Raw genomic sequence first — 72,089 nt, 5'->3', positions numbered from 1 at the left:
GGCTGCCAAGGTCAAACTGTGAGCAGCAAACTGGGTGGTGGGGATGAGGAGGCAGTTGGGGCGAGGAGGGGGATAAGTAGCAGGGTGGGGGGAGGGGGGGGGCAGTAAAGTGCTGCCTGTGGGAGCATACACGAATGAGGTGGGGAGGGGGTAGGGCAGCTAACTGTAGTCTGGAGATTTGTTGGAGTGCAGGTGGGTGGGAGGTGGGGGGGGGGGGGGGGGGAGTGAAAAAGCAGAGATGTGAAAAGACTGGATGCATTGGTGGAACAGAGGGCTGTGTACTGCTGGTAAGGTAACAGGGAAAGGGATAGATGGGTGAAGGAGAATGATCAACAAAGGCTGAGCCCTGGAGAGTTGCGGGAACGTAGAATATATTGTAGGGAGAGTTCCCACTTGCGCAATTCAGAAAAGCTGGTGTTGATGGGTGGGGTCCAGATGGCACAGGGTGTGAAGCAGTCATTGGAATGGAGAACATGGTGCTGGGCAGCATGCTCAGCAACTGGTTGGGTCAGCGTTTTCTTGGCCACAGTTTGTCGGGGGCCAGCTTGTTGGTTGTCACACGCACATAGAATGAAGCAAAATGGTTGCAGCTTAGCTAGTTGATCACATGCCTGGTTTCACAGGAAGCCCTGCCTGTGATAGGATAGGTGATGTTTGTGACCGGACTAGAGTAAGCGGTGGTGAGAGGACGTGTGGGTTCTGCAGGGATGGACAAATATATTGTGTTGGTTTGGTGGGCAGCTGAATACCACTGTAGGAAGGGTGGAAAGGATAGTGGGTAGAACACACTTAATTTCAGGTCATGACAAGAGATAGTCAAAAACCTTGGTGGAGAATGTGATTGAACTGCTGCAGTCCTGTGTGGTACTGAGTAACAAGGGGAATGCTCCTCTAAGGCTGGACAGTGGGACTTTAGAGGTGGTGGATGCCAGGAGAGACAAGGCACGGGAGATCTATTCTTGTACAAGGTTGGGAGGCCCTTGGTATATTTTGAGAGCAAGTGCTCGCCACTACAGATGCAACTGTCACAGGTGACTAGGTCGTATGGAAGGGACTACTTCACATTGGATGAGTGGCAGCTGTCAAAACAGAGGTATGTCATGTAGACATCTCTGATGTGCAGGTCAACATCAAGAAAGGTGGCTCGTTGGGTTGAGGACCGGATCAAGAAAACAGGGGAGAAGGTTTTGCTGTTTAGGAAAACATGGATAGGATGTCCTCATCCTCGATTCAGATCATGATGTCATCAATGACTCTGAACCAGATGAGGGGTTTGGGATTCTAGGTGGTTAGAAACTATTCCTTTAGATGGTCCATGAATAGGTTGGCACAGGACAGTGCCACACGGGTGCCCATACCATACCCTGGATTCGTTTGTAGGTGATGCCTTCAAAGGAGAGGTTAATGTAGGTGGGGATATAGTTGGTCATGGCGACTAGGAAGGAGGTTCTAGGTTTGGAATCTGTTGGGCGTTGGGAAAGGTAGTGTTCAATAGGAGCAAGGCCACGGGCATCAGGGATGTCGGTGTAAAGGGAGGGTTGGGTTGTTTGGGGGAGGGAACCAGACAGCAAGGTTATCGGTCTCATCGGATTAGGGAAGGATGGGGAATGAAGTTGGCCGTGCCCTTTCAAAGGAACCATCCCAGCATTTGCCTGAGGCAATTTAGGGAGATAACGGTGTAAAGGGAGGTGACATCAATAGTGATGAGCAGAGAACCAAGGGGTGAAGAAACAGGAACTGTGGAGAGTCGGTAGAGGAAATGATTGGTACCTTTTATCAGGAGGGTAGGTTACGGGTAATAGGCTAAAGGCATTGGTCTACAAGAGCAGAGATTCTCTCAGGGGGAGCACAGTAACAGGCCGCAATGGACTTGTCATTAGCACCCGGTCTGTGACTTAGGAAACGATAAAAAACGAAAATGGAAACTAGCAGCAATGGGAACGAAACTCAAAACATTGGAGAAACTAAAAGCAGAAGGAAAGCTTAAAAATCCACTTCAGAAAGGGATTGGTTGTCCCCAAAAAGAGCTTCAAATGACTGACGTCATCTTACTGGCACTAATAAAATCGAGAACGCGATCGGCTGAGCGCGTGTCATCTGCTAAAATCGACGATATATCAGGCGACAGCTGTATACGGGCGCGTAACGGAGTAAAATAGGGGCACTCAATTAAAAGGTGTCTTACCGTCCACAGCTGAGAGCAGTGGGGACAGAGTGGGGGAGGATCGCCGCTTAAAAGATGTCAATGGTCAAAAACACAGTGCCCTATCCGGAGTCTGGTTAAAATTACCTCCTCCCGACGACGCGTTCGGGAGGGAGAGGTCCAAGCACAAGGAAGAGCTATCACGTCCCGCAATTTATTATGGGGAAGTGTTGACCAATGCGCGTGCCATAAAAGAACAACACGACGACATAAAACACTCCGTAGATTGGCGAAGGGAATCGATCGAATAGCTGGCCGAAGAAGAGAGACTGCAGCCTTGGCCGCTATATCGACCGCCTCATTTCCACAGATACCAACGTGTCCCGGGAGCCAGAGGAACGCCACTGAGACGCCCCCCAAGTGGAGCAAGTGCAGGCAGTCCTGAATCCGGTGGACCAGAGGGTGGATAGGGTACAGAGCTTGGAGACAGAGGAGAGAGCTGAGAGAATCTGAACAGATAACGTACTGTATCCGCTGATGGCGGCGGATGTATTGGACAGCCTGGAGAACAGCGAAAAGCTCCGCAGTATGAACCGAACACTGGTCGGGAAGCCGAAATCGATTTGGGGTGTTGCCAACATTATAGGCACTCCCTACACCTAACGATGTTTTCGAGCCATCAGTGTAAATAAATGTGGCTTCCTTCATTTGTGCACATAGAGCAACAAATGCCCGACGATGAACAAGTGAAGGGGTTTGCAAAAACAGACATAATGTCTTATGGGATAACAGCAATAAGTGATTTTATAATGTTACTTAAAATCCGTCTTGATTGCAAATTTTTTTATTATTCATATGACCGGTTTCGGTTCATTCAGAACCATTTTCAGATCTGATATTTCAGTTACAAGAGTAACCCGTCCAAATCCAGATGTGACGTAGCATGTGAAAGTTTCTGGATTTGGACAGGTTAGTCCAAATCCAGATGTGACGTAGCATGTGAAAGTTGCTGGATTTGGACAGGTTACTCCTATAACTGAAATATCAGATCTGAAGATGGTTCTGAATGAACTGAAACCGGTCATATTAATAGTAATAAAAAATTTGCAATCAAGACGGATTTTAAGTAACATTATAAGTGAAGGGGTACCATCCTTGGGAAATTGACAAAGGACATGGAGCAGGCAGATCCGGGGACGGAGCCAAGGCGGTGCTGTACCCCAAGTTGTCAAGGTGGTTTTAGGAAAGCGGAAGGAAAGAGAATGGAGCAGTTGATGGAAGCGGACTCCTGGTGGTAGTAGGGAAGAAGGGTGGCCTGCATACCCTACATCCAAGGAGGCGTTGAAAAAAATGTCATGGGCCGGATTAGCAGGCATGGAAGACACATGGCTAGCATAACGACTAAGTAGGACTGCCCGCCGATTGGACAGCGGAGGTTCAGCAGTCTCAGATTAAAGGCTTTATACAGGGCTGGTGTAAAAAGCTCCAGACACTAAACGTAATCCATGGTGGTGGATAGAGTCGAGACGCCGAAGAATAGACGGCCGAGCAGAGGAGTAAACTATGCTTCCATAGTCCAATTTCGAGCGCACTAAGGCGCGACAGAGGTGGAGAAGGACCACTCGGTCCGCTCCCCAGGAGGTACCATTCAGGACACGGAGGGTGTTGAGGGATCGCAGACAGCGAGCCGAAAGATAGGAAATGTGGGAGGACCAGCACAGTTTTCTGTCAAACAGAAGACCCAAGAATTTAGCGACATCCGAAAACGGAAGGTTGACAGGTCCTAGATGTAAGGAGGGTGGAAGAAACTCCGTACGACGCCAAAAATTAACACAAACGGTCTTACTGGGAGAAAAGCGGAAGCTTGTTTCGTGGTTCCAAGAGTGGAGGCGATCGAGACATCCTTGAAGACGTCGTTCAAGAAGGCTGAGAGCTGTAGTAGATCGCAAAATCGTCCACAAAGAGGGAGCCTGAGACATCGGGAGGGAGACAGTCCATAATTGGATTTATGGCAATGGCAAACAGTACAACACTCAGCACGGAGCTCTGGGGTACCCCGTTTTCTTGGGAGAGATTGGTGTTCACCCGCACTCTAAATGTGCGCTCTGCTATAAATTCGGGAAGAAATAGGGGCAGCAGACCTCGAAAGCCCCAAGAGAACAGTGTGCGGAGGATGCCTGTCCTCCAACAGGTATCGTATGCTCTCTCCAGATCAAAAAATATTGCTACTGTTTTGCGTTTCCGGAGAAAATTGTTCATGATATAAGTGGAGACAGCAACGAGATGGTCAACTGCAGAACGATGCTTTCGGAATCCGCATTGGGCAGGTGTTAAAAGACTGCGGGATTCCAGCCACCACGCTAAACGGTAATTGACCATACGCTCCAAAACCTTACAGACACTACTCGTGAGAGAAATGGGGCGATAGCTAGAGGAGAGATGTTTGTCCTTTCCAGGTGTCGGAACAGGAACGACGATAGCTACCCGCCATCGTCTGGGAAAAGTACTGTCGGTCCAAATTCGATTATAAAGGCGAAGGAGGTAACGCAGACTATGGGTTGATAAATGCAGCAACATTTGGATGTGGATACCATTCGGTCCTGGGGCGGAGGAGCGAGAAGAAGAGAGTGCATGTTGGAGTTCCCGCATGGAGAATACAGTATTATAGCTTTCGCGATTTTGAGAGGAGAAAGCAAGAGGTCACACTTCCGCTGCACGTTTCTTCGGGAGAAACGCTGGCGGGTAGTTTGAAGAGCTCGAAATCTCAGCAAAGTGCTGACCCAATGAGTTAGAAATTGCGACGGGGTCCACTAATGTATCATGCGTGACAGTGAGCCCAGAGACCGGGGAGAAACTAGGCGCGCCTGAGAACCGTCGAAGCCGACTCCAAACTTCCGAGGAGGGAGTGAAGGTGTTAAATGAGCTAATAAAGAATTTCCAGCTTGCCTTCTTGCTATCGCGGATGACGCGACGGCATCGCGCACGGAACAGCTTATAACGGATACAGTTGGCCAAAGTAGGATGGTGGCGGAAAATGGGAAGTGCACGTCGCCGCTCACGTATGGCGTCACGGCATGCCTCGTTCCACCAAGGAACTGGGGGGGGGCGCCGGGGCAATCCGGAGGTGCGCAGTATTGAACGTTCCGCAGCTGTAAGAATAATGTCAGTAATATGTGTGACCTCATCGTCGACGCTGGGAAAGCGACGGTCATCGAATGTCGCTAGAGACGAAAAAAGTGCCCAATCGGCTTGGGCAAACTTCCAGCGTCGCGGCCGCATATATGGCAGTTGAGGCTGCAGTCTAAGGACACATGGAAAGTGGTCACTCGAGTGTGTATCATCAAGGGCGAACCATTCGAAGTGCCGAGCTAGTGGAACAGTACCAACCGCAAGGACCAAATGAGATAAATTGTCGTGGAGGCAGACAAAAATGTGGGGACCCCAGTGTTGAGGCAAACTAGATCCGCTTGGTGGAAGACGTCTAGCAATAGTGAGCCACGTGGACAAGGATGTGGAGATCCCCAAAGCGGCTGGTGGGCATTGAAGTCCCCAACCAGCAAATAGGGGGGTGGAAGCTGACCAAGAAGATGAAAGAGATCAGCTCGTGCCATTGGTATGGACGATGGAATGTATACAGTACAAAGAGAGAACGTGTATCCAGAAAGGGAAAGACGGACGGCGACAGCTTGGAAGGAAGTGTTTAAGTGGATTGGGTGATAATGGAGAGTATCATGGAGAAGAATCATGAGTCCTCCATGGGCTGGAGTGCCTTCGACAGAGGGGAGATCATATCGGACGGACTGAAAATGAGGGAGAACAAAGTGGTCATGGGGACGCAGCTTTGTTTCCTGAAGACAGAAGATGACCGGCGAGTAGGATCGTAAGAGGATTGACAATTCATCCCGATTGGCTCGAATGCGGCGGATATTCCAGTGGATAATGGACATAGAGTGAACAGAAAATGGAGGAATGTGAACAAAGTTGCTGTCAACTCAACGACTGCTCAGAGCTTGCGACCGACAGCGTGGAATGGTATTCAGCCGAAGGCAGAAGATCCTGATCCATAGGTTGGTCAGGAGCAGCTCCTGCCACCAGCGATCGGCCGGTTGATCGGCCACCAGCAGTGCGCCTCGGCGACACAGAAGACTGCCGAGGGCGATTTCCGCCAGGTGGTGCTGTAGATGGGACACGCCTTGGCGGAGAAGGAGATGAACTGGGTTTCTTTGTAACCACCTTGGAATTATGATATTTAGAAGAAGGAGGAACCGATGGTTGTGAAGTTGGGGTACGTAAAAAATCTTCACGAGTATGCTCTTTTTTCGAAGTCTTGGTGTCTGACTTTTGGGCTCGAGATTTAGCAGAACCCGATGAAGGGTGAGCCACAGAGTGGGCAGGCGAAAGTGGTGAGGTTGAACGGGTGATCTTTGCGCTGGCCGATCTGACGACCGTGGCACTAAAGGTGAGGTTGCAAGTCTGCGTGGCCGCCTCCTTTGTTGGCCGAGGAGAAACAAGGACAGTGCTGTATTTTCCTGTCTGAGGCATGGTGGGCTGTCGACTGGCAAATAATTTTCAAGCAGCAAAGGTCGACACCTTTTCCTTCACTCTGATTTCCTGGATGAGCTTTTCGTCTTTAAAAATGGGGCAATCTCGAGAGGAAGCAGTGTGGTCACCCATACAGTTGATGCAACGAGGGGATGGAGGTGGACAAGTGCCTTCATGCGCATCCTTGCCACATGTAACACATTTGGCAGGATTGGAACAGGACTGGCTGGTGTGATTGAACCACTGACACCAATAGCAACGCGTATGGTTTGGGACGTAAGGGCGAACGGAAATTATCTCATAGCCTGCTTTGATTTTCGATGGGAGTTGAACTTTGTCAAACGTCAAGAAGACAGTGCGGGTTGGAATGAGCTTCGTGTCAACCCTTTTCATAACTCTATGAACAGCCGTTACGCCCTGGTCAGACAGGTAGTGCTGAATTTCTTCGTCAGACAATCCATCGAGGGAGCGTGTATAAACGACTCCACGCGAGGAATTTAAAGTGCGGTGCGCTTCAACCCAGACAGGGAAGGTGTGGAGCAGTGAAGTACGCAGCAATTTTTGTGCCTGGAGGGCACTGACTATTTCTAACAACAAGGTGCCATTCCGTAATCTGGAACAAGACTTTACAGGACCTGCAATTGCGTCGACACCTTTCTGAATAATGAAAGGGTTGACCGTGGAGAAGTCGTGACCTTCGTCAGACCGAGAAACAACAAGGAACTGTGGCAACGATGGAAGAACTGTTTGTGGCTGAGACTCAGTGAACTTGCGCTTGTGAGCAGACATAGTGGAAGGTGAGGAAACCATTGCGGAAGAATCCCTCATGATTACCGGCGTCTCCGATGGCGCGCTCCTCCCTTGTGGGGGCCCTCTCTGAGGGCACTCCCGCCTTAGGTGATTGTTCACACCTCAGGTCACACCTCCCGACAAACGGACGGAGGGACCAATCGGCACTTTCGGAAGGTATCAGCTCAGGTAATCACCCCTCCCTGGGCCTGGCCGTTACCAGGGGGTACGTACGTGTCCTACCTGTCTACCCGGGGCGGGGAATTACGCGTTACCCCGCCACCGGCTACGCACAAAAATGCGTGGGTCGGCCTTCAGACACGCACAGGGAGGAAGAAAGAGAAAGGAAAGGGAAAGGAAAGAAGAGGGGTCTCAAACGCCGCAGCGGAGAAAAGGGTAAAGAGAAGAGGTAAGGAAAAGAGAAGGACGAAGGAAGGATGAAGACATACAAGCAGAGAAGGCGAAGAATGCGTTACATTTACGAGTGTCTGTCTCTGGACGTAGGCACATATCATACTCCCAGAGGGGGAGAAAGGGAAAGAAAGAGCCAGAGGTGAGGGGAGTGGGGGCGAAGATGGGGAATAGGGAAGGATACGGAAAAGGAAGGTATGCAGCCCGGAAAGGAAGGAGGGCCACATTAGCTCGGGGTCCCGTGGTCGCTACGCACGTATCCACATAAAGAGTTGTGGACCCCCTGGGGGGGCCGCAATGGAGTGTCCTGGGTAGTTGGGTTAATGGACTGTAAGAAGCATGTAGAAAGTAGGACTGTGGGAAGTGGTAGGGGTGAGGAGAGAGATGGACTCCAAGGAGAGGCTCTGGAGTGGGCCTATGAATTTGAGGAGAGACTGGAGATACTGCTTGATTTCTGGAATGGGCTCACTGTGGCAGTGTTTGTAGGTGGAGGAATCTGGCAGCTTGCAGTATCCTTCTGCCAGGTAATCCTTGTGGTTCAAAACAACAGTTGTGGAGCCTTTGTCAGCAGTGAGGATTGTAAGGTTGAGATGCGTTTTTAGGTGGTGGATTGCATTTCTTTCTGCAGAGGTAAGGTTAGCTTGCATATTGAGGGATTTGAGGAATGATGGAGATGCAAGATTCTAGGTTAAGAAATTCTGGAAAGTTAACAGGGTGGTTTGGGGACAGTGCGGGGGCATCACAGTTGGATGGACGAGTGAAATGAGTCAGGAAGGGTTAACATTGGTCTTTGGTTGAGTCTGGTAGGTACAATTGGAGGCAAAGAAGTGTTTCCACTGCAAGGACTGGGAGAAGGTGGCAGCAAAAGGCGAGGCCTTTGGAAAGGACTGATACTTCTGTGGAGCTAAGATCTTTACAGGAAAGGTTCCTGACTGTGTTTCAGGTCTGTTTAGGTTCTGGATTCTGTATGGCAGTGTGACAGTGATTCCGAAGGCAGGGTAAATGTAATAGGTCTCCAAGGAAGGGTTTGTCAGCTATGAGAGGATGTAGGGGAGGTTTGGAGGTGGTTGTGGAGGTGGTGGATAGTGGTAGTCCAAGGCGGGAATAGGAAGTGAAGGAGTGGAGAGGTTTTTGAGGTGGTGGTGTGCATGCCACTGTAGTTCCTTGAGGGCAAGAGTTTCAACATGTGATATGGGATTCAGGAATCTGTGGTGCATAGCAAGAGAATTTTACTGATGGAGAAGAGGTATTGCAAGGAGGTTTGAGCTGATTGACATGGCTTTGCTGGACTATGTTGGTGAGGGTTAAGGACTGGTGGAATCTGAACAGATGGTGGTCACTGTAGGACGAGTTGCAGCTAGCGATAGGTAATTTGATTGGAGGCCATTTGGGGGGGAGGGGGATTCCATGAACCAAGCAACGACAGGGGCAGTATATGGGACTGGGATCTGGCAAGGGATAAGGAAAGTTTTCTATAGTGACATAGATTGAAACAGCAAGGATACATGGTGGAGCATAAAAACGAGCAAAAATATGTAAGTAATGTAGAAATACACCCAAAATAATTACAAAACGACACGAAACATGTGGGAAAATCACAGAAAGGATAAAACTTATGAGTATGAGGAAACTAGATAAAATCTGAGTGAGCAAGCTGACACTGATAGGCAAAAACCAACTGAAACCAATGTGAACACACTATGATAACAAAGAAATTTGGTAGGTCGGCTGGTTGATTCATCTGGGGAAGAGGACCAAACAGTGAAGCATTGGTTCCACGATCTAGGATGGCCGAAATAAAGGGAAGAACTACACAAACAGCACAGTCCAGACAAGAGGAAAGATAATGTGCAAACAAAGATGGAAAAGGGACGTCAGGGCAGCAGAAAAAGGAAAGAACAGGAGGACAGTGGGTAGGAATGGGGAGAATGGGAGGTGCCGCAGAAACACCACCACCTATCTGTCCCACCAACACTCAATATCAGTATCATGAAACAACAGGGACAGACCAGACAAAATGTAGGGAAAAGGAGGGGAGAACCTGGCTGGAATGGAGGCAACATCAACGTCTCCATACTGGTGACCAATGCCAATGCTACATGAGGGACTCGAAGTCCAAACGAAAATCCAAGGACTTCCACCTGATAGTACAAACCACTTCCACAGAAAACCAAGGACAGACATAACCATGCAGTAATATCCGAGACAACGAAGAAGATCGGGGGGGGGGGGGGGCACTTTCAGTGCAAAGGACGAAAAGGTGGGGCAGTCCAGCAAAATATGGATCTCTGTGAGCGGAGTCCCAGAACTAAAAGGAGGGTGGCTAACTGGGGGAGTAAAATCCCACGAGTCATTCTAGCATGACCAATACAAGGGTGGCAGAGGATGGTAGATTCCCGCCAGGAGAGACAGAGGAAAGAACCCCACACAATGAGTGTCTCCTTGATGGCACAAAGTTTATTACACAGGTGGTAGCCCCCCAAGAGCCCACTACTACGCCACAAGGGATTTGATATAAAGCCACAAATCCCCCCTCGAGAGTTCACAGAGAATAGGGGGTATGTGTCAGCCCCCCACCCCCCCCCCCCTCCCCAGCCAGATGATCAACAAGTTCATTATTAAGTATAACAACAAGGCCAGGAACCCAAAGGAAGTTGACTCACCAAGCAGCATCACCAAGATCATTGAGAAGATTGTGGATAGCAGAGATCCAGAGACAGTGGGAGAAACACAGAGCAGTAGCCTGAAGGCCACTCATTGAGCCTGTACGTAACAAAACCTGGGTGAGGGAGGACTGTTTAAGAGAACAGAGCGCCCAACAGATAGCCATCAATTCCACAGTAAACACCCCACATGGTGTTCTGTGACAACACAAGATGTGAAAGCTTTTCCCACATGATCAGTGGATTTAGAGCCATCAGTGTAAAAAATTATAGCATCCTGAAACTCATGTAAGTGCATTAAGAACAAACAATGAAACAAAAAAAAACAATGGAAGCTTTCAGACCCCTGTAGAAATCCATCTGAATCTGTGGCCGAGGAGCTAACCATGGAAGGGTGGTCACGAGAGAATGTGAGGAAGAGAGCAAGGAGGCAAGATGGAAGTCATGTCAGAAAGAAGCAAGGCAGAGCCCAACCAATAAACCTATCTGAGGGCTGCAAAAAGAATAGACTACGAGAAACGAGCAGGGGAAGAGTGGATAGTGATGGCACAGGAAACCAGGATCCCAGACCGCTGAATCGAAAAGGGATGAATCATAGTGTCAACCACACGACTATCAACAGGACTATTGTGAAAGGAACATTGGTTGAACAGATACCACAATGGTGAACCTGGTCCAAGAGGAGCAGCATGGAAGAGACAGCTGATCTATAAACTTGACAACCAACTAACGCCCAGTAAAGATGGAATAGGGTCGAATTATCCACACCACAAAAGGAGTTGGCAAGGAAGTGAGAATTGGTGAATCTGTACAAAGGCCACTTGGAAGGGCAAGGCCCAGAATGGTAGACTGCCAAAAAAAAAACCTGGAGGTTGCGGAATGTAGCCTACATCAATGATGAAGGGACAGCAGAACCTAGGGAGGAGACAAAGCGTTCCCAACACACCCATTTGCTCTGTTTGATTAAGTGACGGGCTTTGTCACAAAGACGTTTCAAGGGATAAAGACCAGTTGAGGACTGGTGACACTTAAGACATTGCAAGGCCCAACAACGATCACAGACAGTGGTGGCAATGGCCATGCTCCACCACAGAACTGGCCTGAGACGAACGGGGCCCGTCAAATGGAGAACGGGCATGTTGACAGTGCAGACTCTTATCAGACAAATCACAGATGACGATCAATACAACCTGACAAAGAAGGTTGAAACACCAGGGAGGTATACAGAGGCCAATCAGCATGATGGTGGTGGTGGTGGTTAGTGTTTAACGTCTCGTCGACAACGAGGTCATTAGAGACGGAGCGCAAGCTCGGGTTAGGGAAGGATTGGGAAGGAAATCGGCCGTGCCCTTTCAAAGGAACCATCCCGGCATTTGCCTGAAACGATTTAGGGAAATCACGGAAAACCTAAATCAGGATGGCCAGAGACGGGATTGAACCGTCGTCCTCCCAAATGTGAGTCCAGCATGATGGCACGCCCAGAGGGGTAACCTGGTCAGTGGGAGGTGAGAAGCAAACGAGAGGATAAACGGAAATACTCAGATTAAAAATGGTTGTAACACAGGGTTGTAGTTTTTCAACCGTAATATTCAACCTATAAACTGAAGAAGCAATGATGAAAATACAAGAAATATTTAAGAGAAGGATTAAAATTCAAGATGAAAGGAAATCAATGATGAAATTCCCTTATGACACTGCTATCCTTCATGAACATGGAGAATAATTGCAGGATGTGTTTAATGTAATGATCAGTCTAATGAGAACAGATAATAAACTGAAAGTAAACTAAATAAAGATGAAAGCAATCAGCAACAGACATGAGATTAGCAATAAAGTTGGGGACCACAAAGTAGACTAAGTTAAGGAATTCTGCTACCTTGGAAGACAAATAACAGATTATGAACAAATGAAGGGTTAACTTAAAAGCAGAACAGCACAGCCAAATTTTCATGGGCTACATGAAAACCAGAAAAGAAGAGAATTGAAGCATTTGAAATGTGGTGCTATAGAAAGACATCAAAAGTAAGATAGACTGATAAGATAAGGAATCAGTTGGTTCTCCACAGGACTGACGTAGAAAGGAGCACATGGAAAAACAGTAACAACAATAAGGGACAAAGGAAAAAGAAAAGATAGATGTGACAGACAGTAATGAGATAAGTAAGGCAGATATGTCACAAACTTCAGATGTGAAAACCTTCCTCCCTGTTTGATTTACTGATACTTATGATACTACATCATATTCTAGGACAACTCACCAGGAAAAAGTATTCATTGTGTCAAAGTGTGTAACAAAAATAATACGTTGAGTTCATTTTAAAAACTCTTACAAATAATTATTAAAAAGTTTGTCATATTGACCACCCTCTTGCAATGCATTTATTCCTTTATGAAGTTTGTTGTGGACATTCAATCACTGTTCAAAATCAGAAACAATCAATGTAACACTAGGACGAGGAATGATTGCTGTAACTCACTGCATATAATAAATATTTTGCATCTGATTCCAGCTCCTGCTCTATTATCAAGGCTTCAGGGTAGTGTCATTAAGAATCTGATACGGCTAAATTACCATTTGAAGAAAAAAAAAACTAACATCATATAAAACAGACAAAATTATGTGGCAGTAACTACTTGGGCAAAAAGCATATACACTATACAATACCTGACAGCCCTTTCATTATTAAAGCTATCAATGAGAAACTTAGACCACAGAATACAATTATTCTTAAAACAGATAAGGTAACATTGTTATTATGGTTGACTTTGAGTATGATAAAAGTTTGGCAGTTATTTGATAACACTAAAATTAGTAAAATAGGCGAAGACCCCTCTAAAAACAGTAACAATAGCATAAAGAAAACTTAATAACTTTCTTTTTACTGATGTAAACATGAAGTGTAATAAAGTCAAGAGTGCAACCCAAAATACACAACGACATCCCAATTCATCTGATTGGAAACTGTATGGATAACCTTGCCTCGAAGATTAGTAAAAACTTGAAATCATGCTTAAACACTGTTTAAGCAGGATTTCAAGGATAATTTGAGAAACAGTATATTGTTTACATCTCATAAAAGGTATTTGTTTCGTTTGATATTGTTAATATCTATTCAAATGTCTCAGTAAAGAAGACAATAGAGGTACTAAAGAAGAATGTATTATTAGAATTAGCCACTCCCTTTAGTACTTAACATTCGATAGTACGAAGTATACAAAGCAAGAGTCTTGCAATAGGCAACTGCCTTGCAGGAACATTGGCCATTATTTCTGTAAACATTTTAGCAACATTTTCACCAATTTTCAGCAAACAAGAGAATTTGGTAACACAACCAATATGCAGCTAATATATTGATACTTTTCAAAGAATTTGTTACCAAAATCTACACATCACATGACCAACTCCATATCTTGCATCCTAACAACGTTTATAAAAGAAATAGATACTAATACAAGTACAAGTTTCCTAGACTTGCAAATTTCAAACATTAAAAGCCAACATCAATTTGGAATATTTTGTAAGCCCATCATCAATCAGTAATGAGTCCCATCATCCAAAATGCCCCAAGTGGGCCTATTTCAATTCAACGATACAGAGGCTTAGCAACCTTCCACTTGCAACCTTTGCAAGAACTGGTTACCAATAATTATTTTATAGCAGAGTGGTCACAGAAGTCAATGTCAATGGGTGGCAAGTTAAAAAAGAGAATGTACATGCAACTGATGGAATTACAGTATAAAGATGATGTCAAGTACAAACAATGGAAAGTGTAGGTTGGAATGTCAAGTACGAAAAGACTAGGTACACCAAATTTACCCCAGTTAGGTGCAGTCTCAGACCAAGTCACACACAAGATCAAGAAAACTAACATAAGTACCAGTTTTCATAGAAACAATACACTAGAAAAGATAATCTGACAATACTGGTAGAACCAACCAGTTTGAAAGATACTGACTGTAGAACATGCACAAGATTTTATATTCAGCAACCTGGGAGGATATTTAGTGACATTTGAAGAGCATACCGGGTAGACACAGTAGAACCTCCACATTCAATAAATATTTAAGTGACACCAAGTTTCTGGTAAGTGTGTTGAGAGACAATTTGCTATAAATGTTGAAAATTTAAGTTAATGCAGGTGAATGCAGAAAAGCAATCCTACAATGATCGAATAGGGTATTATTAGTGTGCTGCTTGACACAGTCACATTGAAAAGTATCTAGGCACAATGTTGGAAAGTGAAATGAAACAGAACAAGCATGCAAAGGGGGTAGTAGCGAAGGCAAACTTGTTGTCTTCGAGAATTTTAGGAAAGTGTGGTTCATCTGTAAAAGAGACCACGTATAATATAAGAGCGTGATCCATTCTTGAGTACCATTCAAGTTTTAGGCATCCCCACAATGTAGCGTTTAAGGAAGACATTAAAGCAATTCCGAGTTGCGCTGTTAGACCAACATGTATCACAGAGAAATGCTTCATGAAGTCAAATGAGAATTGCTGGGGGGAAAACAACATTCTTTTCATGTAACACTATTGGAAAAATTTAGAGAACTGTCATGCCAGTGCAAAATGATTCTACTGCCACCAATGTACATTTTGCATAGGACGATGAAGATATTAAGGTAAGGTAAGGTAAGGTAAGGTAAGAAAAATTAAGCCTCTTATGAAGGCATATATATAGTCCTTATCACTCACTCTCTTTGCAAGTGGAACAGGAAAGAAAATGACTAGTGGTGGTACGAGGTACCCTCTACCATTCCTTTGTGGTGGCTTGCAGAGAATGTATGTAGTTGTAGACTGTGTAACCAGTTCTACAAGTTCAACTGAAATAGCCCTTTCTCACTACAATTCTAAATTCCATGGAATTGTATCACTACATTAACACACTTTTTTTTTGCTTATGCAGTATATTTCACATATTAGACAGTGGTACAAGAAAATGTTGTTCTATTAGTGGGCAACATCTTTCACCTTTTTTTCTCTCTATTTATTATCTTTGGTTTTTAGATCAGATCAGTTCATGTATGAACAGCGCTGTTAATGTGATTAACGTTTTTCACAATATTCATCCATTATAAAGTAGGGCTCTCAAAATTTTTAAAAATATTGGGAATCCAATATATCAATAGTTAAGAAACTACCATTATCAGTGCTTGATCTATCAAAACAAAAGTATAAACATATCAACAGAAAAAAATATCGGCATACCACCCTATAAAAATATCAGCTACACAGTGTAAATATACTGCCAATTTTAGAGGTGTATATTGAAGTACTTAGTTATTGTTAGATATTCTGTAGGGCAGGAATTGAAAAGAAGACGCTGCATCTTTACGCTTGGCAATAACCACATTGCAAGTGGCACAATACGAGGTATCCGATGGGTCTGTTGTTTGGTTTCATCACATATCAGATTTGTCGGGAACACTTCGTGTCAACCTCCCTGTTTCTTCATTTCTCCTAACACCAGCAAATTAATGGTTTGAGTGTCAAAATTGCACAGTGAAGTTAAACGTGGCAGTTTCTGTTGACAGTTCTGAGTGCTGATTATGTCAGCGTTTCTCCCCAAATGTCTTCACCCATCCAAAGGCCAATTTTGTCATTTAGATTTTTGTTAATCATTTTCAGCAACTGTTTTTGAAGAATGGCAATGTGAAGATATACCGCCCAAGTTAAAGCTGTTTTTTAATGCATCTGGAGTGTTAATTCATCACATCAAAAATCTTTTTACAGTGAACAGTGACTTTGACACCTTTTAAAAAGTACTCCATCATAAAATTTCTCAATGAGTGTGACACTAACCAGCAGGGACAACCATTACACATACCCCCCCCCCCCCCCAGCCACCGCTCATTGCGGAGACTGATCTACTGGGCGACCACAGTCTCCAAGATCGGTAACTCGTTAAGTAGCCCCAACTGAAAGTCTCCCATCAGGGCATGAAGCACAGACCACTCTGAAACCCTTACGCAGCGTCAGATCAGGAGCTCGGAGGGCCAAGTCAAATATCAAGAAACACTTCTCTCCTTGTGGGATGACTCTTTGTACCAGCAGATGACAACAAAGAAAAGCTCGCCAATGAACTGGACACTGTGCCTTCTACAGTATGGGATCTAGTTACTGCAACACCATATAATGTTAAACATCCTAAATATCATTCTAATGCTGCTTCTCCTTTTAGATTGTATTTCTTTTATGTTCCAGTGTGACCTCCTTTCTTTTGGTGTGGAAGCCCTATCATTGTACCAAAAATCTGTATTGCAATTGTGTTTCTCCAGAAACAAATAAATAAACTAGTGTGGAGATGGTGGCTACCAAGTACTCAATTTGCAGCAAATGTATGAAATTCCCCTCCTCATTACTGTGCTGGTGATCCCGAGCATTACAAGATGTCTGTTGTTATGCCGATTTATAAAATACACACATTTAGCAAGTAGCAGTATAGACCAATACATACTCAGAGAAGGATTTAGTAACTGATGAATGTCAGCATTTAGTGTCACAACAATAAATTACTTTTTCAGTACATGTACAATTTACCTTTTCCTCACAGTAAAATATGAATGTAATCTTTCAATCAGCAATTAAATATTTTCCAAGTTCTGCATTATAGTAAGGTTGTTCCACTCTTGCAGCACACAACAAATACTAAATTATTCTCAGAACAGAAGGCAGTGTTACATGTTAGTAGCTCTTAACATTATGAAATGATGGTTCACAATGCTTTGTCAGATCCCGACAAAATGCTGGAGTAATTTATCACTTATGTAACAAAAATAATTCTCCACAAATACACTGAAACTATTCAGAATGAATGATCCGTTAAGTGTATGGCAAAATGTTGAACTACTCTACTTTCTGTCCATTTTCTACTGGGCGCATGTTGTATTACAGCAAGAAACTTTATTTCAATCTCAACTGACTACTGAACACAGCTTTGTTAGTTACCCTATTACGTTCAGTGCAGTACCATAACAACATAACTGTGCTTTTTCCCCCACATACGTGAATTCTAGAATTACTTCTTGTGCTTCCTCTGATTCATCTTTCACGTTCCTTTTGGATGTGAGTGGTGCAAATGTGGGTCTGTGACAGAGATAATAAAACTAATTGTAACTTGCGTCAAGCTTAAATTGAAGCAGGCACGATCTGCACGTATACCGAAAACTTTCACAGAATGTGTACCTCCTAATAATAAATGACATCACATACATATACAAAAACACTCCTGAAACTGCAAAGTGTGTCACTGAGCGATGCTGCTGTGATGCAGGGCTATACAGAGTAAGGACGTGAAGTTTTGGTACACAAAGAGAGCAAGATGTAAATTAATTTCATTAAAAATTTTGCAATAAAATTTGCAGGCATCAAGAAAATTAGAAGAAGCAGAACTTATGGCCAATGACATCCCACATATTCCTTTATAATGGCATATGTATGACAGAAAATTAAATACGTGTTATAATCTACAGCACTATCATAGCCCATCACAGTTCTGCTTAACAGAACAGGAGAGGAAGAGCCACAATATACTTAAGCAGTTAAATCAAGGAGAGCACCCCAGTTACAGAAAGCTGTTCAGAAATGTTTCTTAACATTCCAGAAAGAGCAATCCCCTAGTTCTAACATGAAGTTCCCTAATTAAATTAAAGTTTTGCTACATGATGCTAAGAAGTCTAGTAACAGCAGAGTATCTAAATGAAAACACAAGTATTTGTCATAAATGAGGATTTACTATCTTCTATTAGAAATCCCTAGCACAAAAACACATAATGAAATATAACAGATATCAAATTATAATACACCACAGAGTAGACAATACCTGTTTGTTGAAGTGCTAAATACAATTTCAGGTTGACACAAGGACGTAAAATTCTGGGTGGAATACAAATAATGGAGGGAGTAAAGATAACCACTCAGCAAACAGAGAGAGAGAGAGAGAGAGAGAGAGAGAGAGAGAGAGAGAGTGTGTGAGTGTGTGTGTGTGTGTGTGTGTGTGTGTGTGTGTGTGTGTGTGTGTGTGTGAGGGGGGGGGGGGTTTATAGAATGCTCAACAGGTACACTAACACAAACAAGACAAATTGTTGCTGAGCCTCCAGGCAATGTCATTCACAGCTAACTAACACAAAGTGGTGCTTATTGTGAATCTGAAGCAGATACTTAATGTACAATGGGGTTTACGGAAGCGTCCGATTCCATCCGTCTCTTTTGACCCGTGAGGTGATCAATATGGCGCAAACAGCTATTCTAAGCGTCTCCACTATGGCGCCTATGATGTCCCTACATACACACGGCAACAAACACGAAAATTTGTATAAGTAAGACAGTAAAATGTCCCTCCTAAATTACAAGCAAACTAACGGGACAATCGCGGGAAACTGGGGGTTTTTGGGAGTGGACAAGCTAAATATAACAGTTAAAAAAAAAACACGATCCCAAAACACACAAACAAAAAATAAATAAATAAATAAAAATTACAAAATCTACAGGAATCTGACACTTCCCTTGAGCTATAAAGGTCAACCGCAAATGTCTATTTCAAAACACCAACGCCTACAGCAAAAATTACGGAAATTGGAATGAGAAATTTCCCTTCACTACACTGACGATACCAAAACACAAGTAACTACATATAAAACTACAAAAATTGGAATCGGCCATTTCCCTTGACCTAAACAGGTGAACTATAACTACTGATACGAAAAAACCAACACCTACAACTACGAAACACAAAATCAAATCCAGAACACCTCAAAAATTGAAAAGACAAACATACAAACACAACCAACTCAAACTCCGAGCCGCAATGACGTCACACACAACACCCTTACATCATGAGTAAATAGGGATAATAGCCCTGTCATATTTAAATGGGATTTCAAACTGGTGAAATTATTTTGAAATACGCACGAAAAACACTTTTGCCTGTGCCAACCATTTAATGAAGAAATTCGTATGTGGCGTCTCCGAACTAACCCAGAAACTTCGTTAGTCAGGCATTTAAAGTGAAAAGAAATAATTTTAACTACTATCATGTGGACAAATGAGTACAAATTTCCAACAGCAACCTGACTGTTACAGACTCAACATACGAATGAAATTAGGTTTAGCTAAACGTATTATGACCAGGCCACGGCGTTTCCTTCATGCAGAACACACTTACCTCGAAAATTGTCGTATTAGAAGAAAATATTCATCAACGGATACAAACAGAAAAATGACACGGATTTCAAAACCCCACTATAGCTGATTATTGCCCGACTGTAAACTAAAGTATGAGCAGTGGAGTCCGCACCCTCTAACCCATTACGCAACGAGCTGCAATTACACTGCTGTCACATTATTCTAGTAATCGGTGAGAGCGTAAACCACCAAGAACTTTCCCTGTCGTCACGACAGTATTTTTACTAACCGGTACTTTCGAAGCTGCTGCAGTCCTCTGCGTCCTGACCTTCAGGAATTACGATGCAACCCTAAACATTTTGCATTCTCTTTTTCAAAATACTCCCTGGCTATGCAGCAGGCACTGTTTCTCCGTTTCACTTCATATTTTTCGTTTCTACCACTCGTTGCACTGGACATGATTTAAAAAGAAACATAAGTGAATAAACACTAAAAACACCAAGAGTTACGAACTAAACTTCTTACTAAACAATGAGAAACGACAGCACTGGTTACACGGGAGACACTTTTGCGTTTCAGATACGCGCGGATTAGTTTTGCACCGATGCAACGTTGTTCATGCTGCCAGTTCGTGCGCATTCAGTCATTGGCTGGCTTCCTGCCGTCGCTTAGCAACGAAACGACGCTGTCAGTCTCGTAGACAAAAGACTGTCTAAGCGTCGATCGCTTCCTCTCCTTCTCGCAGGGTTGGTATCACAGTCTAACATGTGGTTGGTATTCTATGCGCGTGTTCTGTGCTCCTGCTCATCCAAAAGTGAAACTGAGCACTGTAAAATGAAGAAATGGTCAAAGGGATCGCCGAGAGCTTCTGTTTTTGTGAGGGTCGCACTCGCGTCCCATCCTAGTTAAGGGTGAAATTCAAAATACAAAGAAAAACCGAGCAACACACAACAGAAAGTAAAGCCACCAGCTGGACTGTGGTAAAGCTGAGTACTCAAAACATGTGCTAACGGCTATAGCATAACTTTTTGATGAGGTTGGAGGTATCGTAACATGGTAGGTCAGGCCCGACATCAACCGGTATCTTAAACAACCACAGATACAAAAACTGCCGCGGTAAGTGTCTGCATAACAAAGGTTGCTTTCCAATGTTATTCTGGTCCTTCCGTAGCACATGTTATAAACGATCAGGGAGCATTTATTTTTCACTAAGCTTTTTAACAGTATAGAGAATACAGGCATCAGTAACTAATGTGATCAACGCAAGAACTGTACCGTTTCAGCATGTATCATGAATAAGACAAAAACCAGCCGTAGGCTGTATTATGATAAAATGTTAATGCTTTAAATATGTATTATAATTTTCTGAGCAATACAGTGGCAGAAGATATCTACTGCACTGAATATTCTCATTATGCGTGAATATCACGCTAAATGAAGAACATGATTTGTGTCACTTTTGAACAGACAGTAAAATATTCACTTGTTGCATTAGAACACAACCTCTGTCAGTATGCTAGTAACAAAATCTTTTTAGCTAGAAAGAAGGTTATGAACTGGGCAGAACATTTACCACTGAAAAAAAAGAAGCAGAACAAAAACATTCAAAACATTACAATTACAGATCAACTCAGGGGCAACATGTGACGACATTTAGTGGATTCCAGGTTGTATTTGTCAGTACAGTGTAATATCAAATAGAGCAGTCCTCCTTACAAATGCTAAAAATGCAACATCAGGCATACAAATATGTTCCCATGTTATTAACAAGCACAAAAAATGTTAGCAGAAATCATCACACTAAAATAATTCTCCCACTTCAATGAAAATTTCAAAGCACATAATACACCAGTCTCATATTTTCCACCACTGAATATACTAGTTAATTCTGTATAACTAGAGTTCAATAAATACAGTAGCATTCAGTACTCTGGATGTCCATTCACACTATACCACACAATCCCATGTACAAATGTGCACTTCCATGCAGAATACGTCTGCAGCTCGTGGTGTAGGGGCTAGCGTTGCTGCCGTTGGATCACGGGGTCCCGGGTTCAATTCCCGGCCGGGTTGGGGATTTTCTCTGCCCGGAGACTGGGTGTTTGTGTTGTCCTCATTTCTGACTGTGGCTATATTGGATTGAATAAAAAAATTGGATTGTGTAAAAATTGGGACTTTGTAGGGGCGCTGATGACTGCGCAGTTGAGTGCCCCACAAACCAAACATCATCATCATCATTCCATCCGGAATATCTTTTCTATGGTACATAATAGTAAATGGCACAAAAACTACTTTTCTTTCACAAAGATTGCAAAGTATACTCACTGGCAAGAAGTATCACCATTCAAAGTAGAGTTACATGCTCCAGATTGGCTGGTATGGCTAGTGTACTGATTGGCTAATGTGATCAAATTAAATGTTATGGACAAATGTCACAGACAGCATTAGTTACAGACTCAGATGCTTTCCTTATGACATCACGATCATTATCCAACGAGCATCGGATACTGATGTGCAGCCTCATTCTGGCAAGTCACAGCCCGCTTAGAGAGGCCACTGGGTTGGCACCCTAGCACTCTGGTGAGCTGCCAAAGATGCAGCATTATTTAATTGATCACAAACGAGTGCTGGGCCTATTCTTTACATTGTATTACCGTTATCCAGTAAATGGGTTCAGTGCTACACACAACTTGAATCTTACCTGTTGTACTATAAAGTACTATGTTCTATACATCGTGTTTGTTCTCACTATAACAAACTTGGCGACAGATGAGGGTTACGTTTCCCCCACGTGTTAGTGACAGTGCTAATTCACCTGACAAATATCTCAATGGAAGAAATACTCCTGTGTCTCACTGCCCAGCGGCAATCTTTCACAGTACAACAGCAGGCTGCTGCCACAGCTCTCAATCAAGTGGCACCTACATGTTCACAGCAGGTTACCTTCCCCTCAGTGCAATCATTGCCCTGTCTGGTGTATGATGAATTGGTTGAAGATTGGTACCTCTGTGACATGCAGTTACACCAATGTTTTGAGGTTTTTCACTTGGGCAGTGCAAACCTGTTTAAGGCTTTCTTTCTTTCCTGGCTTTTGCCATGCATCTATCAGTTGTGCCAACTTGTGCCCCTGTAAGAACTGATCAGCTTGTCATTTGATGAAATGTGCAAGCTTCTCTCAATCAGTTAGTGAAATAAAACACATCTCACTGTGGTGTGTGTAGAATTTTACCATTGTCAGAAATGGCCTAACCAATCTTACAAAGCCTGGACTGAGGACTTGCATGGGTTGAGCCATCACTGTAAATGTGTCACTAGTACCTATCACGAATCCTATGCTGATCACAGGGAGCATGATATTATTATTCATTTGGCCCCAGACAGGAAAGTCCATGAAAAGGAACTTCAGTTTGAGAATCTGATGCTTACAGATGTGCTCAGTGCAGCACAGTCATTTGCAATGTCATGGGCAGCAGGTGATCAGATTGCCTGGAGACAGGTATCGGAAGTTGCTCGTCAACTCCTGTTAGGCATGCAGCAAGTGTTGAAAAGACAGGGAAGCTGTTGCAGCAGTACAACCTTCAACTCAGCATTGCATGGGACAGTGTCTGTTACGGCCACAGCAACAACAGGTCAGGTCACATCAGTGGCTGTGTGCCCGCCTTCTGTCTTACCCAAACTGCTTTGTATGACATGAGTGTGCTCCGTGCCTCGAGCAGTGGATTGTTTGCAAAGATGTTGAAAGAAAGGCCACATTACAGCAGTGTCTAATTCCTCTTCAAACATGATGGACCAGCAGTGAAGATGGACATAAAACGTATCTCTACACTGACTATTTCCCTGAACAAATTGTTTGTTGACTTTTGTGTGTTTAATAAACTGCTAAAAATGCAAGTGGACACAGGACATGCAGCGACTTTAGTAAACGCACAAACGTGTGTGGACTTGGGCTCTCCTCCCCTCTCCACACCCCACATAGGTTTCATGGGAGTGGTTTAGCTACAGTAAATAGCAGATCCTGAACCTAGGTCAGTTCTCTGCTCCTGTCTCTTACAAATCTATTGTTTGACCTCTCACCTTCCTTGTTGGGACCATTCCCATACTGCAGACCTGTTCGAGTTAAATACATTTAACGCTTTCGGTTCCTCTATTGCCAGTGAGGTAAATTTAACACCACATCAAGTTCCGCATCAGCAACTGGAGTCCATCTGCTGCGAGTTTTCACCTCTGTTTCCCCCTGGACTAAGGTGTGCTACCAGTTTTCAGGCTCACATTACCATGAAAGAGTCCACCCACCCGTGCTTTGTCCAGGTGCAACAGGTGCTTCTCGCATTGTGCGACACTGTCAAGGCCAAATTAGACTGTCTGACATCACTTGATGTTATTCAACTTATTTCTTCCAGTGAATGGGCTACACCACTGGTCATTGTTAAGAAGCCAACAGGTAAGCTTTGTCTCTACAGTGACTTCAGTGTCATGAATAATGCACAGTCCATGACAGGCGCATACCCTTCACCTCGCCCTGATGACTTGCTCACAAAATTGTCAGACGGCCACTATTTTTCCAAGATTGGTTTGTTGGAAGCATACTTCCAGTCCCTCTTGTATGAGATCTTCTTGCTATCAATAGGCCTTTCAGCCTATACCAAAACCAACGATTGTTTATTGGTGTTGGTATGTGTCCACAATTTTTCATTGTTTTTTAGAACAGCTGACACCCTCTGTACCCAGCTGCTTCAATTACCTTGACGAAATCATTGTTTCAAGTTCTTAAACCAAAGACCATCTTAGTAATCTCCAGTTGTTTTCTGTTTTGCTGTCTGCTTGTCTTATGTGTAATTTTGCCATATCTAAATTTTTTAGCCTTCAATTAAGTGGCTAGGTTTTGAGATTTGCACACAGCCGTTTGAGCTGTTGTATCACCATGTTGACACAATTGCGGCTTTACCATGGTCAACCTCCGTTAAGAAATGGCAGGAATTTCTGGGTAAAGTTGTGTATTGCCATAACGTTTTACTGGCACATCCACTGTTGCTTAGCCACTGCACGCGGTTTTGTGTAAACATGTGCCTTTTTTATGAATCCCCAGCTTGTGATCAAGTGTCCACTTTGCTCAAATCTAAGCTTCAATCTGCCCCACACCTAGACACTTTTCAGCCAGGTCAGCATCTCATGGTGGTTACAGATGCCTCTCATCACAACACTGGTAAAGTGTTGGCACCCAAATTGGCACCCAAATATGTGAACAGGTCTGAAATACCCATTGTTAATGCCTGTAAGACTTTAACTCCTGCTCAGCAGTGGTATTTTCAAATTGAAATGGAAGCTTTAAAATTTATGTTCACCCTCAAGAAATTTTGCACCATCTTGTATGGTTCTAAGTTCCATTTAATCACGGATCACAAGCCACTGGTTGCACTTTTTAACCCTCTGGCTTCTGTACCAGACAGACAGCACATCGTTTGTAGCAGTGAGCTCTCTTCCTCTCCCATTATCATTATCAGATCCATTACTGGCTGACAGAGCAACACACCAATGCTGATGCCTTATTGTGCATTCTGATCAGGCCAGACCTGCCATTCAATCAGGAGGAGTTTCTTTGCTTCTATTTAGATACTGAAAATCAGGATGTGGTCATTGGTTTTATCATCACTAGTGCCACGATAGCATCGGCCATCACCGAAGATCCTGCAATTAGTCAGGAGCTCTCTTTTGTGCAGCACGGTTGGCTGGAGAAACCTCTGGGCTGTGCCTCGAATCCCTTGCGTAATTACTTCTCCCTCCAGCAGCGCCTTTCTGTGTTCGACAGGGTTCTTTTGTTAGCTACGGAAGATGCTGCTTTCTCGATTGTTATTCGCATCTCCTTATGCTGTAATGTACTGCAGCTTCTGCATATCGGTCATTGGGGGACCTGTCTCATCAAAGCTTTTGCATGCCAACATGTGTATTATCTGGGCATAGACTGGGGCATTATACAGCTTATTGCTGCTTGCATCTACTGTGTTCAGCAACATGTGGTTCCGCAGTCATCTCTTTTCCGCCTGCCCAATGCCACAGCACCTGTGGAAGCATTTACATATAGATATTGCTGGGCCCTTCCTAAACTGGTATTGACTCATTGTAGTGGATGCCTATTCCAAGTTTCTCTACATGGTGCATTGTCCATCCACGTCCACACTGGACGCTGTTTCTGCCCTGTCTGTTTTTGCAATTGAGGGACTTCTGTATGAAGTGGTTACTGATAATGGCCTCCAGTTTGTTTGTAAGAATCTCCATCTTTTTGTCAAGTTAGTGGTGTTCACCATCTCACAGCTCCTCCGTTTCATCTTCAATATAATGTTGAGGATGAATCCATAGTTCACCCGATTAAAACTCAGATGTGGAAGTATGTATCTGGTAGGGCCCCTTGAAGCTGCTTTAGACCATTTTTTGTGTTCGTACCATTTCATTCGGGTTGGGGACAACAGCACCGTGCAGCTGCTACATGTACACCAACCATGCACACTTGTACTATAACATGACGAAAATGTTTTTGCGTGGTGAAGTTTGGGATGTGTATCATCGCTTAACAGAAGAAAAACAATATACTATGTCATATTAAGGATATGCTCCACCAAATAAATAATATGTATCGTGTGTAATCCAGGGTGCTGCTTCTTGATGACTGACGTTGGTTCATCTTGATGACTGACGTCAGACTGACCTCACACTAACCTATGGCGGCATACAAATCACCTCTATTTATATGATTTTAAACAATTACTGTCATTGTTAGATATTAAATTTCTAGATTTATACAATTAAAATTTTTACATACATCTACCCAAATTACATAGAAATTTATATGAAATAAAAGTGAATAATTTCGTACAAAGACAGGAAATAATCTATTTCTATTAAGACCATAAATTACATGTTTTATCATTGCAACAATATATTTTGTTAATTAGCATATATGATTTTACTTACTTAAAGGATAATCACCCCATCATTTTCAGGTGAACAGAGGGATTAGTTTTATTGAATGAAAGGCCTAGATTCAATAAATTAAATTTAGCACAAGTAAAATTTTACATTTTCTATATAGTCTTAATTACAATTCCATTAACTAACACCAATTAAAACATAAGTATGCTTAATTCTGGCTGAAAAATCATCGTATCATATTTCTATTACAAATGCAAACAATTTTTTGCTTGAAAACATAAAAATAGCTGTGTCTTGATGATTAGAAATATCGGAACTTTAATCGTTAATAATTCCATAATCACAATAGCAAAATTATTCCTATCATGTGCTTGAAGTTTGTATTGTGTGCAAATTGTTATGGTGCATTAGCTTTTAACCCAATATGTTTCCTTCATTCTACATACTGGTCAGACCCAACATAAAAAAAATGTCAAACCAATAGCTTAAATTAGTGCAAAATTACTAATTTGCTGCAAAATAATAATAATAATAATAATAATAATAATAATAATAATAATAATAATAATAATAATAATCTTTGGGGTATTCGAAACCAGGTAACCAGAAAATACAAAATCAGAGCAGCAGTTTAAATTGGTGTAAATGACTGATATTACATATATGCCCTCTACAGGAGAGTAGGGATGAGACTGGAAGAGGGTACAGGATCCCAAAAGGGATTGTAGTATTACAATTTTGACTGTTACAGAGAGATAAAGCTCTTCTAAACCTGTGCTAAAATGAAGTGAATATAATTATGACTAGTGAAACAAACAAACAGTTTGACAATTAGAGTGTGTGAAAAATACCTGTTGTATATAAAGTTTTGTCAGTCAACTTTCTCATATACAAGATGAAATACAAGAAAGATACAAGTGTATAAAATTTCAGTTTTATCATCTTAGTGCCCTTTTCATGCACTTCATTAAATGTTTTATGAGATTCCTTATCACTACATTCAACTGCTCACATATTATTACCTAAAATAGTGTCTTACCTCTAAAAAAATGTTTGTGTGAATTTTTTTCCAAACAGATTAAAGAAATGTATCATTTTCCAAATTTAATGATTAGAATGATCACTGCTGTATCAGTGTTCTCAAATAAGTGCTAATGTGCATCAATAAACAAAATTAATTGTTTCGCAGAATATACATATATATGACTAAAACTATACTGGAAATACAAAATCATGACGTCACAACTGAAAAATAGATGAAATAGATATAGTAAGCAAAATTATATGGAGCTAGAATTTGGCATGAGACACCTCAAACCAAACTGAAAATCTTCAATGCCTAGGTTTGCGACGATCAGACCGACCTGAAAAGTCGAAACCGTTGGGTACTAACCAGTAAAAAAGTTTATAATCAATTAGTTCAAATCTCAAAATCCATAAGAAATAATTATGCCAATATGTGAATCAATATGATGTAGAACTTCAAGGTCCAGACAAAAACGTTCAAGACCTATGTTCGTGACGAACGGACCAACCTGAAAGATATGACTTTCCATTCCAGGAAATAAGAACTGAAATACTTCATCCTGGTCATAGAAACATAAGATTATTAAATGGGGTTCATGAGACATGAATTGGACTGTATGGTGGGGTTTTGCTCACAAGAAATGTCTAACAGACAACAGACAATGATTACAACTCATGTCAAATATGGGAAAATCTTCCAGATAAACAGAATTATTCATGTTCATAGTGAAATAAAACGTGTCATAAATGATTTTGTAGGCAATGTTCATTCACTGTCCTATTATTTCATGCCACATTTTAATATGAATGATTATTTGAAGATAAATACATATGTTGGCACTTAAATGATTCAATAAGAAAAGCAATGTAAGTATTCAATGGTATCCTGAACAAGCAGTTGAAGAAACACAGTGACAAAACCTGTATATATCACTGATTTCATGACATTTATTTGAGAGTGTATCCTGACAAAAGTGGTTCAACAAGGGTGGTGAGAAAGAATCTGAACAAACTCTAACATCGGGGTTAAATTGAGAGAGAAAATTGATTATATGTGTATGGGTAAGTTATATGTAAGAAATTTTATGTAACAGAAAGTATGTTGGTCAGATAGCCATGTGCAGAAAACATAAATGATCATGATGAGCATCAAAATACCATGACAATGTTGAGCATCAAAGTACTAAAGAACATATGTGATGAATACTAACATCCAAATAGAAAATATTGCATGAAAACATACACAGAATCAAATATAGATAAAAATGCAAAGCATAATGCAGAACAGAGTAATACACTTGACATACTGAAACATAGCTTAAACTCCATGTGTAGCTGGTGTTTCAAAGAAACTGTTGATGTCCAGCTGGAGCATCCAACCGAAATACCTCTTATCTGACTGATCCCTTACTCAGACTAATTGGTTAATGCATACATCTCATCAAGACTGTGGTCATCTGTAACCATGCAGCCAAAATCCGCTAATAATACTATTGCCACCACAACAGCAAGTAAGATACTTCTAAATCATATTAATCAAAAGCTTTCAGAAGCAACACCAGATTTACTGCAGAGCAGAGCAGTCATTGAAATCCATAGAATATGTGTCATGTATAAACTTCAAATAGCAGGCTAAGTGTACGCAATGTAAATTATGTCGATTGTCACTAAAAGTCTGCATAATAATCATGCTGAACATTCAGTCATATATGTACAAAGTATTTCAGAATTACATGACACTGAATAATTGTAAAATCATAAAGATGTGAAGTAATATCATATGTTATACAAGTGACCAAGGTTATACCATAGTTCCTGCTGATCAACTAGAGTGTTAAGTAGACAAATACATGTGTATTACCCAGTTGGCTATACTTCTCTTTAAAATTCATATTGTTGTCAGTTCCTGTCGGTATAGATGAGACAATATACTATTTTCAAATCAGTGAAGCATTTCATATACCAAGAACTGATTTAAAAAATGTTTCTAGAAACTAAGTGTTAATGGAGTAAATAAGGAGTGTAGTAGTGAAATATAAAGATGTTGAAGCAGATATTACATTAGTTGGGTTTTGGGTTCGTTTTGTTTTGCTTTAGGGTGCAAAAAACAACTGGAGTCATATGCACCTATGTGAAAAATATAGAACATGAAGACAGAGGGAGTTAAAAATGACTATATGTCAGTCCCAATTGACATAAGAGAAGACAGCTAAAAACAGGCACATGGAGAAAGGGCTAAAAAAGACACCACACAGAAACAGAAGTCCAAAACTAAAAATTAAATGGCCATTGACATATTGCTTTGGCGGATAAAAAGTAAAACGCGGTCGACAGCCTGCATGTCATTTGCTAAAACGCTCGATAACTCAGATGGCGAACCCAAGTGGGAACATAAATGGTTAAAAAATGGCAATTCAGTCAGGAAGTGGTGGACAGTTAAAACTTGGGTGCAATGTGTACAAAGTGGTGGGGTAGCACCACTTATCACATGACAATGGCTAAGAAGGCAGCACCCAATATGCAGCCTAGTTAAAATATTTCCAATATTTGTAGTAACCATGAGTGGGGTACACTATCAAAAGCATAGTCTAGCGACCTTCGTTTAGTTTTAGCTTGATATGTCACCTCTGCATCTCTTTACATCCTCGTGCTCCTTTGCAACAGCCTTATTGTTCTTCATTTATAATTTTGTTCTATGTTGTATGTGTCATTAATTTTTGTGTAATGACTGAAGTTAATATTTTGTATATTGTTGGTAGGCATGTTATGGGGTGATATTTAGCTGGGTTTGCTGTGTCTGTTTGATCTTTAGGTTTCAGATAAGTTATTCCATGTGTAAGTGTATCAGGTAATGCGTATGGGTCTGCAATGTAACTGTTAAATAATTTAGTTAGGTGTGAATGTGTTGAGGTGAACTTCTTTAGGCAGAAATTTGCTATTTTATCTTTTCCAGGGGCTTTCCAATTGAGAGTATAATTAATTGCTTGGGTGACTTCATGTTGCAAAATTATCACTTCAGGCATTTGTGGTATCATCTTGTATGTGTCTGTTTCTGCTTGTATCCACCGTGCATGCCTGTTATGTTGTACTGGGTTTGACCATATGTTGCTCCAGAAGTGTTCCATGTCCATTATGTTTGGTGGATTGTCTATTTTAATGTGTGTGTTATCTATTGTCTGGTAAAATTTCTTTTGGTTTGTGTTGAATGTTTGGTTTTGTTTCCTTCTATTTGCACTTTTTTTGTATCTTCTAAGTCGTTTGGCCAATGCTTGTAATTTCTGCTTCTTTTTATCTAATTGCTCTATCGCTTCTTGTTGTGAGATTTTACCTAACCTTTTTCGTTTTTTTTCTGACATTTCATTTCTTATAAATTGTGTTAGCTGTCCGATGTCATTTCTCAGTTTTTCTATTCTGATCTGTAGCCTGTGTTGCCATGCTGGTTTTGTGGGTTTCTTCTGTGTGTTGGTTGGTTCTGATCTCTGCCTAGTGTGTATATTTAGTATAGTGAGTGCTCCTATATAAATCAGTAGTTGTAACTCTTCCATAGTTGTATTTTTCATTTATTTTGTTGCGTATGATTGTGTTGATAGTTGTTATTGTTTTTCGACTTGTGGGTTATTTGGTGGTCTATGCAAGAATGGTCTAATGTCTGTATTTGTGTATTTGTATTCTATATATGTCAGCTGAAATTTTTCTTCTATATCTAACATGTTTGTTACTTCGAGTTCTATTTGTGCTTGTTCTGGTGGCTGTCTTAAGATTTCGTTTTCCTCTGATTGTTTAATTGATGCGTGTTGTTCTTTGTTTGTTTGCTCTGGGATGTTTGAGTCCATTACTGTAGTTTCTTCATCTTCTGATTGCACATTATTTTGTTCCAGTGTTTGTTGTACTTGTTGTCTGATTTTTTCTAATTCTAACTGGGGTATCCTGTTATTTTTTATTATTACACGGATCTGATCAGCTAGTCGTTGTTCTGTTAAAAATTTTAATTCTGGGTATCTGATAATAAATGTTGTGTATACTTGTGATCTGTATCCAATTGTGTTGGTTCCTAGGTTTGTTGCTTGGTAATAACAGAACATGAGATGTCGGTTAACTTCATCTGACCATCTCATCCTCTGTCTTTGTTTTCCTTCTAGGTTGGTTGCAGGAAGCATATCCTGCAAAACACCTCTATTTGGATTTAAATCATTTTCCAGTTGGCTAGCAGTGTCGTTACCATTGTGGGCGGGCATAGGGTTCAAACGTCGTCCCCGACCATGACGGCACTTGTCCGAGGCTTCTTTAGTTCTGTCCTGAACCAACTAATCACACTAAAATGGGGGTTAGCCCTATTATTGGTTTGTTCTTTTCGTCGCCTTTTACGACTGGCAGAACATACCGGAGGCCTATTCTTTTCCCGGGCCTCCACGGGGGTGGTTGTTGTTGTTGTTGTTGTTGGGATTAGGATTAATTCATCAAGTGGTTTATGTAAATGTGCTAAAATCCTAAGCTGATTTTCACAAAATTCTCGCATTTTTATCTCCCCTTTGTGAAATCTACTTCCATTCAAAAATTCTGATTTTATTCGAGCCTGCTTTCTTTCTGACCAAAATTTGTTTATAAATAATTTTTCAAACTCTGCAAGTGTCATTTCTGCATTAACATGTTGGTTACCCAATGGTAATGCTTCTCCATCTAAATATCGTTTCGCAAATTTCACTTTCATATGTTCTGGCATGCCCTGTGAAAAGCTGTCCTTGCATTGGTACAATTAATCGCCAGGGTGTAGTTTAAAATCACCCAAAAAATTTTCATAATAACATTATTATTACAATTGTTTTGAAACATGTTATTACCACTATATATATTACTAAACATATTAGTCTCTAGATTTGAAACTTTAAAATTGACTGTTTGAAGATTATTTGATACTTCATTCACTTTGGTGTTTGCTGAAGAAATTTGCTCTGAAACAAGTATGGAATTTAATTTTAGTTTCTCATCAATAAATTACTCTCAGTTTCAGTGTAAGTGTGTATGTTATGCAACTCTGATTTTCATCTGTCGAGTTCTTCAGTGACAATGTTTTCTGTTGTTTTTACTCGTTCATTGACTATTTCAATATGTTTGTTAACTAGCTGTAATTCAGTAACAGCAAAGTTATTCAAATAATTCACCTAAGATTCTACATTGTCTGCTCTTTCATTTACACTGTTTATTTGTCTATTTGCCTTATTAAGATCTTCTCTAATTGCCTCTAGTTTCTGGTCCATTTTTGCAAAGGTATTGTATATGTTTCTAAAATTGATTTTGGACCGTTTACTGTCTAGTAACTTAGAAAATTTTTCTGGTATTTCTTCTGGTTGTTGAAATCCCTGGTAAGGTCAAATTAAACTACTTGATGGATTCTCGTGACTTTGAGTGTTTAGATCTGGTGTCGACGCATGCAGCTGCTGACCCGATCTTGTTGCAATTCTGTATTGGTCACATACAGAAAATATATTGCTTCTACTCATTTTAACTAATTTCTGCACAACTTGAAAAGGTAATAAAAAAATAAATAAATAAATAAAAATAAAAAAAAATAAAAATCCACACACACTTCCGGAACCTATATATCCTGTAATATTTTCAAAGTCTGTCACACACAATTTACTTTTGCCTGACTTTAGCATGCAATTTCACTTCCTAACAGTTCACTGTTTCACTACTCTGTTACATAAAGAATATTTTGGTGCTTACCTGACAATCTGTGTGCTGGCTGCTGGCTGTTGGTGTTGGTCCATTAACCTACAGGTCCACTTTTTCCATACATGTCCTTGTTTCCATTCACATTCCAATACTGGTATATGGCACAGCATATTGTTAGCAATTATTTTACCTGAAACTTAATATGATGCAGTTTTATACACATGCCAACTCTTCCACCATTTTGTAATATAACATGGTGAAAATGTTTTTGCATGGTGAAGTTTGGGATGTGTATCATTTCTTAACACAAGAAAAAGAATATACCATGTCATATTATATCCACCAAATAAATAATACGTATCGTGTGTAATACGGGGTGCTGCTTCTTAATGCTGCTGTAGGTTCATCTTGATGTTACTGCGTCGCCACAAGGGAATTGTGCAATGGTTGAAATAAGTTTCAGTATTTCTTATTCACAAAGAGCTTTATTTTGCACGCTGGATGTTCAGCAGCAAACTACATGTGTAAAATTAACTTAACACTCTCTCATGACTGACCCAAGACTAACCTATATTTATTTATTTATTTAGCATCCAATAGATCACACATGTGATATAGGATTTGTCATTTGCTTACACGTAACACATAACAACACATACATAATAAATTGACAGACATATACGAACAGCAAACAAATTACATACACATAGTACATAAGTAGTGTACAAGAACTTATTACCCAAAAAACAAAAGTATGTGCTCACAATAAACAATTTTAGATAATGAACTATGCCTTATACACAAAACGGATATATACAAAACGTATTACGGATATTTAACAGATTTTTCCTAAGTATCATAATTACAAAGTTGAAAACATCATTAAATTAGTCTGAATTTTTAAAAAATAAGTAGGCTACAGGTTTCAATCCACAGTCTGAGACAGGTATTCATTTACACTGTAGTAGCATTTTTCCATCAAGTATTTTTTTACTTCATGCTTGAAATTATTTTTGCCTTTCAATTCTTTAATTTGAGATGCAAGTGCATTTAAAAGCTTTATTCTTAAGTGGCTAACGTGTTTCTGACTTCTAGTTTTTGCTACATAGGGAATGTGGAAGTCTTTACAATGCCTTGTATTGTGATCATGGTAGCTTGAGTTGGTTTGGAGATCACACTTATTTTTACTTATCATTTCCAGGAATTTAAAAATATATATTGATGGTATTGTAAGTATCTTTAGTTGTCTGAATAAGGGTCTACAGTGAGTTTGTGGTGGGCTGTGTGTCATGATACGAATAGCTCTTTTTTGCATAATAAAAATGTCATTTAGTCTTGACCTGGAATTTCCCCAAAAACTTATGCCATAGCTTGCAACTGATTGGAAATAACTGAAATACACTGCTCTAATACATTCTTTGCTGCATACCTTGGATATTATTCTTAAGTCAAAACGTGCTGAGCTAAGTTTCTGAGTAAGATATACACTGTGTTCATTCCAGTTTAAATCTTGGTCAATTCGCATTCCCAGAAACTTTGTGGTGCACACTTTTTCTATTTGTTTGCTATCCAGCATAAGGCACATATTTTCCCCTTGACAGTTGCTTCCATATTGTATAAAGTTTGTTTTCTTTGTATTTAATGTCAGCTTATTTGAATAAAACCATGACTGTATGTATGAGAGCGTTTTCTCTGCTGTAGTACACAATGATTCTTTTATATCACTAATTATGATACTCGTGTCATCTGCAAATAGCAGAATTTTGGCTGAGCTGTCTGGAGCCTGTATATCATTGATATAAATTAGAAATAACAATGGGCCCAGAATGCTGCCCTGTGGAACACCTATTTCAATTTGTTTTGGTTCAGATATGAGTTTAAAATTGTGAAGGTTGTTGGATGACCTCAGCTCTACAACTTGTGACCTGTTTTGCAGATAAGATTCAAACCATTTTTTAACAGTACCCCTGATGCCTATTGCTTCAAGTTTCTCTAGTAATATTACATGGTACACAGTATCGAAGGCTTTGGATAAATCTGGATTAATTCCAACAACCTGTTTATTTGACTCCAAATTTCTTACTATTTCTGTTGTGTAGTCCAGTATGGCTGTTTCTGTACTGTGCCCTGCTCGAAAGCCATGTTGACTGTTATTTATTAGTTTATGTTTTTCTAGATATTTTGTAACCCTGATTTTCATTAATTCCTCAAGCATTTTGGAGAAGGCTGGGAGGAGAGATATAGGTCGGTAATTTTCTATTTTATGTCTGTCACCATTTTTGTATAGAGGTATCACTTTGGAGATTTTAAGTTTGTCCGGAAATATCCCTTCACTAAGGGACAAGTTTGCTATGTGCACTATAGGTTTGACAATACATGGAGCAATTTTCTTAATTATTGATACAGGTACATCATCCAACCCAGAGGACATTTTGGATTTCAAGCATTTAATGACTTTCAGAACTTCATGCTCATCTGTTGGCATTGTCATCATGCTGGTATTTACCATTGGAGTTGTCACTGTTGGTTGTTGCTTAAATTTACTACTTAAAGTAAGGGGAATATTTACAAAATAATTGTTTACATAGTTTGCCATGGCATCTTTTTCTATGGGGATGTTTTCATTATTTTTAAGATTGATTTCCTGTTCTTTAGTCTGACCCCCAGTTTCTTTTTTTACCATTTTCCACACCATTCTGGACTTGTTACTAGCCTGCCTTATTAATCTATCATTACTTAATAATTTTGCTTTTGCTATTACTTTGCGGTAAGTCTTTTTGTATGTCCTCACATACTCAACAAACTGCTGATCATGACATGTTTTTAACTTTAAACAGTAATTTCATGGTTTCACTTGACTTTTTAATTCCGGGTGTAATCCAGGTCCCTTTGGATCCAGATGATCTATAACTCAAAAGCTTTTTTGGGAAACACATTTCAAAGTATGTCATAAAAGTGGAAGCAAATATATTGTAAGCATCATCTGTGTTTGTTTGTGCCAGGACCTCTGACCAAACTGCATTTTTTAAATTCTTTTTGAACTGATTACAATTTTCACTAGAGAAAAATCGTTTGTACTCCTTTTTATTTTCCTCCTCCTTGGGAGTTGCTGTGAGATTAAAGGTTAGTGCATTATGATCTGATAATCCTATGTTCACATTTGTAACTCCAACTTCATGTGTGACCACATTTAAGATGTTATCTATTAGGCTTTCACTGGAATCTGTTGTTCTAGTGGGAGCTGATCTGTGTGGGAACATGTTGAAGCTGTTTAGTATGTCTAAAAACTTGTTTTTTACTGGACTCTGGACCAATAGATTAATATTCAAGTCACCACAAAGAATTATGGTAGAGTTCTCATTTGAGAAAATGTTGAGCATTTCTTCCAAATTCTTAAGAAAGACTTCAGTATCTCCAGATGGTGACCTGTAAATTGCTGCAACAATTATTTTCTTCTTTAAACTATATAACTGAATGGCTACTGCCTCAAAATCCTTTTCTATGATTAATGGTTTAGCCTCGTATCTTAACTTAAATTTAAGCTTGGGATTTAGATAAATGCACACACCACCACCTTTGCCATTTTGCCTACAGTACTGACAGGCAAGTTTATATTGGCTTAAGTTTATGCTGTTTAGTTCGCTGTCCCTGCACCAATGTTCCATAACACATAAACAATCAATATGGTCACTATTTGCTGCTACCTCAAGTTCAAGGTACTTGTTTTTAAGACACTGAATGTTCAGACTCATAATTCTTAGCTGATTTGAGCAATCTGACTGACCTGTGATTTTACACTCTGTTGATGCATTTTCTCTTACACTGTTACAAGATTTTATACCATGTTGTAGATTCCACTGCTTGCAAACGTTTCCCTGTTTCCCTGTTATGTGCTGTTGTTCACTGTTTTGCCCCAGCAAAAATCCTGGCTTCTCAAGGGTGGCTGCCTTCTTCTGGTGTGATGACTGCTCCTATTTCCACTGCTGTTGCAGTGACTGTCAGTGATTCTGGTTGCTTGGTTATTGATGTTGGAACTGCTTCTGTTGTTGCTGTGACTGCTAATGATTCAGGTTGGTTGGTTTTTGATGCTGTAACTATTGCTTCTGTCGTTAGTTCTGCTGCTGCTAATGTTGGTCCAGTAGTAGGTTCCTCTGTTGCTACTGTTTTTTGGACAGTCCATAGTGGCATACAAATCACCTCTATTTATATGATTTTAAACAATTACTGTCATTGTTACATATTAAATTTTTTGATTTATACAATTAAAATTTTTACATACATCTTCACAAATTACATTGAAATTTACATGAAATAAAAGTGAATAGTTTTGTACAAATACAGGAAAGAATCTGTTTCTATTAAGACCATAAATTACATGTTTTATCATTGCATTTAGCATATATCATTTTACTTACTTAAAGGATAATCACCCTATCATTTTCAGGTGAACAGAAGGATTAGTTTTATTGAATGAAAGGCCTAGATTCAATTAATTAAATTTTATACAAGTAAAATTTTACATTTTCTATATAGTCTTAATTACAATTCCATTAACTAACACCAGTTAAAACATGAGTATATTAATTCGGTTGAAAGATCTTCATGTCATATTTGTATTAGAGATACAAACAATTTTTAGCTGGAAAATGTAAAAATAGCTGTCTCTTGATGATTAGAAATATTGGAACTTTAATCGTTAATTACTCCATAATTACAATAGCAAAATTATTCCTACCATACGCCAGAAGTTTGTATTATGTGCAAATTGTGATGGTACATTAGTTTTTAATACAACATGTTTCCTTCATTCTACATACTGGTGAGGCCCAACATAAAAATGCTGCAATAAAAAATCTTTGGTGTATTCGAATCCAGGTAACCAGAAAAGACAAAATCAGAGCAGCAGTTTAAATTGGGGTAAATTACTGATATTACACGTATGTCCTCCTCGGGAGAGTAGGGGCAAGATTGGAAGAGGATACAGGATCCCAAAAGGGGTTGTGGTGTTTACACACTCATTCACTTGTTGCATCCAACACCGCGTGCGCCGGAGTCGCCCATTCCACAATGGTTCTGGCTGCCTGCGCCTGCTTGTGCTCATGGTTTTGACCTCTGGCTGAACTGAACTGGGTACCTGCCATCATCGAGCATCACTGGGGCCAGCGCCTGTGTGTTATCCAAACTCCTGATGGGCAGATGTCCTACCACTTCAACCAGCTGTGCCTGTGCATGATGAGGCCTGTTCTGGAGAGCCCACCACCTCTGATGCCTGTTCCTGTGTCACACACGGTCCAGTCCACACCACAGAGGTGGTCGCTGCCTGGCAGACCACTGTCTGGGGTTCCTGCCTCCGGCTCCACTCTTCTTGCACCTGATGCCACAACCACTGCCACTGCAGCCTCTATTGCTGGTCCTGTGAGATCACCGTCTCCATTGCCCCTGCTGATGCCTCTGGCAACAACTGTTGACCTTGACGAGGACGTCTCTATGGAATTGAAAACCCATCTCGCCTTAGGTCCTCTTTTGAGTTGGGTGACGGTGCTCCAACCTGCCCCCTCATCTCTTCTGCCCCTACTCACCAGTGTCTGTCTGCCATATGTTGTAGTAGCAACCGTCTTCGTCGGGCGATGAAATGGATGTCAATACTGTCATTGGTGTTTTCTGTGACTCGTAATCTCAGTGTCTTGTGAGATTAGTGTTTATTTTTTTAGTTATTTTTTTCATGGTACCAGTGCTTTTTTGTACCAGTGAATTTTTGGTACCAGTGTTTTTTAGATACCACTGTTTTTTTGGTAAAAGTGTTTTTTTCGTATACCATGTATTTTTCCGTGTCTAGTGGTTTTTATGTGTGTACATAGTTTATCCACCCCATAGAAGGGAGAAGGCTCCACTCGTGATGCATGCGATTTCAGAGAGCATGTGTCTATACAGTTCAAAGGCCCACTTATATAGACCACCTGGGTCCTGGGTCGGCCACCTGGCACACGGGTGGGCCGACAAAGAAGCATTATTATTTAATCGATCCCAAATGAGTGCTTGGCCTATTCTTTATACTCTATTACTGTTGTCCAGTCAACGTGTTCAGTGCTACGCACAACCTGTATCTTATGTGTTGCTCTATAAAGTACTACATTCATTGTGTTTGTTCTTGCTATAACACACACTCCCAGGTGTTTCATTATGCCACAGCAGCCAGAAAGTTATTTATCGTCAAGCACAGTGCCACCAAGGATGTAGCGAAAGGGGAGGAGGGGAGGGGGCTCCCCCCCCTTCACCTGAATGAAATTACAGACAACCTAGCTGATGTGCAGTGAAACTGAAAGGTAGCTTGATTTTCAATTACACGATGAAAAAGGGGTACACACTATCAGTGGTCAGCAAGGCCAACTGCAGAATTAAATTGTCTATACATCCATAGCACTAACAGCTATCACCCTTCTCTGCTTTGACCAAGACCAATTGTTAGCCTTTCTTGGGCTCAGTTGTTGTTTTGTTAGTCACTTCACCTCTTACTTCGAGTCAAATTCAATGTAAGTGCTACAGTTTATTGTTTCCATGTTGGGTGCTGTTGTGACAGTTTTTAATTATGAATAAGTCAACAACAAGAAAGAAATGAAAACTGATGTCGATACATCTGCTAGCATTATGGAAAGTTAAAAATATGTACACACTGCTATAATAGCCTAATTACCTATCGCTAGTGGTTTAATGTTGGCACTGGAGTAGCTATTTGAAGACTGGTAGAACACTGGGATTGTAATATTTCAGTATTCCACAAGGCAGTGGAGCAATAAATACAGTTACAAAGAACATTAAATTAGATCAGTCTTTGGTGAAGCTGTTCTGCAGGCCACCGGTAAGTATTTGATTTGACAACACAGACGTCATAGGTTTTCCTGGTGAATATACACCCTGTGGTGCAGGCATCCCGTGTTGGTTGGATGTGGAGTGGGATACTGTTGCAGTAGGTGCTATGATTTATGAAGTGAGCGGCCACAGCAAGTAGCTCAAATGGAAAAATATCAGCCTATCTGGTCACCCAAGTGGTACTGAATTATGGAAACCATTTCTGATACAGATCAGTGGAGAGGATTTTATGGGACGTTTGAGGGGGCACTTGATGAACGTACACTCTATAGTTCCTTCATTTCTAAAAGATTTTTTCAGTGGGCTGCTTGAATTCATCCAAACCAACATTACCCTGCAACACTTCCACCCCCTTGTGGTCAAAATGTATTTATGCTCTTGTAATACTATAGACACTGAGATGAGAGGACGAGAAAAGGCTGGAAGCATTTGCAATGTGGATGTGAAGGAGAATGGAGAGGATAAGCTAGACAAAAAAAGTAAGTAACGAAAGTGTTTGGACAGTGTTGATGAGAGGAGAAGACTGCTGCAGGTCACAAGACAAAGGAAGAAGAACTGGACAGGGGGAGTGTCTGCCAACAGATGCTTTGGGAGGTGTAGTTCACAGGAGACCGAGAAGAAGGAGGAGTTACAAGATGATAGATGACATAAAGGGAAGTGGAAATTACATGGGCCTGAAGAGGATGTCAGAAGTCAGAAGAGGTTGGACAGTTGCCGTGTGAAAACCTGCCTTTAGGCAGAACACTGATGATCATGGTTTTGTAATACTATAGTAACTGAGGCCAGCAATTCCATGCACAATTAAATTTTAAAATACTCATGCATTCATGCACTATCAAATGACGAAACATGCACAATTAAAGAACATACATGCAATGTCAGAATTAAGTCTTTTGTTGTGATGCATTTTATTTTACCTCAAACCAATGTACAACATCCAGTTTTTCAAAATTCTCCACGGACTTGGGATAGCTGTGCATGTTGAGCCACTAAGCTAGCATTTCCTGGATTCAGGAAGCAAGGTGACTTGAATCCATCTGCTGGCAACCTGAAAATAGTTTTCTGTGGTTTCCCATTTTCAATTTAGGCAAATGGTGGGGTCGGTCCCTCACTACAGGCCACAGCCAATTCCTTCTAAATATGTTTCTTCCTTAATAGATTTAAGTTCCCTCAAAGGTGCAGCCTCTATGCTTAAATGAAATAAGCTGCATAGAAAGCGAGTGGAGCATCTCTTTGTAGACTCCTGGCACTAAATGCCATATGATAAATAAATAAAAATCCAATTTCTCCTCATTCAGGCTCAGGCATTTGTCTATCAGGACATTGTTTAATGTATCAAATGATCTTTCTTACATTGCAAGAAGTTACAGATGCATACTTAAATGAGGAAATTTGAGGAAGTGTAAGGTTGAATAATTCCAGAGCCTTTGCATTTTCACTCCAAAAAATTTCTCTACCTTTTCTGTCGAACAGAGATGTCTTCATACCAAAAGGCCTGCCAGTATCAATCACAGTGTACCAAAAATTAACACTTGTCCATTCCTGATAACTTTTTCAGTCAAATCCAGACTGAAAAAACGACCTTGAAGGCTGAACAGACATTGGAACATGACTGCTTGTTGGTTTGCCAAAATGCAGCATTCCTAAGTAATGAAATTATATCTTCACATGGTAAATACTCAGAGGAAATTGTTGGATAAAATGGTTACAGTTCTTTACGGAAACTTTCAGAATAATTGAAAATACATGGGTCATTTTAAGGTCCTCTTTAACAAATTGGGTGTCCCCCCTCCCACAAAATCCTGTTTGTGCCCTTGGTGCCACTCATCAAATTCTCTACATAATCCATGAGCAGTTGTATTCATCACTTACAATGACAGTTTAATCATAGTACTTATCCAGCTGTTGGCTACTAGTACATTTATACTGAACATTATCTCATGTTAAAGAAATTAGACTCTGATGTGAAACCAACATTCTGTAATGAAGTGCTGAATATTATATTTGTCAGTGACAGCATCTATTTCATTTAACACTACTTGTTTCCATAGTTAAGTATTTATCAAGTTCTATTTTTAATAAATTACTTATAATTTGTGTGTGTGTGTTGTATTATCTGCTCGACCTTCATCTCCTCAACTAGCCTTGCTACAAGATGCCACAATCGAGACTAGTCCATATGTAGAGTGTATGTTTATAGCCTTGTAACTGACAGTGCCAGCCTAACACAATGCTACAGCACAGCTCTCAGCAAGTACATGTTGTCGCATTCAAATAAATATAGCCAGTGCCTACTCAGACAGGCCAAAGACTTCTGTTGCAGTACAGAGACAGAACAACAAAGCTTTTGTCCAGTTACAAATGGCTTAAAAGACAATAAAATTTCAATTAGACACAGGTGCATCTGTTTCCCTCACCAATAAAGACACTATGAAAGAATTGGTAGCCAATAGCTACAGAAGCCCACTTCTGTTTTGCCTACATATAATGGACTCGAAATACTAGCACACTTGGTGTGTGCACTTTGCCAGTAACTATTGCACTATCTTCTAGAAACAGTGCAAATATTTTTGGTTTGGACTTGTTTGATCCATTCAACTCATGCATACAAGATATTTTGATACAAATCGCTGTTTCCGTGCCTCTTACCAATGTTTCTGACTTGTGTAATAAGTACAGTGAACTGTTTGAAACATGATTAGGACATGCTAAAGATTTTGAAGTGCACATTACTATCAAATACAACGCACAGCTATATTTTTTTTTCATGCAAGGGCTTTTCCCCATGCAATACATGAGCAGGTTGCTCAGGGACTGCAAATCAGTTGGCATCCTGCTTGCTAACTCCCAAAAAACATCAGGTGGTTTACATCTAAGTGCCAATTTCAAAGCCACGGTAGACCCACAAACTGTTGTGGATTCATTTCCTCTCCCACAGCTGGAGGATTTATGGACAGATTTGGTCAACAAAGCTTCTTTTCCAAGACTGATTTACATGAGGCACGCTTATATTTAGCGATGGATGAGCAGTCCAAGCAATACTCATAGTTCGTGATCATTACTCACCTGGGTTTGTTCCAGTTTCAAAGATTATCATTTAGAAGTTCTTCATCTCCTGTTTTATTTTAAGGGTTCCTGGAACAATGAACAGCAAAAGTTCCTTCATGTACATACTATGTGGGTGATACTGTTGTCACAGGTCGTATGCCTGCTGAAGATTTGGCGACTTTAAAATGTTTCTTTCAAGTTCTTTCTGCAGCTGGTAAAGAGTGTATCAAGGAAGAACCTGAATATTTGGGGCATGTAATGAATGCACAGGGTATTCATCCTGCTAATCTGCACTTAACTGCTATTACAGAATTGCCAGCACTCCATGACATCAAGGAGCTACAGGCCATCATGTGGTAGTTCACACATTACATTAAACTTTATTCATTGATATAATGGTCAACTGTGGTCCTGAAAAGGACCAAGATGATGTTTCTGGTGTGAAAGGATCAGCCAGCTGAGAAATCTGACGCCCAGGTTGATCACAGGTTGCTTAAGACCTACCCCAACTGATAAGCTCTACTGCCTGGCTGGAATAGCACCACCATGGATACGCAGAACAGTGGCTGCCATCAAGGAGAGACTGAAAGTGGAACGGGACAGTGCCCATCCACTGCACGGACATAATCCACCACAGCAGCGGCTGAGATCGTGAAAGAGCTTCCTGAGAACATCCGAGAAGCTCACCATTTCACCAGAGAAGGCAAGGCTGGAGTTATGGAAGAAGTAGACGCCTCACCTGCAGGTGCCAGAAGCTGAAGAACTACCACCTGGACACAACGAGAGCTGGCTGGTGTGGAAATCTTTAAACAGATTACGATCAGGAGTTGGACGATCCATAGACAACATGAAGAGATGGGGCTTCATAACAGAAGATACGTCCTGTGATTGTGGACAAGGAGAAACCACAAGCCACATGCTCCAGTGCCTTTTGTGCCCTACATCCTGCACGAAGATTGATCTCCTGCAAGCCACTCCAAGCGCCTTGGAGGTTGCAAAGTACTGGGCACACGTAATATAAATACAATTTGTGTATATATATGTACATATTATATCTAAAAACAAAGATGATGTGAGTTACCAAACGAAAGCGCTGGCACGTCGATAGACACACAAACAAACACAAACATACACACAAAATTCAAGCTTTCGCAACAAACTGTTGCCTCATCAGGAAAGTGGGAAGGAGAGAGAAAGACGAAAGGATGTGGGTTTTAAGGGAGAGGGTAAGGAGTCATTCCAATCCCGGGAGCGGAAAGACTTACCTTAGGGGGAAAAAAGGACGGGTATAACTCGCACACACACACACACACACATATCCATCCACACATATACAGACACAAGCAGACATATTTAAAGACTTACGAGGAACAGATGGAAAGAAAAGTAAGGTAGTAGCAGAAGAAACAAGGCTATGTTGTACTATTTTATCCTACACATTTCATCACACGTTTTTAGTCGCAAGAAATCTGATGATACAAATTTTGTTAGGGGCAGACTGATTGTATAAACACGCAGTGTGTTTAGATTTTCATAACAATACATTATTAATAAAGGAATTAAACCTTCAAGTTCCATTTAAGAACTAGTAACAGGAATAACAACTTACATGACATACTACATCAATAACAGTCGACGAGGATATTGAAGGGGCAATTACCAATAAGTGTACAGAATAAGATGTTTTGAATGAATTACAGCGACAACAGTTGCACGACATATTACTACAATATAAATCAGTTTTTTTCAAATCAGCCAGGAGTAATTGCAGATTACATGAGTGACTTTAAGAAGAAAAGTGACAGAATATTTTTCTGTAAACCTTATCCAATCCCTGCAGCACTACATCAAGCAGTATCAGAAGAGATCGAAAAAATGTTAGAAAATAGCATTATTGAAAGATTAGATTAGATTAGATTAGATTAGATTAATACTAGTTCCATGGATCATGAATACGATATTTCATAATGATGTGGAACGAGTCAAATTTTCCAATGCATGACATAATTAAGTTAATTTAACAACATACTTAAGTTAATATAACAACTTTTTTGTTTTTTTTTCCCTTAATTTATATCTAAAAATTCCTCTATGGAGTAGAAGGAGTTGTCATTCAGAAATTCTTTTAATTTCTTCTTAAATACTTGTTGGTTATCTGTCAGACTTTTGATACTACACTCCTGGAAATGGAAAAAAGAACACATTGACACCGGTGTGTCAGACCCACCATACTTGCTCCGGACACTGCGAGAGGGCTGTACAAGCAATGATCACACGCACGGCACAGCGGACACACCAGGAACCGCGGTGTTGGCCGTCGAATGGCGCTAGCTGCGCAGCATTTGTGCACCGCCGCCGTCAGTGTCAGCCAGTTTGCCGTGGCATACGGAGCTCCATCGCAGTCTTTAACACTGGTAGCATGCCGTGACAGCGTGGACGTGAACCGTATGTGCAGTTGACGACTTTGAGCGAGGGCGTAAAGTGGGCATGCGGGAGGCCGGGTGGACGTACCGCCGAATTGCTCAACACGTGGGGCGTGAGGTCTCCACAGTACATCGATGTTGTCGCCAGTGGTCGGCGGAAGGTGCACGTGCCCGTCGACCTGGGACCGGACCGCAGCGACGCACGGATGCACGCCAAGACCGTAGGATCCTACGCAGTGCCGTAGGGGACCGCACCGCCACTTCCCAGCAAATTAGGGACACTGTTGCTCCTGGGGTATCGGCGAGGACCATTCGCAACCGTCTCCATGAAGCTGGGCTACGGTCCCGCACACCGTTAGGCCGTCTTCCGCTCACGCCCCAACATCGTGCAGCCCGCCTCCAGTGGTGTCGCGACAGGCGTGAATGGAGGGACGAATGGAGACGTGTCGTCTTCAGCGATGAGAGTCGCTTCTGCCTTGGTGCCAATGATGGTCGTATGCGTGTTTGGCGCCGTGCAGGTGAGCGCCACAATCAGGACTGCATACGACCGAGGCACACAGGGCCAACACCCGGCATCATGGTGTGGGGAGCGATCTCCTACACTGGCCGTACACCACTGGTGATCGTCGAGGGGACACTGAATAGTGCACGGTACATCCAAACCGTCATCGAACCCATCGTTCTACCATTCCTAGACCGGCAAGGGAACTTGCTGTTCCAACAGGACAATGCACGTCCGCATGTATCCCGTGCCACCCAACGTGCTCTAGAAGGTGTAAGTCAACTACCCTGGCCAGCAAGATCTCCGGATCTGTCCCCCATTGAGCATGTTTGGGACTGGATGAAGCGTTGTCTCACGCGGTCTGCACGTCCAGCACGAACGCTGGTCCAACTGAGGCGCCAGGTGGAAATGGCATGGCAAGCCGTTCCACAGGACTACATCCAGCATCTCTACGATCGTCTCCATGGGAGAATAGCAGCCTGCATTGCTGCGAAAGGTGGATATACACTGTACTAGTGCCGACATTGTGCATGCTCTGTTGCCTGTGTCTATGTGCCCAGGAAGGGGAAACTTTATTGACACATTCCTGGGGTCAGATACATCACATGATCACACTGACAGAACCACAGGCACATAGACACAGGCAACAGAGCATGCACAATGTCGGCACTAGTACAGTGTATATCCACCTTTCGCAGCAATGCAGGCTGCTATTCTCCCATGGAGACGATCGTAGAGATGCTGGATGTAGTCCTGTGGAACGGCTTGCCATGCCATTTCCACCTGGCGCCTCAGTTGGACCAGCGTTCGTGCTGGACGTGCAGACCGCGTGAGACGACGCTTCATCCAGTCCCAAACATGCTCAATGGGGGACAGATCCGGAGATCTTGCTGGCCAGGGTAGTTGACTTACACCTTCTAGAGCACGTTGGGTGGCACGGGATACATGCGGACGTGCATTGTCCTGTTGGAACAGCAAGTTCCCTTGCCGGTCTAGGAATGGTAGAACGATGGGTTCGATGACGGTTTGGATGTACCGTGCACTATTCAGTGTCCCCTCGACGATCACCAGTGGTGTACGGCCAGTGTAGGAGATCGCTCCCCACACCATGATGCCGGGTGTTGGCCCTGTGTGCCTCGGTCGTATGCAGTCCTGATTGTGGCGCTCACCTGCACGGCGCCAAACACGCATACGACCATCATTGGCACCAAGGCAGAAGCGACTCTCATCGCTGAAGACGACACGTCTCCATTCGTCCCTCCATTCACGCCTGTCGCGACACCACTGGAGGCGGGCTGCACGATGTTGGGGCGTGAGCGGAAGACGGCCTAACGGTGTGCGGGACCGTAGCCCAGCTTCATGGAGACGGTTGCGAATGGTCCTCGCCGATACCCCAGGAGCAACAGTGTCCCTAATTTGCTGGGAAGTGGCGGTGCGGTCCCCTACGGCACTGCGTAGGATCCTACGGTCTTGGCGTGCATCCGTGCGTCGCTGCGGTCCGGTCCCAGGTCGACGGGCACGTGCACCTTCCGCCGACCACTGGCGACAACATCGATGTACTGTGGAGACCTCACGCCCCACGTGTTGAGCAATTCGGCGGTACGTCCACCCGGCCTCCCGCATGCCCACTATACGCCCTCGCTCAAAGTCCGTCAACTGCACATATGGTTCACGTCCACGCTGTCGCGGCATGCTACCAGTGTTAAAGACTGCGATGGAGCTCCGTATGCCACGGCAAACTGGCTGACACTGACGGCGGCGGTGCACAAATGCTGCGCAGCTAGCGCCATTCGACGGCCAACACCGCGGTTCCTGGTGTGTCCGCTGTGCCGTGCGTGTGATCATTGCTTGTACAGCCCTCTCGCAGTGTCCGGAGCAAGTATGGTGGGTCTGACACACCGGTGTCAATGTGTTCTTTTTTCCATTTCCAGGAGTGTATATTAAGAACAAAGGACCCAAGACTGACCCTTGTGGAACCCCATTCTTGATAGTTCCCCAGTTTGAGGGATGTGCTGATCTTTGCATATTATGAGAACTGCTTATTTCAACTTTCTACACTCTTCCAGTAAGGTACGAATTAAACCATTTGTGCACTGTCCCACTCATGCCACAATACTTGAGCTTGTCTAGCAGAATTTCATGATTTACACAATCAAAAGCCTTTGAGAGACCACAAAAAATCCCAATGGGTGGTGTTCGGTTATTCAGATCACTCAAAATTTGACTGGTGAAAGCATATATGGCATTTTCTGTTGAAAAACCTTTCTGGAAACCAAACTGACATTTTGTTAGTACTTCATTTTTACAGATATGTAAAGCTACTCTTGAATACATTACTTTCTCAAAAATTTTGGATATAGCTTTTAGAAGGGAGATTGGATGGTAATTGTTAACATCAGATCTATCCCCCTTTTTATGCAAAGGTATAACAATAGCATATTTCAGTCTATCAGGGAAAATGCCCTGTTACAGAGAGCTATAACACAGGCGGCTGAGAATCTTACTTATCTGTTGAGAACAAGCTTTTAGTATTTTGCTGGAAATGCCATCAATTCCATGTGAGTTTTTGCTTTTAAGCAAGTTTATTATTTTCCTAATTTCAGAGGGAGAAGTGGATGAGATTTCAATTGTATCAAATTTCATAGGTATGGCCTCTTCCATTAACAGCCTAGCATCTTCTAATGAACACCTGGTTTCCTACTATATCCACAACATTTAGAAAATGATTATTAAAAATATTTTCAACTTCTACCTTTTTGTTCGTAAAGTTTTCATTCAATTAGATGCTAATACTGTCTTCCTGTGCTCTTGGTTGACCTGTTTCTCTTTTAATAATACTCCGCATTGTTTTAATTTTATTATCAGAGTTGCTGATTTCAGACATGATACACATACTTCTGGATTTTTTAGTAACTTTTCTTAATATAACACAGTAGTTTTTATAATGTTTGATAGTTTCTGGGTCACTACTCTTTCTTGCTGTCAGAAACATTTCCCTTTTCCGGTTACAAGATATTTTTATACCCTTAGTAAGCCATGGTTTGTTACAAGGTTTCTTATGAGTATATTTAACTATTTTCTTGGGGATGCAGTTTTCAAATGCATTTACAAAAATGTCATGAAATAAATTATATTTTAAATTGGCATCAGGTTCACGGTACACCTCATCCCAGTCTAACTGCTGTAGGTTTTCCCTGAAATTTGCAATTGTTAAATCGTTGACTGAACGTACTACTTTGGAGGACTGTTTAGTATTGCTGAATGGAGCTATGTCATATATTGTAACTGGCTGTGCACCATGATCAGAAAGACCATTCTCAACAGGCTGAGCATTTATCTGGTTAAACTTATCTTGGTCTATAAAGAAGTTATCTATCAGTGAGCTGCTATCCTTTACCACCCGAGTAGGAAAATCAATAACAGGTGTCAAATTGAAAGAACCGAGTAATACTTCAAGGTCATTTTTCCTATTACCCTCTTTCAGAGAATCTACAGTGAAGTCCCCACAAATAATAATTTACTTCCCCCTGTCTGACAGATAGCACAACAAGGAGTCCAAATTTTTCAGAAACAGATGAAAATTTCCTGATGGGTACCTATATACAGTTACAATTATAAATGTGCCTTTATTTAATTTAAGCTCACAGGCACATGCTTCTATATGTTTCTCTTCACAAAACTTTTTTGTTTCTATACTTTTTGCACAATGATAACTTTTGACATATATGGCAACTCCTCCTTTCTCCATATTTTCTCTCATTACATGTGCAGAGAGCTTATATCCACTTACATTTACCTTATCCATATCAGTAACAATGTGATGCTCAGACAGGCGTAGTAGATCTGTTTCATACTCAGCTTCTAAATCTTCTAAACAAACCAGAAGCTCATCTATTTTATTCTTTAAACTCCCAATATTTTGATGAAATATACTTACATTATTTTTAATTATACTTTTATGAGAACCTTTCCTTATTCTAACATTTGCAGTACTCTCCTGTCTGAGTTTCTCATTGTGCTTAGGCCTAGTTCCTACACGAGTGGTCACATGGTGTTCAGAGAGGCAGATTATGTCAACTGGATTGGGTGACTAATTCATAAATGCAATTACCTAGGACTGAGATACAACTTGGTGGAGATAAAATTTCTGGTGATTGGTGAAAATTTATAATTCACAGCTGTGATTGGTGATCCAATGTGCTAGAATTGTGCTGTTTAATTTCTTTCCTAAACTGAAGATTTGATTCAATCCTGACCTCTCGTAGAACTTGACATCTTTCTGTCGTACCTATCCTAAAAAAGGTGCTGATCCAACACCTGTAACCACTGGTATTTTACCATTCATGGCAGTGCCTCCCCCCTTTAAATTTCCTGCTATTACCCCAGCCAGTTTCCCCATCCCTTTCCTGTTGAGATGTAGGCCGTGTCTGGTATAGTCCCACCTACTGAGGGAATCAACTGATGAGTTTTATTGTTTGCGTAGTTCGGCTCTCTCTTAATGTTGACTAAATTCGTCGAGTGAAAGATTAAGTACTGTTTCTAATTCCTGTAATCGTAATGCCCATTTAGTATGTTTATCATAACAATACGTTCGAAAGTATCGCCCTAGTTCCTTCATAACTCTTCTACTGGATTGGATTCTGGATGCTATCTTGAAATTTTTGTGTGTTTAATTGACTCCCATTCTAAGAAATTCCACAATGTTTTACTAACAAACTGTGGGCCATTATCTGATAATATACGTTTTGGTTTTCCCACATCGACGAAGTATTTCTGCAACGAAGTGATAACTGTCCCTGTCGTTGTTGCCTTTATAGGATAAAGTTTCACATATTTAGACCAACACTCCAATGCTACTACAATGTATTTTACACCTCCTCTACTAGCTGGTAATGGACCATAAAAGTCTAGTGCTACTATGTCCAATAAGCCCTTAGGTATTATAGGAAATAACTTATATTGGTGTATCCATTTACCATCTTTTGCTTTCTGGCATAACTCACAACTTCTAATTACCACTGTTACCTTCCTTGACATATTTTTAAAATAATAAAACCTATACAGTTTTGAACTCCAAAATGTGCATACCCCTTGTGTATGTACCATATTAGATCTTTTACTACAGTGTGAGGGATGCATAATCTCCAATCGTTTGTTTGTATTCTGTTTCTCCGAAATAATACATTCTGTGTCCATAACCAATGTTTCTTAGATGCTGTTGGTAATCCATTACTTTCCAAAGATCTTACTAGTGGACCAAAATAATCGTCTTTATGTATATCTGATTTGATCCTACCCTGTAAGCTATTCTCTATGTTATTTGCCAACCTTATAAAATAAACTGTAAAAGTAGATCTTGGTCCTTCTGTTCGATCTTCTATTTGCATACCTAATGGCAACCTTGGCAAAGCATCTGGAATAGTAATTGGATTGTCCTTTGACATAGTGTATTGACATACCGTACTCCTGAAGAAACAGTGCCCAGCGCATCAATCTACTGTTGAGCAGTTTACTCTCCATTAGAAATTGCAAAGCCTGAAAGTGTGTTCCGCCCAAAAGGTAATGAAATTTACGGATTGCCCAAACCAAAGCAAGTAACTCTTATTCAGTCATACTATAGTTGATTTCATGTTTATTTAATGTACGACATGCGAAAGCCAATGTGTAATGTGTCCCATTTCTGCTGTCGAAATCACCTTGTAACAACGCTGCACCCAACCGGTACTCAGATGCATTCGTCGACAAACAAAATTCTAAATCTGAACGAGGATGATGCAGTATTTCAGACGTCAATATTGATTGTTTGATACCTTGGAAAGCCTGTTCCTGATTGTTTCCTCATATCTATGTCGTTCTAGCCTTTAGTAATCGTAACATGTGTGGATTATTCATGGCTTGTCCCTTTATGAAACGTCTATAAAAAGTCTACTAGTCCTAAAAATGACTTTAGTTGTTTTGAATTCTTCGGTAATTGACATTCTCTTACCGCTTTTAATCTATCTGGATACGGTGAAATTCCATTTGATCCTACAATATGTCCAAGAAACTTTACAGTTTGTTTCGCAAACGACGATTTTGATAGTTTTATCGTTATTCCTCGCTGTAGTAATGTATGTAACGTACTATGTAACAAACACAAATGCTCTTCCCAGGAAGCTGATGCTAACATTAAATCATCAACATATAGTACTATTTGTTTCAATAATTCTGGGCCCAAGGCTTTATCTAATGCCATAATGAAAACAGCTACACTAATATTGAGTCCAAAAGGTACTACTTTGAAGTGATAATTTCGTCCATTGAATAAGAAAACTGTGTATTTACGTGCATGTTTCGATAACAGGATTTGTCAGTATCCTGCAGTTAAATCGATTGTTGTAAAGTATCTTGAATTTAAAAAATTTGTAAGTATATTTTCAATGGGTAATTGTCTATCACGTTCCATTTCAATATGCTTATTTAAAGTTCTAGCATCTAACACCAATTGTACATCTCCACATAATTTTTTTTACAAAAAAATGGCTCTGAGCACTATGGGACTCAACTGCTGAGGTTATTAGTCCCCTAGAACTTAGAACTAGTTAAACCTAACTAACCTAAGGACATCACAAACATCCATGCCCGAGGCAGGATTCGAACCTGCGACCGTAGCGGTCTTGCGGTTCCAGACTGCAGCGCCTTTAACCGCACGGCCACTTCGGCCGGCAATTTTTTTTTTTTTTTTTTTTTTTTTTACAATTAGCAGCGGGTTATTATATGCGCTATTGCTTCTTTGAAGTGCCTGACTTATTATATGCGCTATTGCTTCTTTGAAGTGCCTGACTTGCCGTAGAATTCTTAGTTCCGGGGTTTGGTGTGATGGATGCACTAGTTTTTTTCACTGGGGGGACTGCAGTGGCGTGGGTGTCGGGGAAGTGGATTAGGCTCATCAGTGGTTATGTAGGATTTGCAGCAGAGATAGGAAGATAGTGGAACTGGAGGGGAAAATTGCTGCCCTTCAGGCTGAGCTAGATCAGGCTAGGGAAGATCTGGACAGGTTAAGGATGGAGAAGGGCAAAGAGAGGTGGGAAGTGGCAACAGGTAACAGAAGGAACAGGCCTGGAACTAAGTCTGACAGTTTTGTGGTGAATGTCAAAAATAAGTTTGACCTGTTGCTTCAGTTAGAAACTGATGAGCCTCAAGCAGAGGTAGGTGTAGACAGGACACAACAAACTTTCAATAGGAAATTGAAAAAGAATGTAGGAAAGTCATCGAAAAGGAAGAAAGTTTTGTTGTTAGGCAGTTCTCATGCCAGAGGTGTAGGCCAACTTCTGCAGGAGGAATTAGGACCAGAATACCAGGTCACAAATTTTTTCAAACCAAGTGCTAGTCGGGATCAGGTGACAGAGTATTTAGGTTCACTCTGTAAAGGATTTACCAGGGAAGACACCGTGGTTATTGTGGGAGGGCCAGGGAACAGCATCGACAGAGATCGTGGGTACAGTATAGAGTGTGACCTGGTAAAGATTGCGTCGGCATCGAGACACACCAATGTTGAATTTGTATCTGTCCTGAGACGCCATGACCGACCTCATTTGGACTCTTCTGTTGGGAGAGTTAATTTGGAGTTGGAACGGCTGCTTGGGTCGGGTGTGGCCAACTCACACTGGCATTAACAACTTGGAGGAGTCACAGAAAACCCAAGTCAGGATGGGCAGACATGTTCAGAAACCCAGGCCTCCAAATGAGAGTCCAGTGCCTCGACAACACACCACCTCCTTAGATGTTTTCTCTGTGTGAGAGACAGTACATAATAAATTATGGGACAAGAGTGCCAGCCAGTACTCGCCTTATGGAGGAGAAATGTTTTCCAATTGACGCATACAGCTTAAAAGAAAAAGTAATGGCTCTAACTAGTTCCTTTTCAGGATAGAAGACGGTTGGGGAAGGTTAAAAGCTAAGGGCAGCACACTTGGCTCCCAGGATGAAAGGGGGACCTCCCTCCCTCCCACTATCCTTGCAGTGAGGATGAGGGGGAGCCAACTTTAATGGGTCCCTTACAGGAGGAAGAAGAGGATACAAAAAGTAATTTGTCACAAAATAAAATCCAGAACTGTGTTTATTGATCATCAAATATAGCAATGCTATCACATTATACGTAACTATTACCTATGATGACTCTAACGGGGTATAATGTGTAGATTATTTTTACATCATTTTGCTGTTCAGCAGGTAGAATTCAGATACATGAGAATGCTTTCTATAGTCACATCTTTTGTGTCTTTTTAACTGACTACTAACATGAGGAAAAATGATTGTGAACTTACGGTGCAACACTACTGCTAGATTTTAGAACCAGAACCATCAGTTGTTTTCAGCTGCAAGAACAGCAGTGAAAAGAGATGATTTTGAGATTTTACTGCAAATGGCTCTGGGAACACTTAAAACAAGCCATTATCTACTATATGTTCTGGTTAGCTTCAAACTAAAAATGCAGTGATATGTCTGTCTGCATGGTGGAAGTAGACAAAAGTCGAATTAGGCAAAAGAATGTACATTTTTAAAGACACTGTTTCCCTGTCAATCAGTGGAAACGCCCTTAGTTGACTGTACATCTTTCCTCAGCCAGCAGTCAAATTCAGCATTAAGTTTTACCTTTGCTACATGGCAAAGGAGACAATAACTGAAATGAACTTCAATATGTCACGAAGAAAGCCTTTTATATGCAAAATTTTCGACATACGCATAGCAAATTAGCAGCAGAAAATGTGGGGAGATGAGGGCGCAGATAGCAAGAACTTTATTCAACAGGAAACATAAAATCTCTACTGAAGCATCTAACATTTGTTACTTATGAAAAATGAAAACATACAGTTCCCTATTTAATGTCATTACAATATGCTGTGATACGAATAACTACGTTTCGGTAACTTCCTATTGTAATCGAAAAACTTACATATACTTTGAAATCTACACTGATTAAAACGTGTACGCGATTGGCAGACGGCCGCGAGCGTAAACAGAAAAGCAATCACGCGGAACGCTGAAAGCGGATAAGCTCCACCTCCGTTATACAGGCCTGGCAGTTTACTATCGCGTTCTCTCACTTTCTCCTATCCACAACAGTTACTGGAGGCCCTGTTTCTGTGAAGGAGAACTGCCGTGATATCGCAATACAGACCGCCAATCCCATCTGATGCGGTGAAGTTAGTAACTATACCCCGTGGTGGACCAGGATTAGTCCGTTAACTCATGTCAAAATAAGAATAGAAAACAAAGAGCAAAGTAAAGTGAAGTACACAAAGTTTCCGGTAACGGCTGCAGCGCAACTGTTTACTGAAGTCAGCAGTGTCGTAAACGTGGTAGCTCAGGACTTCAGGTCCGACCCCAACCAATATCCTCAGGAGAAATTCATACGGAAGTGACGTGGGGCGGGCAGGACGACGGCATTTCATACTGAAGTGGCGCTGCCTGAGATTCGGGACCAGGCCTCTTAAAGACTGTCGCAATCACCGCAGTCGCAGGGGGGTGGGGAGTGAGACCTGTAAATACATATTTGTTCATCAAAAAGTCTGGTTTCTTGTTAAAAGAACAAAAAATTCAAATTTAAAAAGTTAATTGGCTCCATTCACACTAGTCGCGCGGTAGAGAGCACCTTCACTGTTGATTCTATTTTTTTTTTTTTCTTAAACCGGCCAGCTTTGATGAACACCACAGCAGTCAGTGTAGGCCAGCAAACAGTTCCACTGCTAATCCACGGGCAAGCTCTAATGTTTCTGGTACCTTGGTTCAGCAATTCAGTCAGGTGTCAAGTACGAAACAGTCTGTGGTCTGCGTCTGGTGCTAGCAGAACCTGTGATTTGTTTTATGCTAGAGTGTACAACGAATCGTAAATACTTGTCGGGTGGCAAAAGAAAGGTGCAGTTACGGCAAAAGGGTTCATCAAATAAAATTTTAAACTGAATTAACACTGTTTCAGTGAATGTACAGTGTGATATGAAGGAATGTAGTGTTACTAAAGCTTCATCAGTAGATAACTCTGAAGAACTGCAGGTTTCGTGCATGCAAGGACTAGTGGCTAATGAAATTGTTCCATTAACGGAAACAGCTAATAACAATGTTACTGCGGACGAAAGCTGAGCCGGCCAAAATCCCCAGGACGAAAAAATAACTCATTTAAGGAAGGTAATTGTCGATGATCTTAGCGACCTGGGAACCTGGCCGGATATTATTGCTTCAGTCATCTTTCAAATGATGAAAAAGTTAAGCGAATGTGGCTCGCATTTTCTTGAACAAAAGATGCCGTGTATTGCTTTTGTTGCAAGTTGTTCAATTCGAGTGTTGGCGCTGTCGCAAGAAACGGTTTAAGAAACTGGCAAGACCTGTCAAAAGTTCCCTCTAACCGTGAACTGCCCTGCAATCATATTACTGAAATATAGAAGTGGAAAGAGCTTCTGCAGAGAATTAAAAACTCAAAATTAATTGACCGGGAAACTCAAGATCAAATTTATCAGGAAGAAAAGAGGTAGAGATCAGATTTGTTAACGTTATGTTCCGTAGTAGTTCTTACCGAAAGAAATATTCTACTAACAGGCGACCACGACATGTTGGGAAATCCAGGTAATGGAAACTTTTTAGGGCAAGTAGAATTAATGGGAAAGTTCGATCTTTTTTAAAAAATGATCGTATTAATTGTGTGACTAAAACTTGACGCCTAGTCTTCCTTACGCTAATTTTGGCTTCGCTAAGTTTTTGTTTGTTTGTGAGGCGTAGGCTACATTTAAATTTGCATTGAAACTCTCTTTGCTTTCGTAGCAAAGTCCTAACACTGTTGTCAAGCCACAGTGTGTTTTTTCCGTCCCTGACAATCCCTCCACCTGACATACTTGTCTATTTGTACTTCACAATGCTCTTGAATTTTGTCCGTCGATGCTCAACATTGGCAGTGCTGGAGATGAAATTTTCGTAATGATGTGTCAGGTAATCTGAAACCTGTTTCTTGTCGCTCTTTCTAAACGGAAAGATCTTCCTCTCTTTCTTTCTATTCCTACTTACAGCCGTATTTACAGTAGGTCTAACGTGTTATCTTCACGGGTCGATTCTCTGAGTAATGATTCTCTGCCCCTACTACACGTCTTAATGACTTGAGTCTGCCAGTCTATAGCTGGTGAGGGACATGTCCACTTAAAACTGTGGTAGGACCAGGAAATTCACACGAAATATTCTGCAAGCTTCCCCTCAACTATTGCAGCACTACTGTTTCTGAGACAGGGTGCCTATAAAAGCATCCGTTGACCATGTTTGAATCATCTTTAACAATTACCTTTACCCAAATTACTTCGCGTTCTCAATCTGTACTAATCTAACTAAATATTACCATGTTTCTTATTGCTATAAACACGCCTCCACCACCATTGTTCATCCTATCTTTGTGATAAACATTTCAGTCAGAGTTTACAATTTCATTGCTGTTAACCTCTGGTTTCGGGCAGCTTTCTGTGTCTAGTACTATGTTGGCATTGTTGCCGTTTATAACCGAGATTAGTTCTGGGACCTCTCCACAGACCATCCCACAGTTAACTAATACCACATAAACATTTTCTTTCTCCTATCTGGTTTGAGGAATGCTGCTCTTTCTGGACCTACCCTAGAAGCTGCTTCCTACATGTAATGCACGCCTGACCTATTAAGAGGATCGTACAGTTCTCCACCTGACAGCGGAGGTCGCGAAATTCGCAACCAGGATCGTCTCAGAATTGCCTGAGGCTGTGGTTTAAACCTTCCACTCAGCTCCAAACAAGAGGACCGCGATCGTTTTTTGTAACGCTGTCACAAAACGATAGCGCAGCTTCCACCCCACGAGCGGGGCCAGCTGTCTTCATGTAGTCGGCGAGCCGCTTGTAGGATCCTAGGATGGCGTCTGAACCCACGTAGCAGGCCTCATTCGCGCCGACGTGAGACGCGATTTGGTGTCCTTCAGGCGGCGCTTAAGGCGATGCTAATAGCCAACGTCACAAAAAGAAAAGCACAAGCTGCTGTACGTGTTATATACACTGATCAACAGCCACGTGATAATAAAATTTGCTTTATTAGGTGTGGCCAGGACACCACTTCATTTTACAACAGATAAGCTTCTTTGGAAAATAAAAAGGCGTTTCTCCCGCCCAAAAATTTAGTGTCAAAACACGAATATACAACCTTAATAAAACTGACTTTTATAACTGAACTGATTTTACGTTCCAACGGATGCCGAGGAGTTAGACGGGCGCCGCTTCCGGGTCGAAGACTGGCGTGTTGAAACAAACACCGACTCAAAGGAAGGCCTCGGCGCTTGTTGGTGACGTCACGTCAGCTAGGCACGGCGAACGCCAGGTGTGTTGCAGGCACACATAATGGTGGTGTCTCCCTCTCTGACACAGGAAAATGTGAAACTATTGGCGGTAGTTGACCAACACACATTGTTTGAGAGATTTCTGCAATCAATTAATTGTGCAATTCATTACACTTCTTAACAAATAGTGTACTCCTGAACGTAAATTGCCACCTGTTTTAAGGATTGACATACAAAAACAACTTCATGGTCGAGCAGCAACAGACTTCGTGCTGCTTTACCTTATTTGTAAATCTGAGGAAGTTACGTTTGTACTGGGTTGCTTTTACAAGAAACTGAACATATTGGTGCTCTTCTTTAGGTATCTTGGTTGACTATGGGGTGAGGAGCACTGAATGTTAATGAAATATCTTGCGATTGTTCACGTTGGGGGAGGGGGTGGGGGACAGAAGAAGAGGCAAAAGAGAGATACTTGTTTTATTTAATAAATTTTTTTTATCGTATAAAGTTTCTCCTTTCAATTGCAAGGGGGGAATATTTATCTTTTCTAATGTGCATGTTTAAAAAAGTTTAAGCTCAGCAGTTCAAATGGCTCTGTGGTCATCAGTCCCCTAGAACTTAGAACTACTTAAACCTAACTAACCTAAGGACAGCACACACATCCATGCCCGAGGCAGGATTCGCGGTTCCGGACTGAGCGCCTAGAACCGCTAGACCACCGCGGCCGGCTAAGCTCAGCAGTATTTTCGATGTATGAAGCTATTTTGTTTCCTGTCTAGAATTCCTTTCGTTGAAAACGACTGTAATCTAATAACTGGCAACAGTTGGACATTTACACATGTAAATTAGTTCACATTTCCAGTGACGATGTCAAACGAAAATAAATAAATAAATAAAAGAAACGAAACGAGTTAATTGTAAGGGGGTTGGGGTAAGTTTCGATAACAAAATGGATCAAGTAAATATAGTTACTTAAATGTAACATTTCCGAAGCTCAATGGGACAAAGCATCTTCTCATATTGATCTACGTTTGTTTCGACAGTATTCAGTAATACAGAACTATGATTTTCATTTGTAGCTTTACGATAGTAAGAAAATCTTTCATCTAAATAAAACTGCATAATCCAAAAGAATACCAAACATTTTGTCCAAAAATAAGAGATTTATAGTGATAAGCACGCCCAGGCGTTTCTGTCTGCAACAGACCTGGCGTTCGCCGTGCCTAGCTGACGTGACGCCACCAACAAGCGCCGAGGCGTTCCTTTGAGTCGGAGTTGGTTGAAGACGGGCACCTGGTCGATCCGGCTGCGACGATGTTTCCTCCTGGCGGCGGTCCGCGGCGGGTTGGAAGACGCCTGTTTTCTTTTTCTTTTTTTTTTTTCTTTATTGAATTTCAATTCCCCCCGAAGGGGGCGGGCTGGCAGCAGCTTAGTATGCCGCTCTTCAGCCGACAGATTTTGTGACAAAGAGCAAGAGAACAAATAATAAAAAACAGGCGATAAAATCGGAGACTTAGAGAGTAACAAGGTGAAAAGAAATTGTGGAACTTAAAACAACAGCAGAGGGATGATGATGCTAAGAAAAATACATACGAAGCAGACAGGGAAAACAATAGACAAGTAAAAAACACGGCGACAGTCTGGATTCTGCTCGCAAAAGACATAAAATTCACACCGAGCGACAGCATGGTGTCTGTTCGCAACACGAGAAAGACAAACAACACTGAATAGTCACTGGAACACTGCACTAAAAAGTTGGCAAATGTGACACCACAGTCGAGAGCAGGTGGGGGGAGACGGGACAGAAGAGGGGAAACAAAAAAAGGGGGGAAAGGAGAGTAAAAGCGAAGGGGGGAACCGGGAAAGGAGCTGATGGAGGATGAGGACCCATAAGAGGGGTGGAGGGCAGACGCGACAGGGAGTGGGGGAGGCAGAGGAGGGGAATACAAAAGGACTGGGGGGGAGAAGGGAGGTAGGGAGAGGTTTAGTGGGGAAAAAACAGGACGGAAGGGGGGGGAAGAGGGAGCCCAGGGAAAGGACGGAGGAAAGGAGGGGGAGTGAGGATCAGAGTTGATAGGAAGGATAAATGGAGGGAGAGAGGGCATCATCCGGGAGGGGGAGTTGACGGAAGCCACCTTGGGAATGGAGATGGAGTGTGTAGAGATGGAGGGTAGGGGGGACACAACGGTGAAGACGTGGCAGGGGGCGGGGACGGGAGAGGAGAGGAGCAACCAGGGGGTGAGGGGGTTCAAGACGGCGGGAGGTGTAGAGGATGCGGATATGTTCGAGGAATAAGAGGAGATGGGGGAAAGGAATGAGATCATAGAGGATCCTCGTGGGGGACGGGAGGCGGATACGGAAGGCGAGGCGGAGTGCATGACGCTCAAGGATCTGGAGGGACTGATAGAATTTGGGGGGGGCAGATATCCAGGCAGGACTGGCATAACAGAGGATGGGATGGATTAAGGATTTGTAGGTGTGGAGGATGGTAGAGGCGTGCAATCCCCATGTCCGGCCAGAGAGGAGTTTGAGGAGTCGGAGGCGGTTGTGGGCTTTGGATTGGATGGAGCGGAGATGAGGTATCCAGGTGAGGTGACGGTCAATGGTGAGGCCAAGGTAGGTGAGGGTGGGAGTGAGGCGGACAGGACGTGCGGAGACAGTAAGGGAGAAATCCAGGAGCCGGAAGGAGCGAGTGGTATGACCTACGATGATTGCCTGGGTCTTGGAAGGATTGAGTTTCAGGAGCCATTGGTTACACCATGCAGCAAAAAGGTCAAGGTGATTCTGGAGAAGGCGTTGGGACTGTTGGAGGGTAGGAGCGAGGGCGAGGAATGCGGTGTCATCAGCATATTGCAAGAGGTGTACTGGAGGGGGGGGGTTGGGGCATATCTGCCGTGTACAGGAGGTAGAGGAGAGGGGAGAGGACAGAGCCCTGGGGCACACCGGCAGAGGGGTAGAAGGTGTGGGAATTGGCATGATGGATGGTAACATAGGAGGGGCGGTGGGAGAGGAAGGAGGCCACCAGACGGATGTAGTTGATAGGAAGGGCGTAGGTTTGGAGTTTAAACAGGAGACCGGGATGCCAGACACGGTCGTAGGCCTTTTCGAGGTCAAGTGAGACAAAAATGGCAGAGCGACAGGAGTTAAGCTGGAGGGAGAGGAGATGAGGGAGGCGGAGGAGTTGGTCATCAGCAGAGAAGGAAGGTCGAAAACCACATTGGGTGTTTGGGAGGAGGTGGTTTTGGTGGAGGTGGAGATGGATGCGCCGGGAAAGGATGGATTCCAAGAGCTTGCTGAACACCGATGTGAGACAGATAGGACGATAGGAAGAGGTATCAGATGGAGGCTTATTGGGTTTGGAGAATATCAGGATACGGGAGGTTTTCCACAGGTCGGGATAGAAGCCAGTGGCAAGGATGACATTGTAGAGGGTGGCAAGGAGGGAAAGGAAGGAGGGAGGGCAGTGTTTGAGGTGGCGGTAGGTAACGCAGTCGTGGCCGGGAGCAGTGTTGCGTTTAGTGCGGAGTGTGAGGCTGATGTCCTGTGCAGTGATGGGAGTGTTAAGTGCAGATGGCGGGGTGTGGCCCAAGTACTGGAAGCTAGGAGCAAGGGGAGGAACAGAGGTATTCGTACGGTCCATGACATCAGGGAAGAGGGAATAATCAAAGTGGGGATCATCTGGGATGGAAAAAACATCAGAGAGGTGGGAGGCAAAGTGGTTGGCCTTACTGAGGTTGTCAGGAAAGGGACGGTCATTAAGGAGGAGAGGGTACTGGGGGGTGGGGCGGTTCCCAGTAAGGCGGTGGAAAGCAGACCAATACTTGGAAGAGTTGATGGGGAGCGTGGTGTTGAGTTGTGTACATGTCTGGCGCCAGGCTAGGCGTTTCTTCGCAACAAGCAGGTTGCGGATGTGTCGCTGTAATTGCCGGTGGCGGGTAAGTGTATCCCGGTCACGAGTGTGGAGAAAAGAGCGGTAGAGGCGGCGGGACTCTCGAAGGAGAAGGACGGCCTGTGGAGGCAGGGCGGGGCGGTGAGGGTGGATGGCTTTGGTGGGGATATGGGTGGCGACGGCGTCAGACAAGGTCTGGTGCAGGAAGGCAGCAATGCGGGAGATGTCATCAGGAGACTGGAGGGTAAGGTCGTGGCCGTCAACCTGGGTGTGAATGGAATCCCGGTAGGCATCCCAGTTAGCACGGGAGTAATCGTGGACAAGTTTAGGAGGGACGGCAGGGCGAGGAGCGTGGCGGGGATGGCGACCGTTAGAGATAGTGAGGAGGACAGGAGCATGGTCACTGCCAATGAGGTCAAGGACATCTGCGGTGATGCGCCCAAGGAGGTTTGGAGAGGCAAGGACCACATCAGGAGTGGTGTTGGATTCGGGCCGGGTGTGCTGAGGCAGGGGAACCTGGTCTCCCTGGAGAGTGGTGAGAAACTGATGCCACCGCCGGAGGTCGGCAGGATCACGGCTGTGGATATTGAGGTCGGCGGCAATCACGTAGGTGGAGAAGGTGCGGTCAATGTGGGCCAGGAAATCGTACGGGATGGGGGTGCGAGGGCGGACATAAATGGTACGCCTGTTTTCTTTCCAGCCGGCTATTTAACCCGGCAGCTCTAGTCTTCCTCCGCGGATTCTGTCGTGTGGATTGGCGGCCGTTGGCGATACCCTATTGGCGGAAGGTGATGTCATCGTATTACCATCCGCGTCGGAAAAAGGGGTCGCGCGCGGGCGTATTCCGCGGCTGCTTTCGTGTTTGGCGGTAAACGCCTGTAGTGCCGGCTGGAGGAACGCGCCGGAACTACGTCGCAGGTGCGGCTTATTCTGCAGCGGTGGCCGCCCGTTGTATTTGCGCGGCTGTGCGCGCCACGGCAGTACGAACACTACCTCACTGAAAGCTAGTGCTAAATGTCTGTATCTACACCTCCACAAATTGTGTGGCGGAGGACACTTTGTACCGCTGTTAGTCATTTCCTTATTTCTTCCACTCTCAAATAGAGCAAGAGGAAGATGAGTATCCATACGCCTTCTTATGAGCCCTGATTTCTCTTACTTTATCTTCACGATCCTTTAGCGAAATGTACATTGGCGATAGTATCTGCAAAAGTTGATTGTCTAAATTTTCTTCGTTTGGTTGTAGACGTATGAACGTTCTTTTCATCACAAGAGAGTGCAACAATCTCTGTTTCCTCAGCATTTTCAGAATTTTGTGCCTACATGGGACCGGAATTCTCTCGAGTTCTCGACTAGATCTTTCACTAATTGAAAACTGTGGGTCTTTTCCGTCTTTAATCCAGTCACTCGGCGCATACTCCTCCATAGACTGAAGTAGTATTCCGGTATGCTTCATCGGATCTGCAAGTGTTTTTCTTTCGTAAAGAAGTTACAGTTCCACGATATCCTACCAATAAATCGCTTGGTTTACCTACAACCGAGCGTACGCGATAGCTCCAGATGTCTGTACGATTTGAAGCAGCGGTACTCCAGGTGCGACTCATTAATCACGCAGTGTGCGGCCACTACATTTGCACCGAGCACGGCACGTACAGGGCGCCCCTCCTAAGAGACGTCGGGCGCGTTTTGTCTGACAGTCGCAGTTTCCCTTTTCCATTGTGTAGCTGGAGGCAGCCCAGACAGACACTACTCGTCACGTATTTCATGCGACGCTCATTGTCGACGGAGAGGGTCACTTTGTTTCCTCTTACAAGCAAATTGATCTTTAAAATGGAATTTCACTTGCTGACTCTATAGATCGGTCCCTGATAACTCTAGTGTGATATTCGTTCTATTGATTTGTAGTAACAGGAACAGTAAAAATGGGGGCCGGCCGAAGTAGCCGTGCGGTTAAAGGCGCTGCAGTCTGGAACCGCAAGACCGCTACGGTCGCAGGTTCGAATCCTGCCTCGGGCATGGATGTTTGTGCTGTCCTTAGGTTAGTTAGGTTTAACTAGTTCTAAGTTCTAGGGGACTAATGACCTCAGCAGTTGAGTCCCATAGTGCTCAGAGCCAGTAAAAATGGAAGAATAACCAGGGCACCAGCAACGACAGCCCCGCCCTGGACGGCGCCAAGCACGCCACGCTGCTTCATCGCTGCTGAATTGCTGTTTATTCTTCGAGCTTTATTCTCGCTGTTAATACATATTGATAAAACGAATATCACACTGGACTAATGTGGGTCCGTTGTATCGAAAGTGCAAGTACAATTCCGCTTTAATAATCAGTTTGTTTGTAACGGGAAACAAACCAATCCTCTCCGTCGTAAGTGGGGGTTGCATGAAAGACATGTTTGGGCTGACTCCAGCTACGCAATGCAAACACGGTATCGCAAATATCTGCAGAAACACCAGAGGAAATGTGCCTGACGACTCTTAGCAGATGCACCCTGTACGCTTACAATCTATTTACTAATGTTTTTATGTTGCAATAGTGTGCCTTGGGACACCTCTTCTACTTTGTTGAACACATGTCAGCTTTTCCCAGCATAAGTGTAATTACTCCCTCGGGATGGGATGATATGGAAATTTCGGAGGGCTAAAAGCAAAACAGGCCCGATAATGGTTCATCAAGACATCCACTGCTCAATAAAGATCCACAGCAGACTTCTCCACACGTTGCAGTCTTTGTCAAAACGCATCACTGCCTTTCCTAGAAGGCATTGCCGTCCATTAAGTAGTCGTCACAATCTTTTGGTATTTCTTGGAATCGAGCAAAGAACTTGGTTGGTACATCTGTCATCCAATCGGCTTGCTTCATATCCCACCCACTTACATTGCATTACGTTACCGTCACTGTTTCCTGGTGCACTTGTTTCTCTCTTGTATGAGCTGATAGTTTGCATTCTGTGTCTGTTTGCTGTTCAGTGAACGACTCCCAGCTTTAGAACGGTTTCCACGGTATTTGCAACCCATGTTTCGCTGTTTGTAAGTCAAAATGGGTAACACACAGTCACCATCAAAAAAATTCAGTTCAGGCACACTGGAAACTTCATTTTCGTCTTTGTTAGCAATGAAACCAAAAAGCGAGGAACCTGGCGATCTTGGAGTTTGACTTGCAATGTGTATCAGCCTACATCAAATCAGATGCAAGAAAAAAGATTTTGACAAACAGGCAGTACTAACCGTTTCGTCGATTCAGTATTTCTTGATTTAATAGAAAGCTACAAAAAGAAGTGAATGAAACTACACGATTCCAGAGACCTCTTCTCGTCTCGAACATCTATGATGTATATATGCAGACGGAAGCGATAAATTATACCCGGCCTTGGTACAAATTTTCATTTCTCGCTGGAGTTTTTTGAGTTTATGCCCCCTACACACCGAGTCACTGACAAAGGAAGCTCCCCATCGCAGCCCCCTCAAATTTAGTGATAAGATGGCCGAATGGATATCCCGTTAAACACTGAACACAGATAGGAAGAAGGTGTACAGAATTGTGAAAAAAAAAAAAAAACACAAACCGTGAGCGGTCCAAGAACAAGAAGCGCAGTAAAGAGCAACCGGATACACTAAGGGCGTCGTAGGTAACTGATCGTGGTGTTGGATGGCAATGCGGGCGAGCCGTCAAAACTCCATCGTACCATTTATTTATTTTTTCCACGACATTATGAACTGTCCGTTCGGTCATTGAAATGTTTGTTCTCCTTCTGTGGTCTTGGCAGTTACTATACTGTACATTGGTTACAGAATATGAATTATGTGGTAAGAATACGTTACCGTCGCAAGTAAATGTGATGAATAGTGAGAGCAGGCGAGATACCTCATAGACGTCTCACGAAAATGAAAATCACAAAGAAACGGGTGTGAACTAAGGTACAAAAAGGGAATTGAAGCGTCAAGACTTCCAAAACGGAACGCAACTTCAGAACTGTTAAAAACATATGTGTTGACAGAGCACAGTGAAACTGTGTGATTGGGAAACTGTTGCGTTCATTTGTTGCAGCTTATTTGACAAACAATTATGTGTTCATGATTTCCTTGAGAGTGATCACATTCACATTCGTACGAACACCTATGTAGGGCAAGGAAGCATATCTCACTCACTTACCAGTCGCACAAATTAGGTTAAAATGGCTCTGAGCATTATGGGACTTAACTTCTGAGGTCATCAGTCCCCTAGAACTTAGATTAGTTAGGTTTTAGCAATTCTAAGGACATCACACACACCCATGCCCGAGGCAGGATTCGAGCCTGCGACTGTAGGGGTCGGGCGGTTCCAGACCGAAGCGGCTAGAACCGCTCGGCCATCCCGGCCGGCTACAAATTAGGTGTGTCGATAAGAGATTCCTACCGTATGACACGTACAGTCAATAGTGCCGTGCATGACACGCCAGACGTGTTTTCCTGTGGAGGAATCGGTTGACTCGTCGCCTTGTCATCAAACGTTTGCGGTTCCCACTCGAAAGCCACTCCCTTTCGACTGTTAAACAGAGTAGTTGTGCAGAATCAACTGTCATTATAGGTCCTTACGCGTCGTTGTTGCAAACGGACTTTACACCACGACACAGACGCAAGTTTGGCTAAAGCGAACAGCGAAAAAAAAAAAAAATTGCACGTAGGGGGTTTGGACAGGGCTCACCCGCACAGCAGTCCAACACAATGACCACTTAAGCGCGACGCTATTTCTCTTACCAGATGGTCTATACTGTACTTCTTTTTCTTGGACCATTCACAGATTCTGTTTTGCTTTTTTTTCAGTCCGGTATACATACTTCCTGTTTTCATGGTTGACCGGTGTTCAGTTTTTGACAGGCAGTCCACTGGGCCCTCTTACCACTAAATGTGAGGGGGTGCGATGGGGAGCTTCCCTCGTGAGCAGCGCTTCCCCCTCTGCTGGCAAAGTGTTGGTTTGACTGCGCCACGGCGCTCCTGTGGCGGACCACCTCTGGCGGAACGCCGCCTCCTACTGCGGCCTCCACAAAGGCCAGGCGGCGGCGCTGCCGACCGGCCGAGCAGCGGGTGGCGCCCCGTGTTTATAATGACGGTCCGCTCTCGGCGTTGTGGGATTGCTGCGCGCCGTTGTTTGATAGTAAATTCGTGGGGGGCATTCTGCTGGCTTGAGATGAAAGTCAGTACTCTGATTATTTCATATTTGAAGCTGAAAGGGAACCATCGATGTGCAACACGGTCTGAGGAATATTCAGATAAACTGCAGAAAATCGAAGTTTTCACCGGACGGTAGAGGCAAGCGTTGGTGAGCGTCACTCACAATTCTTCCCGCTTGTGTTTGGCCTGTTGACATGTCGTGTAACCCACAAGTACTCAAAACGTCCTCAGTTCTGTATCTGTCCCGATCGTGTACAAAACTGCGCAACGCGCAGCAAGTTTTTATCCTTTCTGGAGAAAATTCTGAACGTACATTCAGAGGCCGATCAAAAGTTCTACACTTTTTAGCGAGAATACCAAAAGTACATTCAAAATATACTGAGGTGTCAAAAGTCGTGGCATACCTTCTCACATCGCGCCGGACGTCCTTTTGCCTAGCATAGTCCACCAACTCGACGTAACGTGAACTCTGCAACTCTCTGCAGATATACTGAGCCTCTATAGGCGTCCATAAATGCGAAAGTCTTGGCAGTGCAGGATTCAGTGTAAAATGTAGCCTCTCGATTATGTCTGATAAATGTTCGACAGGATTCGTGTCGGGTGATAACGGTGGCCAAATCATTCGCTCGAACTGTCCAGAATGTTCTTCAAACCAATCGCGAACACCTGTGGCGTACTGACATGACGCATTTTCATCTTTAAAAATTCCATCGTCGTTTGGGAACATTAAGTCCAGGAATGGCTGCAATGTGGCCTCCTGGTAGACGAACATAACCGTTTCCAGTCGATGATCGGTTCAGTCGGACCAGAGGACGCAATCCATAACATGTAAACACAGGCACACCACTGTGGGGCCACCAGCAGCTTGCACAGTGGCTTGTCGACAACTTGGGTCACGGCTTCTTTGGTTTTCCACCATACACCCTACCGTCAGCTCTTACCAACTGAAATCGGGATTCATCCGACCAGGTCACGTTTTTCCAGTCGTCTACAGTCCAATCGATACGGTCACAAGCCCAGGAGAGGCGCTGCAAACGGTGCCATGCTGTTTGCAAAAGTACCCGCGTCGGTCGTCTGCTGCCACAACCCATTAACGCTAAATTTTGCCGCAGTATCCGAAAAGACACGTTCGTCGTGTTGCTATACTCCGTTCACATGAGAATAAAGCTGATGTAAAAAAATACATACGCGATGATTGGTCAGGGGCCGTAGCAACGTACAGTGGTGTTGTTACGCTATTGGAAGTACGTCCTACTTATGTATTAGATATACAATGAAGAGCCAAATAAAATGGTACACCTGCCTAATATCGTATAGGGCGCCCGCGATCACGCAGAGGTGCCGCAACACGACTTGGCATGGACTCGACTAAGTCTGAAGTAGTGCTGGCGGGAAATGACACCACGAATCCCATAGGGCTGTCCATAAATCCGTAAGAGTGTACGAGGAGGTGGAGATCTCTTCTGAACAGCACGTTGCAAGGCACCCCAGATATGCTAAATAATGTTCATGTCTGGGGAGTCTGGTGGCCAGCGGAAGTGTTTAAACTCAGAAGAGTGTTCCTGGGGCCACTCTGTACCAATTCTGAACGTGTGGGGTGTCGCATTGCCCTGCTGGAATCGCCCAATGGATGCGGGTGATCACACAGGACACTTACCTACGTGTCGCCTGTCAGAGTCGTATCTAGAAGTATCAGGGGTCCCACATCATTCCACATCCCCATGCCCCACACCATTACAGAGCCTCCACCAGCTTGAACAGTCCCATGCTGCCATGCAGGGTCCATGGATTCATGAAGTTGTTTCCATACCCGTACACGTCCATCCGCTCGATATAATTTGAAACGAGACTCGTCCAACCGGGCAACATCGTTCCAGCCATCAACAGTCCAATATCGTTGTTGACGGGCCCAGCGGAGGCTTAAAGCGTTGTGTCGCGCAGTCATCAAGGATACACGAGTGGGACATCCGCTCCGAGAGATCATATCGATCATGTTTCGTTGAACGGTTCGCACGCTTGCATTTTTTGACGGCACACCATCTGCGGTAATTTGCTGAAGGATTGCAGTTGTGTCACTTTGAACGATTCTCTTCAGTCGTCGTTGGTCCCGTTCTTGCAGGATCTTTTTCCGACAGCAGTGACGTCGGAGATTTGATGTTTTACCAGATCCCTGATATTCACGGTACACTCGTGCAATGATGGTACTCGAAAATCCCCACTTCATCGCTAACTCGGAGATGCTGCGTCCCATCGCTCGTGCGCCGACTACAACGCCAAGTTCAAACTCATTTCAATCTTGATAACCTGCCATTGCAGCAGCCGTACCCGATCTTACAACTGCACCAGACACTTTTTGACTTATACAGGGTGGTCCATTGATAGTGACCGGACCAAATATCTCACGAAATAAGCAGCAAACGAAAAAACTACAAAGAACGAAACTCGTTGGCGCTATAGTTCGCCCGCTAGATGGAACTGCCATAGGTGAAACGGTTATCAATTGTTTTTTTTTAAATAGGAAGCCCATTTTGTATTACATATTCGTGTAGTACGTAAAGAAACATGAATGTTTTAGTTGGACCACTTTTTTCAATTTTTGATAGATGGCACTTTATAGTCACAAACGTGCAAGTACGTGCTATCACGTAACATTCCGCCAGTGCGGACGGTATTTCCTCCGTGATACATTACCCGTGTTAAAATGGACCGTTTACCAATTGCGGAGAAGGTCGATATCGTGTTCATGTATGGCTATTGTGATCAACGGGCGTGTGCTGTGTATGCTGCTCGGTATCCTGGATGACATCATCCAAGTGTCCGCACCGTTCGCCGGATAGTTACGTTATTTAAGGAAACAGGAAATGTTCAGCCATATGTGAAACGTCAACCACGACCTGCAACAAATGATGATGCCCAAGTAGGTGTTTTAGCTGCTGTCACAGATAATCCGCACATCAGTAGCAGACAAGTTGCGCGAGAATCGGGAATCGCAAAGACGTCGGTGTTGAGAATGCTACATCAACATCGACTGCACCCGTACCATATTTCTATGCACCAGGAACTGCATGGCGACGACTTTGAACGTCGTGTACAGATCTGCCACTGGGCACAAGAGAAATTAAGGGACGATGACAGATTTTTTGCACGCGTTCTATTTAGCGACGAAGCGTCATTCACCAACAGCGACGAAGCGTCATTCACCAACAGCGGTAACGTAAACCGGCATAATATGCACTATTGGGCAACGGGAAATCCACGATGGCTGCGACAAGTGGAACATCAGCGACCTTGGCAGGTTAATGTATGGTGCGGCATTATGGGAGGAAGGATAATTAGCCCCCATTTTATCGATGGCAATATAAATGGTGCAATGTATGCTGATTTCCTGCGTAATGTTCTACCGATGTTACTACAAGATGTTTCACTGCATGACAGAATGGCGATGTACTTCCAACATGATGGATGTCCGGCACATAGCTCGCGTGCGGTTGAAGCGGTATTGAATAGCATATTTCATAAGAGGTGGATTGGTCGTCGAAGCACCATCATGGCCCGCACGTCCACCGGATATGATGTCCCCGGATCTTTTTCTGTGGGGAAAGTTGAAGGATATTTGCTTTCGTGATCCACCGACAACGCCTGACAACATCCATAAGCGCATTGTCAATGCATGTCCGAACATTACGGAAGGCGAACTACTCGCTGTTGAGAGGAATGCCGTTACACGTATTGCCAAATGCAGTGAGGTTGACGGACATCATTTTTAGCATTTATTGCATTAATGTGGTTCTCGCAGGTAATCACGCTGTAACAGCATACGTTCTCAGAAATGATAAGTTCACAAAGGTACATGCATTACATTAGGAGAACCGAAATAAAATGTTCAAACGTACCTACGTTCTGTATTTTAATTTAAAAAACCTACCTGTTACCAACTGTTAGTCTGAAATTGTGAGCCATATGTTTGTGACTATTACAGCGTTATCTATCTCAAAGCGAAAAAAGTGGTCCAACTAAAACATTCATATTTCTTTAAGTACTACACGAATATGTAATAAAAATGGAGGTTCCTATTTTTAAAAAAACGCAGTTGATATCCGTTTGCCTATGGCAGCGCCATCTAGCAGGCCAACCATAGCGCCATCTGGTTTCCCACTTCAAGCTAGACAAGTTTCGTTCTTTGTAGTTTTTTCGTTTCAAGCTTATTTCGTGAAATATTTGGCCCGGTCACGATCAATGGACCACCCTGTATAGGCGTTACCGACCCCAGCGCCGTATTCTGCCTGTTTACATAACTCTGTATTTGAATATGCATGCATATACCAGTTTCTTTGGCTCCCCTGTGTGTTATTACTAAGTTACGTTAAATGAAACGTTGAGATATTCAAATGTATTAACAGCCATCAAAGTTTTTCTTAATCACTTTTAAGTTACGCATTTATTTCAAAAATCGTGTAAAGCCTTTCCACTGTTGTGCTCTGGTTGTCGCGTTGTCAATGCGCAGTATGAAAATGGTTGAGGCTGCTACTTTCTGCAGTTCATTGTCCTCTGTTTCAAATCGGGCCTATATCCTTTTATTCTCGTGTAATTTTAAATACCTGCATCTCG

The sequence above is a fragment of the Schistocerca nitens genome, chromosome 9 (assembly GCF_023898315.1).
Source record: "Schistocerca nitens isolate TAMUIC-IGC-003100 chromosome 9, iqSchNite1.1, whole genome shotgun sequence".
NCBI lineage: Eukaryota > Metazoa > Arthropoda > Insecta > Orthoptera > Acrididae > Schistocerca > Schistocerca nitens.
This window is presented reverse-complemented; position numbering follows the sequence as displayed.